General features: G+C 43.5%; 1 protein-coding gene across 1 annotated transcript; it reads right to left on the bottom strand.

Moving 5' to 3' along the window:
* Positions 1-8,195: 8,195 nt before the first annotated feature.
* On the bottom strand, positions 8,196-61,023 carry LOC147602736 (uncharacterized). The gene is made up of 14 exons (XM_086797579.1): positions 60,846-61,023; positions 60,453-60,616; positions 28,425-28,489; positions 28,274-28,348; positions 27,972-28,059; positions 10,418-10,488; positions 10,214-10,315; positions 9,928-10,017; positions 9,559-9,633; positions 9,429-9,461; positions 9,240-9,320; positions 9,081-9,140; positions 8,831-8,985; positions 8,196-8,726 (listed from the first exon to the last, which is right to left on the bottom strand). The coding sequence occupies exons 2-14, from the start codon at positions 60,505-60,507 to the stop codon at positions 8,705-8,707; spliced, it is 972 nt and encodes a 323-aa protein (XP_086653705.1). The 5' UTR covers positions 60,508-60,616; positions 60,846-61,023; the 3' UTR covers positions 8,196-8,704.
* Between the last annotated feature and the right edge of the window lie 7,760 nt (positions 61,024-68,783).

Here is a 68,783-nt window from a genome sequence, read left to right as displayed (position 1 = left end):
TTCTCATTACCCAACAAGGAAATTGAGAGTGAATAATTTTCTCCTGAAGAACCCTCTCTTTGTGGAGTATACAGAAGAAGCAATTAGAAAACTTAAAAGGAGAAGGGGGGCTGATGGTTCCTAGAGGCAGTTTGCCACTAAAATGCAGGGAATTATCAAAGCTGTGGATAAATTGAGGGCTGAGGAAAGGAGAGGGGAGAGAAGGAAGTGGGCTACCTTGCTAGAGGAGCTTCTTGTGAAGAGACGAACCATAGGTTTGGATGCTACTGATACAACATTGTACTTTAAGTGCCATGCTAGTATTAAGGAGGAGGAGGATAGATGTTACAGAGAACATGAGAATTGGGCTAAATGGAATCATTTCAATAACAAAAGAAAACCAGATAATATGCTATGTAAACTCCCAAAGAAGAAGAGTGATATTAAAATTGTGGGAAGCATTCTGGATGAATATGGGACCCCTTTGAATGATATGAACACTCTTGCTATGAAATGGGTTAAATTTCTGGGGTCTACTCTTATCCTGGAAGGAGGATTGTTCTTTGAGGAGGTTTCAAGCTGAAGATAGGTTGTTGGGTTTACTGAGACAAAATGTGGACCCACATAAAGCTAGATGGTTAGAAAGAGACATTGAGGTGGATGAATATTGGTGTGCCTTGCTTAAGCTGGGGAGAGAGAAAGCCCCGGGTTGAGATGGCTTATCCACAGAGTTCTTCATAGCCTTTTGGCCTTCCTTGAAAGAGGTTGTGGGTGATATTTGTAAAGAGAGCCTTCAACTCTGTTGAAATATACAAGTGAATAGGGTGTGTGCGGGAACAAGCCCTTGGTTAGAGGGCTGTAAAAGAGAATGTGTAAATGTGAAAGAACCTGTGAAAAGGTGAGAAGAATCTACTGGGAGAGAATAAAGGGTAGCATTAGAAGATTTAGGAAGTGTGGAGATATTATGGGAAGTGTAGAGATATTCTGGGAGATATTCTGGGAAAAGTGAAGAGGTGGAGAGAATCAAGCAAAAGAGGTGGAGTGAATCAAGGAGAAATCAGTGGGATTAGATGCTTGGATGTAAACTCTATAAATTGAGGCATTGCCCTAATGAGAATTTGCTGGTTATTGATTATCCATGCCTACATTAAGCTATTTGTTAATTGCTCACTAATTATGTCTTAATTATTTGCTAATCATTTTGTTAATGATGTTGATTCTAGTGTTTGATCCACCATAGCTCATCACATTGCTCTAATTTCAACATGGTATCAGAGCCATGCCTAGAATCCATCATTTTGTGAGCCCATTATGTTGCTAATTATTTTACTAATTAGGATTAGTAAAAAATTATAAATTTTTCCTCTTTTTTCAACTCACCTCTCTACCCCCAGCTGGTGGAGGAGCTCTAGCTCCTTGCACACTTCAAATTAGGCCAAACCCTTCTAGCCCAAGGTAGGTAACTCACTAATGCTCCAGCCAATTGAATCCATGCAGCAAACCGCCGGCGCATCTGGGAGAAATTACGATTTCAGTCAGCGCTGTTTTTTCTGAGCAATTTGCAGATATTCACTTCATCAAATCAAATCAGCCTAATTCCTCATAACCCCGGGGGTTTCAAGCATGCTCTACAAGCTGGTGAAGACAGAATTCAATTTGATCAAGTCTACAGCAGTGAGATCCAAGCTCTTCATCAAATCTGCAGGTGACTTTGGTAAAACAGAGATTAAGCATTCAATATTTGGTCAAATCTTGTGTTTATTGGCTTAATCCTCTACTAGACTCATTTGCTATTGATGACTTTGAAAGCATTTGAGCTCATTTGAAGTCTAAGACACCAGATCTAGACTCCCCGCATACTCTATTTTTTGCACATAAAACAATAGATTAATTTGCTAATCAGTGATTAATCAATGCTAATCACTGTATTTTGGTGCAATTGAGGGTTCAAATTAACCATTAGGTATTTGATACAGATCCTTATGACTTCAAATTGAAATTCGGAGTTGGTTTGATACTCCAACCATTCCGTACAAATTGGATACCCTTGATTTAATGTAATTTCTGGTATAATTGTGCTGATAAAATTGTGATAATCATCATTTTGCATTTAACCCTTGGTTAATGCCTGTAAATCTCACTCAAAATCAAGATTATTCACAGCCAGAGTTGCATTTGGGATTGTGCATAAGAATAAATGCTATACGCATTATGTATTGGGCACATTACATCAGTGTAAATATGGGATCAGACACTGCCCTTGTCCAGAATAAGGCAAGAGGTAAGACCTTCCGCATAAATTTGGGTTTGCATTTGCATAATGATACAAGATAAACATCAAAAACCCAAAGGAAATGTCAGCAAAACATTGAAACATGTTGCTCACATGGAGCAAGAAGACCTCACGGACAAGCTCATGGCCCCAGCCATGAAAGAAGAAGAAGATCTCCTTCCAAGAAGAAGATCCACACCAAGAAGATCTAAAGGAAGACATGGACACGAGAAGAGAAGCTGCCCCAAGAAGACTGACAGAAGACACGGACGCGTGGAGAGAAGCTACCACGACAAGAAGATTGAAGACAAGAGAAGATGTGAGGCTCCAAAGAGTGAGGAGCCATGTGAAAATCTCTAAGAGAGAGAGAGAGAGAGAGAGAGAGAGAGAGAGAGAGAACATCTCCTTCCAAGAAGAAGATCCACACCAAGAAGATCTAAAGGAAGACATGGACACGAGAAGAGAAGCTGCCCCAAGAAGACTGAAAGAAGACACGGACGCGTGGAGAGAAGCTGCCACGACAAGAAGATTGAAGACAAGAGAAGATGTGAGGCTCCAAAGAGTGAGGAGCCATGTGAAAATCTCTGAGAGAGAGAGAGAGAGAGAGAGACCCCACAACCCAATGTAACCTGCCCCAACAAAGTAAAACCACCTCTGAGCCACCGATGATGTAGGCCACGTGGTAGATAGATGAATGTGTGAGCACTTTAGTCAAGGTCGCGGGCAACTATAGTAAGCCTTGGACACATAGAGAGAGAGAGTGTCAAGGACTATGAGTTTAGGGACTTGAGGCACTGGTCGCGGGCTATCAAGTAAGAGAGAAACTTGGTATAGGGTCCAGGTGCGCTAAGTTAACTTGAGGGGAGGTGTGCTAGACACTGGTCACGGACTATCAAGTAAGAGGGAAACTTGGTATAGGGTCTAGGTGTGCTAGAGAGTATTCACTTGAGGGGAGGTGTTGAAATATACAAGTGAATAGGGTGTGTGCGGGAACAAGTCCTTGGTTAGAGGCTGTAAAATAGAATGTGTAAATGTGAAAGAACCTGTGAAAAAGTGAGAAGAATCTACTGGGAGAGGATAAAGGGTAGCATGAGAAGATTTAGGAAGTGTGGAGATATTCTGGGAAGTGTGGAGATATTCTGGGAAAAGTGAAGAGGTGGAGAGAATCAAGCAAAAGAGGTGGAGTGAATCAAGGAGAAATCAGTGGGATTAGATGCTTGGATGTAAACTCTATAAATTGAGGCATTGCCCTAATGAGAGTTATTGATTATCCATGCCTACATTAAGCTATTTGTTAATTGCTCACTAATTACGTCTTAATTATTTGCTAATTATTTTGTTAATGATGTTGATTCTAGTGTTTGATCCACCATAGCTCATCACATTGCTCTAATTTCAACATGGTATCAGAGCCATCCTAGAATCCATCATTTTGTGAGCCCATTATGTTGCTAATCATTTTGCTAATTAGGATTAGTAGAAAATTATAAATTTTTCCTCTTTTTTCAACTCACCTCTGTACCCCCAGGTGGTGGAGGAGCTCTAGCTCCTTGCACACTTCAAATTAGGCCAAACCCTTCTAGCCCAAGGTAGGTAACTCACTAATGCTCCAGCCAGTTGAATCCATGCAACAAACCGCCAGCGCATCTGGGAGAAATTACGATTTCAGTCAGCGCTGTTTTTTCTGAGCAATTTGCAGATATTCACTTCATCAAATCAAATCAGCCTAATTCCTCATAGCCCCGGGGGTTTTCAAGCATGCTCTACAAGCTGGTGAAGATAGAATTCAATTTGATCAAGTCTACAGCAGTGAGATCCAAGCTCTTCATCAAATCTAACAGAGATTAAGCATTCAATATTTGGTCAAATCTTGTGTTTATTGGCTTAATCCTCTACTAGACTCATTGCTATTGATGGCTTTGAAAGCATTTAAGCTCATTTGAAGTCTAAGGCACCAGATCTAGACTCCCCGCTTACTCTGTTTTTTGCACACAAAACAGTAGATTAAGTTGCTAATCAGTGCTAATCAGTGATTAATCAGTGCTAATCACTATATTTTGGTACAATTGAGGGTTCAAATTAACCATTAGGTATCTGATACAGATCCTTATAACTTCAAATTGAAATTCGGAGTTGGTTTGATACTCCAACCATTCCGTACAAATTGATTACCCTTGATTTAATGTAATTTCTAGTAAAATTGTGCTGATAAAATTGTGATAATCATCATTTTGCATTTAACCCTTGTTAATGCCTGTAAATCTCACTCAAAATTAAGATTATTCACAGCCAGAGTTACATTTGGGAATGTGCATAAGAATGAATGCTATACGCATTATGTATTGGGCACATTACATCAGTGTGAATATGGGATCAGACACTGCGCTTGTCCAGAATAAGGCAAGAGGTAAGACCTTCTGTATAAATTTGGGTTTGCATTTGCATAATGATACAAGATAAACATCAAAAACCCAAAGGAAATTTCAGCAAAACATTGAAACATGTTGCTCACATGGAGCAAGAAGACCTCACGGACAAGCTCATGGCCCCAGCCATGAAAGAAGAAGAACATCTCCTTCCAAGAAGAAGATCCACACCAAGAAGATCTAAAGGAAGACATGGACACGAGAAGAGAAGCTACCCCAAGAAGACTGAAAGAAGACACGGACGCGTGGAGAGAAGCTGCCACGACAAGAAGATTGAAGACAAGAGAAGATGTGAGGCTCCAAAGAGTGAGGAGCCATGTGAAAATCTCTGAGAGAGAGAGAGAGAGAGAGAGACTCCACAACCCAATGTAACCTCCCCCAACAAAGTAAAACCACCTCTGAGCCACCGATGATGTAGGCCACGTGGTAGATAGATGAATGTGTGAGCACTTTAGTCAAGGTCGCGGGCAACTATAGTAAGCCTTGGACACATAGAGAGAGAGAGAGTGTGTGTCAAGGACTATGAGTTCAGGGACTTGAGGCACTGGTCGCGGGCTATCAAGTAAGAGAGAAACTTGGTATAGGGTCCAGGTGCGCTAAGTTAACTTGAGGGGAGGTGTGCTAGACACTGGTCGCACGCGGACTATCAAGTAAGAGGGAAACTTGGTATAGGGTCTAGGTGTGCTAGAGAGTATTCACTTGAGGGGAGGTGTTGAAATATACAAGTGAATAGGGTGTGTGCGGGAACAAGCCCTTGGTTAGAGGCTGTAAAAGAGAATGTGTAAATGTGAAAGAACCTGTGAAAAGGTGAGAAGAATCTACTGGGAGAGAATAAAGGGTAGCATGAGAAGATTTAGGAAGTGTGGAGATATTTTGAGAAGTGTGGAGATATTCTGGGAAAAGTGAAGAGGTGGAGAAAATCAAGCAAAAGAGGTGGAGTGAATCAAGGAGAAATCAGTGGGATTAGATGCTTGGATGTAAACTCTATAAATTGAGGCATTGCCCTAATGAGAATTTGCTGGTTATTGATTATCCATGCCTACATTAAGCTATTTGTTAATTACTCACTAATTACGTCTTAATTATTTGCTAATCATTTTGTTAATGATGTTGATTCTAGTGTTTGATCCACCATAGCTCATCACATTGCTCTAATTTCAACATGGTATCAGAGCCATGCCTAGAATCCATCATTTTGTGAGCCCATTATGTTGCTAATCATTTTGCTAATTAGGATTAGTAGAAAATTATAAATTTTCCCTCTTTTTTCAACTCACCTCTCTACCCCCAGCTGGTGGAGGAGCTCTAGCTCCTTGCACACTTCAAATTAGGCCAAACCCTTCTAGCCCAAGGTAGGTAACTCACTAATGCTCCAGCCAGTTGAATCCATACAACAAACCGCCAGCGCATCTGGGAGAAATTACGATTTCAGTCAGCGCTGTTTTTTCTGAGCAATTTGCAGATATTCACTTCATCAAATCAAATCAGCCTAATTCCTCATAGCCTCGGGGGTTTTCAAGCATGCTGTATAAGCTGGTGAAGACAGAATTCAATTTGATCAAGTCTACAGCAAAAGAGGTGCAGTGAATCAAGGAGAAATCAGTGGGATTAGATGCTTGGATGTAAACTCTATAAATTGAGGCATTGCCCTAATGAGAATTTGCTGGTTATTGATTATCCATGCCTACATTAAGCTCTTTGTTAATTGCTCACGTCTTAATTATTTGCTAATCACTTTGTTAATGATGTTGATTCTAGTGTTTGATCCACCATAGCTCATCACATTGCTCTAATTTCAACAAACTCATGGCTTTTGGATAAGGATTTTAAAGAAAGGCTTGTAAAGCTCATCCCCAAACAAACTACCTGCACAACAAGTTTGGTCACTGGAGGCCCATTACTTTGCTAACAGTGATGTACGAAATTCTGGCTAAAGTGATTGCTCTTAGAATCACTCCAGTGTTGCAAGATGTTGTTTCCAACAAACAACATAGTTTTATAAAAGGAAGGTCAATATATGATAACATTTTTGCTGCTTTGTTGGGAAGAGATGTGGCTATCAAAACTCAGTAGAAATGCATCATGTTGCAATTGGATTTAGAGAAAGCATATGATAGGATTCATTGGTCATTTGTAGCAAGAGTGATGGAAAAACTGGGTTTTGGGACAAAAATGGCAACATGCATTTGCACTCTATCTTGGGGAGGATATTCTAAAGTGTTGCTAAATGGAAGAGTGGTAGGGGAGTTTGAGATAAATAGATCAATCAGACAAGGCTGTCCTCTAGCACCCCTGTTATTTGCTATTGCCTCTCATCCTCTAATAATCTCTCTAGAATCAGCATGCATTGAAGGGAATATTACTGAGCTAAAGCTCAAGTATAGTGAACAACTAGTTATACAATGCTTTGCTGATGATTCTTTGCTATTTTTAAGGGCTAATAACAATAATGTGAGATTGTCTTTAGAGATAGTGCAGGAGTTTGCCAATGCTTCTGGCTCTAAATGCAACATTCTGAAATCCAGAATTATCAGCTTGACTAAGGATAATGACTTTGATATGCAAAAGTGGGGCTGTGAGGTTGCAAAGTATTAATTAAATGCCAATGACATAGCATTTAATTAAAACAACCTCAAAGATGAGTTTCCATCATTCCCTCTCTTCCTAATGCCAAGGACATTGAATTTAAAAAACCTTAGAAGATGACCCCTCTCTCTTCCTTCTCTGTCCTTCCCTCTACTTGTAGTCCTTTGAGGTTTTTTTATAGAGGATTGTGGATCTTAAATATAGAAAGGATATGAATGAAATCATTTCATTGACTTTTTCAAGCATTAATCATTACATACTAAAATAAAACCTTTAAAAAAAGCACTCTTATTCTTGAAATCTTACAGAATATATTTAATGAATAAATGTAGAGTATTTTGGTGGCTTATTTAAGCAAGAACTGCATGAAAATGGTGATCCTTGAAAGTAGGTGCTTGTTTTGTTGTCTGCTCTGCTAAGCGTTGTCTACTCTGCTAGGCACGTGTTGGATGCCGCATCGCTGCTAAAACCCGCAGGGCTTCATTTGCTTCTACCAGAGAAAATGGCACGTACCACATTTTATGTAAAGTAACGCATGTTTGATTTGCAGCAACTGAGTGCTATTTGAATGCCAGCGCTGGTTGAGCCTTGACTAATTGGGCGCTAACTGCTGTTCAGGTCCAAGGATACTGTGACCAGGGAGGGCACTACCATTACTAATCATTTGGTTGAGCCTTGACTATTTGGGCGCCAACTGCTGTTCAGGTCCAAGGATACTCTGACCAGGGAGGGCACTACCATCACTAATCATTTGCCACAAATAGGCACAATTAGGACCAGGGCTAGTAAAATACCGAACTCTTTGTATTTTTAACGACTGAGGTTGGAAGAAAAAGGTTGAAATAGGGACAATTGTAGAGAACTTCATTAAAACGAAAACAAGGGAACCTTTGCTAAGCGACTCCTCCAGCAAAAGAGAATTTGAAGAGACATTCTGCAAAGCCACAAAAAACGGCTGTATTCTATTATCTATACCTCAGCAACTTCAGTTGAAGGTGTCACGACTCACTACACAAGCAGACTGCGTGACTCGCACCAGAAAACCATGTACCACACCTCTGCATGAGTTCTACAAGGACTAGAGACACCAGAAGCCCACGTTCCAAAAGACCTGCAGTTCGGGAGCTTTCATTCATCAACTCTGAAATGAACATTTGATCCAATAATTCCGTGAACACCTCCGAATTTCCACTGCTTGCAAGTCCGATTTAAACCATGCACAGTATTGCATCGTCAATAACATTAAGGTAAGAAGTAGTCGTTTTTTGCTGTGGTCTGAAAAGGAGGGCTCCCCATGTTTGTTTAAGAGGAGAAATATCCACAAATTTCAAGAAGTCTTTATATCTAGCTTTCCAGACCTTTATATATAGCTCAGCGACGCCGTTATCCTCCCACACATCACAACGTGAAAAAAATGTAATGGTGTAAGAGGAGTGATAGTTTACGTCCTTGAAAAAAAGGACCTGCAGTAAATTTTCTGCTTAGTAACTCTGAACATGAAAACACATGGAAATCATATAAACTGGAGAAATGCAGGAAGGAAAGTCAAAAATATCATTTCCCTTACCTTGCAAGACCTGTTGAGAAAGTAGCCGTAAAGTTTCTCTGCAATCTTGGGCTAGGGCCTCTACTACTGGTGGCAAACTCATCATTCTCATTTCCAGCTGTGATTTCTGCTCTTGAATCCGCAGACTCGAGAGCATTGGATATAGAGTGCAGCTCCTGGGAATCAAACACATCTCAACTCTTGTTAGTGGGAAAGCTCAATTTAACACGCACACTTCCAAGCGCAGCCCATACAAAACACGCCTACCTACCTTTAGTCCGGTTCTCCCAAGAGACGTAGCACCCCGCTCAAGTCGAGGCCTGTGCACACCCTGCAAGTAATCATATTGTCAAAAATCCGTACCCCTGCTTGAACAAACGTCTTAAAGTACAGTATCATGGCAGTAAGGGTAAATTCATTGACTACTCACCTGTATAGCCTCCGGTGGTTGACTGACATGCATCTTCTCCACAAAGTGGCATAGATAAATAACACCATGGTTAGCTAGATCCTGCAACAACAATAGAAGACATGATTGCCTAGCACAACAAACACGGGAAAAATTCCTGGAGTGAGATAGATCAGAATATGCTGGTCACTAGCAGTGAAAGGCCCTTACCTGCTTGTTTTCAATGGTATCAATTTTCACTCCCTGTTCATGACATAAACAGTTTAAAATAAGCCAAAGTGCAAACAAAATAGGAAAAACAATCGCATTTTTTGCCAAAAGATAAGCCTTCTAAACATACCAAGGTTTCTACAAGCCTTTGCACTGTCTCAATCTCAAGACCATATCTCGCAACATCTCCTTGAACTCCTGAGACCTGTGACCCAAGCAAGCTCTATAACCAACTCAAACCGAGAGAAGCTAACTTTGAGGGCTTGGTTGTTAAACAGGACAGGAACTAATCCACTCTACACTGTAAAAAAAATTTCCCGGAAACAAGATCCTTCTATAAGTAAATAAGAAAACAGCCTCAAAAGGCTAAATACAAACTCGCTTCCATGTATGGAGCGATGCCTATATAACAAAGGGGAAGAAGGATGCACCCACTCTACACTGTATTAATATGGAACCTGCTGCACAAAAGGAATTAAATAGAGATTTTAGAACTGACATCATTTTTTAACTCCCCTTGCAGCTCCATATTCTGATCCAAATTGCTGGAAAGAAGCTCCAGCCTTGAAGTTAAATGTCGTTTTGTCACCTGTGGCATTAAGTCAACAAAGATTAAAGAACGTAGACTTTTTTTAATCCTGAATACTAGATCTATGGCTATCCATTAATCGTTTTTGGAGGTTAAATGAAATACATTACATTAAAAAATATAACTATATATCACAAAGTAATATATTCAGATAATACAAGCGCTTGTGAGCGAAGGAAGGCATCCTGTAATTTACCGTAATCGCTGTTGACACTTGCTCAAGCTGCTTAGAAACACTTGCAACTGCATTTGACATGCTACGCTTTGTCACATACATAAAATCTGAAAGAGAGAATCCCTGAATTGAAAGAGAGGATGTTAATAAGGGGCCGATTGAAGCTTTTGAGCCAATCTCTCCAACTTTTAATATCAAAGTCCAGAATCTGTAAGATTAACTTACCCTCCATCGCATATAACCATAGCCAGTGGCACCAATGAGCAATGCTGGCAGAGCAACAGATACAAAAGAACCTGCAGAGCAGAACGAACTCAGAGATTATCATATTAAACCATTGCAAATCATCACCTTAAGCAACCTAAGCATTCTTGCTCTTTCTCCTTAGCTCAAAGGAGAAATATGCAACCTTATACTTGATCCCAAGCCCTTCCAAGAACCAATATATGTGAAATAACTAGAAAACCTAGATGCAAAACTCGAAGACTTGCGTCTTTAGTGCCTCTCTTCTATAGGCCTTGTCATCACCAGACTCCTTTTCAAAAAACTTATCCTTCATTGCAACAGGTTTCCCTTCCACCTAAGGGCCGTGCTCCCTCAGGCTTGCCAACATGTCCATCTCTATATGCTAACATCATGGTTGCCCCTCTTGTAGGTGCAGACATCATCTTAGGCATCCAGTGGTTTCACAAGCTCAACCCAGATGTTGACCGAGACCAGTCTGGATTACCAGAAATGTGTCAAAAGCTTCCGTGATCATTAAGTGTGAACCAGGGATATGTAACTTTCCGGTCATTAGCCATATAGAGGCTAAATGAGAGATCCGGAAAGGTGCCTAGTATGCAGTGATCTATGTTGGTGTTGGACTCACACACTCACACACACAAAAACCTGCACATTAGGATTAGGTGCAAGAAGAAGCAGCTCACATAGAAATGAGAGAGAGAGAGAGAGAGAGAGAGAGAGAGCCGAAAGTGTGGTAGCCCACAAAATGCAAGTCAACCCTTGCATGTGTGTCACATCCATACAATATAGAAGTACAAAATATTATATGTAGAGTGTCCTTTCACACTTGATATCCAAGGGGAAAAACCACATGGGAAAAAGTGCCCTTGGTTAAGCCCTGTTCACACATAGCACTACCATAAGTGAGCATATCCCTACAATCTATGTCCAGACCACCTAGACAGTGACAAGTACTTCGGAGAAGTACAAGGCCCTGCATGATCAGTTCCAAAAGATCTTTCTTCTGCCTCCTAAACTTCCCCTATCTAGACCGGAGGACCACAAAATTGAGCTCCTCCCAAGTTCCAAACCCCAAGTAAGTCTCCATATCGTATCCCAAGATCCACATCACGCTTGAGTGGCAAGCATTTGAGGACTCTTCTCCTATTCTCCTCTTTCTTTCTCATATAATAAAATACATGGTAGGCTTTGTAAGTTTTTTGTTTGAGTATGCTTAAAATGCTAATTACTAATTTGATTTATTTTGGTTTGATTTTGTAGACTCTTCTTCTATATCTTCAAGTCAACACTCATAAGCCTCTTGAGATAGAAACTCATGCCTTTCTCCTATGCTTTTAGGATTTTGGTATGCCTTTGATTTTTGTATGTTTTGCATGCAAAGAGCTTCAATGCATGAAGCTCTTTTTACATAGTAGCTCTATGCATAGAGCTTTTCTATGCATGAAAGCTCTAATAGAGACCCTTGATGGAAAGCTCTCCATGAAAGCTCTTTATTAGGGTTCATATTAGAGAGACTTCTCCTCTTAATGTTGTATACTCACTTTTTTCATCTTGGTTTGATTTTGTTGGATCTCCTTCTACATCTTTAAGTGAAGACTATCTTCATACTCCTTTAGTAGCTTTGTCATTCCTTCATATGTGTTCTTGCTCTCTTCCACATGGTCTTCATCTTTGCAAAGCTATAACACATACATTTGTCTCATCTTTTTGAGCTCTCTTGAGTTGAGTGCCATTAACCAATATTAACCTTGTGCTGCAAAATCCATGCAAAGTGACACTCCTTTCTCCATGCATAAAGGGTTCTACAGGTAGAGACATATAGACAATGAAAAGAAGCAAGAACACTGGAGAGAGATGGTGTGATTGATGCTCACACAAAGAGGGATTGCATAGAATGTGTGGAGCTGGAGTGTTGACTCCATAATATCAAAATACAATAATTGTGGTGTCCTTTCGTACCAGATGTCCAAGAGAAAAAACCCAAAGGGAGAAAAGTGCCCTTGGTTAGCCAATATTTACATGTGGCACTACTCATAGCATAGATGCCAATAAATCCCCCCTGTAGTGGCAATGTGAACTTGTACAAGATCGGTGGCAGATCACTCAACATGCCCAATTCACCTTATAAGAAAGTGCTCTAGTTGCTACATAAGGTATTACATGTGACTCTTCAATCACTTTTTGTCTCAAATCCTTGGTTATGCATAACCATGTATTCATCATCAAATATCCCTCTTTCAAGGAATAGTGATTAACTCTTTGACCATCTTCTAGCTTCCGCATAATCCCACCAAAGTCCTCATCATGCTCATAGTGATCTCTCATGGAATCCAACTCTCTATGATAGACAATGGTCACTGAATGTACCTGTGGCCTCCTAGATAGAGCATCTGCAACCACATTCTTCTTTCCAGGTGTATGGATAATCTCAAAATGAAACATGGACAAAAAGTTTGTCCACCTCATATGCTTCTCAGAAAGCTAAGTTTGGGTCAAAAAATATCTCAAACTTTGATGATCCTTCTTCACCCATGAAATCAGCCCCAAGCAAATAACGCTTACATGAAGCAAGAGCATGAATCACGACTAGAGTTCTTTCTCATAAACCTTTAAGTATTTCTTAGCATGTTGCAACCTTCGGCTCTCAAAGGCAACCACATGCCCTTTGTGTTGCAAAACTACCCTTGTACAATCCCCACTTGCATCACATTCAACTACAAAAGATTTCACTAGGTCTGGAATGACTAATGCCGTTCCAGTAGTAAGCTTCTTCTTCAATAAGCTAAAGGCATGTCTCAGATGCTCACCCCATCTGACCCATACTTGCAAAAAAAAGTGTTTTATTCAAATTTCATGAAATGAAACGTTTCAGAAATGTTTCTTTCGAATGAAATGTATTTCTTGCCCTCCCACCAATTATCACTACAATTGGGCGTTTTTAATCCAAAGAGCTCTTTTTTCGAAAAAAAACGTCTACCTGTGTCTGTGAAAACCAACGAAGAAGCTACTTCGTTGCAAAAATCGGCCCCTTCCAAATTCTCCCAACTTCTCAGCTTCCATGCCTACTAAGGTTGGTTGTGTTGATTTGTGTCTTTTTTCTGTGATTTTGGCCCAAAAAAAAAAAAAGATTTTGAAATTTGGGAGTTTTTATGCGAGGGTACCAATCTTGCCATGCCTTTGTCAAGATGCCTCGCACAAGGGATGCCATGTGGGCCCATGTCACTCCTTAATCAAGATATGGTAGTTTAGGCACCCAAAAGTGAAAATGTAATTTTTGTGGGGTTTACTCGAGAGGTACCATAATCCGTGTTAAGACCCATTTCTCAGGTTTAATCGGGGAAGGCATCGGTGCATGCAAATTGGTGCCTGCAAAACATCAAAGCCGAGATACAAGAATGGAAAAGACAGCAATTGGCAAGACGCGGATGTGGGCCTTTGCCACATGATATTGATGCTAGTGAGGATATAGGTGATGCATCAAAGAGAATACATTTGGGCTCAAAGGAAGATGCACAAAGCCAAGCAGGATTCGGGGGTGCTGGTAGTTCCACTCCCACATCAACACGAAACCCTTTGCCTGCAAGACCTCGAGCCTCTTTAAAGAGAGCAAGCATTCAAGTAAGCATGCAAAAGCAAGCAATTAATGATACAACTAGGGAACTCACTATGCTTTTCATCCAATGTGCTTTGTCTTTTCACATTATGCACACCCCACAATGGAAAAAGGTCATAAGGGCAATCAGCCACATTGGATGTGAGTGGGAGGGACCCTACTATGAGACCTTGCGCACTAAAGAGCTCAAAAGAGAGCGACAAGCAGTGGAGGTGGAGATGGAGCCACTTGGACCAAGTATGGTTTTACATTGTTATGTGATAGATGGTCAGATATACGCAAGAGAAATGTGTATAATGTTTCGATGTCCTCTTGCAAAGGCACTATGTTTTTGCGTGCCATTGATGACTCTGTGCTTGGGACAATGGTGACAGGAGAGTTTATATGGTCACACCTAAGGGAGGCTATCATGGAGATAGGCCCACAAAACATAGTGTAGGTGGATACTGTGTCTCTATGGGATGGATGCTAGAGGATGAGTTCCTGCATATTGTATGGACTCCATGTGCATCCCATAGCCTAGACTTGCTTATTGAAGATCTTGCAAAGATTAGGTGGATTGCTCACGTCTTTGATACTGCGCGTAGCTTGGTGAAGTTTGTTACCACCAGGAGGCCCAAGGTCTTGGCAATGTATCCATGCCAATAGTGACCTTGAGCTTCTAAAGTCCTCACAAACCAGGTTTTCATATATGTTCATTGTGGTTTAAAAGATAGTGAGAGTCCAAAAGGGACTCATGCACACAGTGGTCTGTCGAGAGTGGATGAGCTAGGAGGATCATGAATATCCCAAGGCAGTTGCTTTTGCACGCAAAGTGATTCAACGAGGTTGGCGGAAGGAGGCAGAGGCTTTGGTGAGCCCTCTTCAACCAATCTACAATGTTCTTCGCATCACTCACATGGAGGGCAGTACTCTTGGACTCTTATACGAGTTCATGCACCAAATTGGAGAGGCTCTTAACCCATGCACTCATGAGAGGTACTCAACATGCTAAGTTCCACTTCCAACTAGTTGCCTTCTTGTTGTAACTTGTATCCTAGGCTTTAGCTAAGAGGTTTGATCATTCAGAGCTAATTTTTGGGGTTGAGGACATTCGACAGGTTTGGAACGCCTGATGGGATTGGTTCCTTAGACCAATCCACGTGGTTGCCTACATGGCAGAGTGAGGAGTAGTATGGTAATGAAGAATTGGAAGACGGGTGACAAGATTACATTCGAAAATGGACAATAGGCGATGTGGAACTCATGAGATGCTTGGAGGATGAGCGGCTAGTGTACAGGAATGCAAGCCACGCATTTGATAGATAGATTGCTATCATGCGAGAGAGACAGCCAGTCTCATGGTGGAAGAAGTATGGAATCAGTACCTCTCACTTGGTGAGTACAACTCTAAAAGTCAAGAATGTTATTTTAACTTATAGGTTATAACATTACATAATACATTAATCAATGATGATTATTCTTACAAAGTTTCTATCTTTTAATGGCAAAAAGGCCTAGCTTTCGAGTCCTCTCACAAGATTGCAGTTCGGGTCCTTTGAGAGGAACTAGAGCACTAGGACCCTCTTCCATACAAAGAAGAATAGATTGTATTCTACTCAATTGGAGCAGTTAGTGTATTGTCATTGTGATCTCCGCCTGGTTGTGCAGTCGGGCAATCCGATAGAGCCTCGCCAGGCCAATGTCGATAAAATCAACATTGAGAAGGTGAAAAATGTCCCAGAGATTCCTTAGGAGGAGCGTCACATATATACCATGTTGTATGAGGAGTTAATGGCACCTGCTTGTGCCACACAAGCATCAACACAAGCATTATTAACAGGTGCTAGTCCCAATGCAACAACTGAGATGAGTGCGGCAACTGAGGTAGCATCGTCCTCTTCTAAGAGTAATGTTGAATCAACTGAGGAGGCTATTGATGAGGACATCAAGGATGTTGAGGATTGAGTGCCCAAACTCCAGATTGAGGACTCTAGTCTTTGGGGTTATCAGGCTCCTCTAGTTTGTCATGCATCTATTAGTATGCTTTACTTTGTATATTTCAAACTTCAGTTTTCTTTTTTCTAATCACCTTAGGATTCATACTTTTTGTGCATTTATGAAACGGGAGCCTCCATCAACGACCATGACAATAGTAACGCCCAAAAAGAGGTCACAGGAGGCCGCTATTCCCACTCGCACCTACACCATTTGGTAGAGCTTCCTACATGCAATCACCTTTCTTCTTCCACCAACACATGCGGCGTCCTTACTGATGTATTTCACTCACTTGTTGTAATGAAAGAAATATATTATTTTAGACGTTACTGTGATGCACTCTTGTACACTCAAATTATGTCAATGGCATTGCTTTTAGCTTCTGTTGTGATCGTTTAGGTAATTAAATTGACAATTGAGAGAGATGGAGCAAGATGGATAGAGATCTCAAGGCCACAAGAGAGTGTGTGAGTGAAAGAGAAAGAAAGTTTGGGTGAGACCTTAAAATAATTATTTTTGTGCTTAAAATAGTTATTTTTATGCTTAAAATAGTTATTTTTATTTCTGAGAACTTATAAATACAGTAGAGATTACTATGTTCCAGTACTCTTCTTCTAGGCACATATCCCTCTAATACACTTGTTCCGCATGCAAGGCCGGTCCCATCTCCTATTTAAAACATATGATACCATAAGGAAGAGCTTTCATTGGAATGGTCAATAGAGCGATGTGAAGAAATATGTCTCCAAATGTATGCCATGTCAACTCAACAAGATCCCACACAAAAGCCCGGTGGTTTGCTATAGCCCTTACCTATTTTGGATGGTGTAAGGGAACACACATTGCAATGGATTTCATTACTGGCTTGCCTTTTACCAAGGGAGGATGGGATAGCATCTATATTGTGGTTGATCGGTTCACAAAAGCTACCCATTTTGTGCCAAGAAAAGTGAGATACTCGCCATCCATGGTTACATATCAATTCATGGAATATGTGTTAAAGATGCATGATATGCCGCAACAAAAAGTGAGTGATCAAGATTGAAGTTCTTGGGCACATTTTGGCGTACATTGTTTGAGAGCGGAGTACTAAATTGACTCCAGTACGGCCTATCACCCAAAACCAATGGTCAAACCGAAAGGGTCAACAAATGGCTTGAGACTTACTTGAGGCATTATTGCTATGAGACACAACATGCATGGGATGAATGGTTGCACTTGGCGGAATTTGCTTACAATAGCACATATCATCTGAGCATTGGAAAGTCACCTTTTCAAGCTATGTATGGCTACAAGGTGCATGTCCGATTGTAGCATTTAAGCACGATAATGTGAATCCCCATGCAAAGGATTAAGTGGAAAGGATACAAGCTCTCTTACAAACATGCAAGAAGAACATCAAGAAGTCTCAAGAGAAGATGAAGCATTATGAAGATGCACACCGAAGACCATTGGAATTCAAAGGGAAAAAAATTGTGTTCTTGAGGATAGCCAAAACTCGGCATGGTTCTCTCAAGGGGAACAACACAAAGCTTGCACACTGATTTTACGGTCCATACAAGGTGTTGAGCAAAGTTGGTGAAGTGGCCTATCAATTGCTATTTCCATCCAATACCAAGATACCTAATGTCTTCCATGTGTCACACTTGAAGGCATATGTGGGACCGGAAGTGCAAGGCTTGGATGAGCTTCCACCTACGAGCGAAGATGGCATGGTGGAGTACATTCTTGAAAAAGTGTTGGGAGAGAGAGCAGGTGCTTCGCAACACCGTTCTTTGCACGAATACCGTGTCAAGTGGAGGGCAATACCTCAAGATGAAGCAACATGGCAACCACCTCTATGTTGGAGGGGTTTGAGGCTTGAGCACCTTTTGAATGCATCCGAAAACGTTTTGTGAGCCAAAAACAGTAAAAACAGCTTGCTGCAATTTCCTGAATTCACTGTTATGAGGTCTAAATGAAGCTCAAAATGGATGCAAATGGTGAGTGCACTTTAAAAAGTTACGTACTATCAAGTACTATACTTTGGAGGTTATCGGAAAGCATTACAAGAAGATTTGAAGCCATTAAGCTCAATCATGCTCTCTTGGACAGTTTTGTACATGGATTAGTGTTCATACCTTGCTCATACATTGGTCTTTGACATGATGTATATTTCAAGGACGAAACATACTTCGATGGGGATGGTTTGTAATGATATAGTAAGCCCAGGCACATATATTATGTACACATGAAGGATAAATAATGAGGTGACCTACACCCATGTCTACTCCATGCCATGAGTAACCCCTCCAAGACTCATTGGGACGTAGGATTGCGGATCTTGCGGTATCTACAGGGTACGAAGGATTGTGGACTCTTCTGACACTGGAGGGGGAATGAAGGACCGAGTTAGACTCCGAGGTTGGAGTGACTCAGATTGGGGAGGAGATCCAGACACGAGGAGATCTACATCAGGCTACGGATTTACCCTTGGCTCAGGAGCTATTTCTTGGAGCAGCAAGAGGCAGCCAACTATTGCCTTGTCTTCTACTAAGGCAGAGTACCGAGCTGCTTGTCGTGCTGCTTGCGAGGTGGTGTGGTTGCAGAGGTTACTTGGCGAGATTGGGTTCCCACATAAGGAATCCACGGTCATCCAAAGTCACTTTGTTCGTGAGAAGATTTTGGATGATGACATCTTGCCACAGTTTTGTTTGACAGAGGACAATGCAACGGACCTCTTCACGAAGTCTCTACCTCAAGCGATGCTTCGTCAACACTCCAGCTCACTGGGGTTGGTTCCACATCTAGGAGCTGAGAGGGGATGTTAGCAATCATCTCCTGTCTGCACCATATTACTCAGTAGGCCATTTTCACATCCACATTCATACATCCACATCCAATCTGTTGTGGGTGTGCCCGCCTAGTTAGGAGTATATTTGTTTACTGGCCGACTGTTTTCTCTCTCACAACAGTTTCTCATTTCCGTTGTGCATTCTGACAGTACTTGGGTCCTTCATTCTTTTATATGAGTACCATTCAAGTTATGCAGTCTCTCTCTCATACTTGAGCTCTATCGCTTCTCTCTCTCTCTCTCTCTCTCTCTCTCGCACCTATGGATACCATTACAGCCCAGCTGGCATCACTGCTACACACGGCTGCATTACAGAGCTTCCCACATCGTGTCCACTCAGGAGAGCCTGCGAGATCTGGGACTATGCCCAAGAACAGATGGTATGATGACGAGTGCAGAGCCCTATACTCACGGCTCCGCATACAGAAAGCCTTGGAAGCCATCACAGAGCAGGAGTTGAGGAGAGAGATGAGGAGACTTACTCGCCGCAAAAGGCGGGCCTTCGCAGAGATACAGGAGCTAGAGATCTTTCATTTCTTCATGAGTAGAGATAGCCCTGTCTCATGGCGGCACTTCAGAGAGCCCCGGACACCGACACCTATTGCAGACCCACAGACATGGCACACATATGCAGAGGGCCCATACCACGCCCCACAACAGCCACCTATACCTCAGCCACAGGAGCCTCGACCTACCACAGCTAGCTTCTTTACCCACTCGATGGTACAGGAAGCTATCCGCCGCCTACAGCATGGACGGGCCGCCAACCATATGGGCCTGCAGGGTGAGCATCTCATATATGCAGTAGATTCTTTGGCTCCTTTTCTTGCACACCTGTTTAACAGGGCACTAGCAGAGGGTTTGCCTGCGGAGTGGACGATGCACACCATTGTGCCAATTCACAAAACAAGGGATATGCTCGATCCGAGCAACTACAGGACGGTTACGGTTGCCCACGTGCTGGCCAAACTCTATGGTGCAGTGTTGGAGCAAGAGCTTAGCTTATATGCTGAGCGAGCAGGTTTACGCTCATCAGGGCAGGCAGGCTTCAGGAGAGCTTTCTCTACCACTGACCATGTATTCACTTCGAGATGTATGATTGATCAGGCCAGAGTGAGGAAGAGAAAGCTCTATTGCTGCTTTGTGGATTTCCGCAAGGCATTTGACACAGTACCACGAGAGAAGGCTCTTTCAGCGCCTGCAGTCTCTTGGCATACCAGCAGATATGACATGGGGCATCTATGCATTATATGAGCAGGTTTTTGGGCGAGTCAGATGTCCAGGAGGTATGTCCGAGACTATTGCTAGCACCATTGGTGTGAAGCAAGGATGCCCACTTTCCCCCACGCTATTTGGGTTATACATTGATGAGGTGGCTGACTTCATTACACGGGGAGGCGGAGATGGAGTTGATTTAGCAGGTACCTCAGTACATATTATGCTTTATGCTGATGATATTGTATTAGTGTCTGAGTCTCCAGGTGGTCTACAGCAGCATCTACATGCACTCGATGATTTCTGCACACAGAGGGGTCTTACTGTGAACCTTGGGAAAACCAAGGTTATGGTCTTTCATACATCGAGACAGGGCAGGAGTCAGCTGACATTCACTCTCACAGGACGCCAGGTGGAGGTGGTGACATCATACGTGTACCTAGGGGTTACCTTCTCTGCAGCAGCCACACGCTTCACCATGGGTTCAGCAGTCAGAGCTAGATTGACACGAGGATATGCAGCATTGGCTATGCTAGAGAGACAGTGCCACCAGGCGCATTTTCAGGAGCCCCGGATGAAGGGGTGGCTATTTGACACATTAGTCACACCGGCATTGATGTATGGAGCAGCGGTATGGGCGCCAGGCCTTGCTACCCATTGGTGGACACAGATAGAGAGACCACATGCCCTCATGATGGCACGCATGATACGCAGCAAACCGTCAGTACCTCATGACATTATCCGAGCAGAGTTTGTTGCGCCTCCTATGATGGTAGAGGCCATATTTCAGACTATATGCCTGCTAGAGAGATTCAGAGAGATGCCACAGGACAGATTGTCATACAGAGCTTTTGAGGCATCGAGACAGCTGGCTGAGGCAGGAGACAGAGGATCATGGTATGCACAGGTCACACATTGGTTCTCACAGCATGGCCTAGACATGGATCATCTACCACCATTCCAGTATGACAGGGATGCACCACATATCCGTCTCTCTCATAGTGAGAGGAACAGAGTATTGAGACAGGACCTATGGCAGCTCTATACACGAGAGACATGGATATCGCCTACACAGCCTCTTCCACCGAAGATGCTATACTACAGAGATCACTTCATGAGTATCACTGATGATGGATTTATAGAGAGGCCTAGATACATGGAGGGCTTTTTACCACACGGCTCCCGGGTGGCTATTGGTCAGCTTAGAGTTTCATCACACCGATTGGAGATTGAGACTGGCAGAGCAGCACGGGTCCCCCGAGAGGAGAGGGTATGCAAATTGTGCAGAGAGGAGGTGGAGAGTGAGGAGCATTATGTATGCAGATGCAGAGCATATACAGCCATCAGAGAGAGATATCCCATTTTATTCAGAGAGCCACATTCCCTACGCCAGATCTTTGAGGCAGCAGACCAGCGCATACGGGGGAGATTCATTCTAGACATACAGCGCCACAGAGAGACATCATTACAAGCTCAGACAGCGCCAGAGGGGGGACGACAGACACAGATTACTACATTTTTTCAGAGATCCATCCCACTCCCAGCCCCTACACGGCAGGGAATTACTCTCCAGAGAGCAAAGACACTCAGAGCCCGCAGGAGACAGAGGACACCTGGCTTTCGGACACCACGCCTATACCAGAGAGAGATGACAGAGATCAGAGCTCAGTTTCACAGGGAGGGTGCGGAGCGACTGGCTCGCTTCAGAGCACACCCAGGCATGTTCTTTAGGGAGCTGTGGACACCCCCTTCATTGATGTATACCATTTTATACCCCCAGTATGGTACAGGATGGAGCTAGCTAGGTTGCATATCATGATTGTATACTCCATGCATATAGCTTTGCATTCTCCTAGTAGTAGAGCTCCATCCCCTCCCCCACTCATTGTACTTATTGCACACCCAGATTCAGCTTTTTAGTTCAGTACTTTTTCATTTTATTGGGATGACAGAGGATACCCCATACAGGTACACCGATTTGTCTCATAGGCCGAGTTCGGTCTTTTGGAAGACGTTAATAAAATCTTTCTTTCTTTCTTTCTTTCTCTCTCTCTCTTACACACTCCACTATGATGATGATATTTCATCCTCCATAGCTCCTTGTGTGATCCTGTGGATGCCAACATCGATGTTATTCTAGGAAAATAATGGTTTTTCAACCATGATATCATGTCCATGTAGATTGGAAGGGTCATATTGTGTCCTTTTTGATGGAAGATGCTCCAAAATGAATCAAGGGTGATTTTCTGGTCCCACCCTCCTCTCATGTAAATTCAGCAGAACTTCTTAATATCATTACAGATTTCGTGTATGAAGTGTTTCAATGTGTTCTTGATCCCCATTGTGAATTAAATTCGGTTAAGTTAGATGTTTGAGAGACACAAGCTTTAGAAAGCATCAAGGCAAATTTCGTTGATGTTTTTCCTATAGAATTACCTCACGTTCTTCCACCTAGTCAGTTGGTAGTAGATCATAGGATTGATTTGATTCATGGGTTTCAACCTATGAGTATTGCACCTCAAAGGATGAGCCCATTGGAAGAAGATGAGTTGTCAACTCTTGTCAAAATATCTCAAGATGGATAGATTCACAAAAGTGAATCTCCTTGGGGAGCTCCAATGCTTTTGAAGCACAAGAAGTACCAAGTTGTTGGGACTCGGGGCTCGGTAGGTGTGAACACCCTCTTAGATGTAACACTCCCTTAGGTGTGGATAGGATAAGTGTACCATGTGTCATCAGTTCAATGCATGTGTGTGATTTCTATGGGTCAAAAATTCAAGCCTACAAAAGCATGTACTTGGTGAAAGTTCAACACATCAATCAAATCATCATTTGAGTCATGCAATCTCTCTCTCTCTCTCTCTCTCTCTCTCATCACAGCATATCTCACTCTACATAGGATCATCTGTTGATCACATGTAATGTCAGATGTTTTCATTTTACTCTCTCTTTCAGTTTTCCATGGCTCAGTATATCCATGATACCATTGTATTACTTTTGATCTCATAGGCCCTTCGGGTCTTCCATAGGCATTAATATAACACTCTCTCTCTCTCTCTCTCTCTCTCTCTCTCTCGCACTCCAAGTTCCTACGAGCTCACCCATCTCTGCTGTCCACCTATGTTGGTAGTACCCTGTTAGCTGCCCAACAGTTCCAACCGCAGCATCGCCTCTACCACCATATGCCACCTATGCCTGCCCTGTGTCTGCCAACTAGCAGCTGCCTACCACCTGTCTACAGCTCCCCCCACCGCCTGTCTACAACTCCCCCCACAGCCTTACGTGCCACCAACTCTTTGCTGCCCACTGGCACTCTGCCACATCAGCAACTTGAATTTGGGGCTTCACAGAAATTCAGTGAAAATTGCCAAATTGAAGCTTCTACAATTCCAAAAAAAAAGGGCTTTTTCAAAATCAAGCTTTCTGCATTAAATGGAAGCCTCTACAGTACCATGCAGATCAATAGAAGCAACATGGCACTCAAAAAATTCAAGAGCTCCAACTTCCCTACTAGCAAACAAAGATTCGGCTTCTCCTAATGAGGGATGGAGTGTGGAATGTAGTCAAGGGCATGACAAGTAACCTGCAAAAGCATCCACAATAGCAGAAGAGAAAGCATTCACTGCAGTGGAAAATCTCTCTCAATGAGGAAGATTATCATTAGGTCTTCTCATTTATCCTGTGTGTGTGAGTCAAGGGTTCTCAACTCGGAAGTCCCCAAAAATTGAATTAAATAATTCTTGTGTGTTTATCCACTTTGTAATGCCTGATTGTTATATAAGAGGCTCCATCATTCTCTTTGTACCCCTGCTTTGCAAGGGAGAGTTGTTTTGGGATAAACTGATGTAGGCTCTCCTGAGTCGTCAAGCTTTTATATCCGGCCTAACATGAGAGTTCTAAGAATCCAAATCACCATGGCTTTTGAAGATTTCTCAAACAACGCCTTCACACCGAGGGGAGATTTGTTGGGATTCGGGACTTAATGGGTATGAACACCCTCTTAGGTGTGAACACCCCCTTAGGTGTGGATAGGACAAGTGTGCCATGTGTCACGAGTTTAGTTTGTGTGTGGGGTGTGTGTGTGTGTGTGTGATTTTTATGGGCCAAAAGATAAGGCTTCAAGCCTACAAAAGCATGTACTTAGTGAAGGTTCAACACATCACTCAAATCATCATTGACTCGTGCAATCTAGTTCTCACTCTACATCTTTGTCCTCTCTCTCTCTCTCTCACCATCACCCTGGTCCCATGCTATCCAACAAAAGTCACAATAAATAATAGGCATCCCCGGATGATGTGTTGTAGGGTGCCACCTATTTTACGAAGACTGACCTTTGTACAGGTTATCACCAAATACACATAGCCGCGGGAAATGTCTTTTAACACAGGCATTATGGCCATTACGAGAGAGTTACTATTTGGGCTCATGAATGCTCATGCTACGTTTTAACAAATGATGAATGATCTCTTTTGAGACTGTTTTGGGAGATTCATTGTAGTATTCTTAGACGATATTTTGGTTTACAATTGTACTCTTTAGGAGCATGTTGAACATCTCCAAGTGGTCTTGGGAGTTCTAAGATGAGAACTACTGTACACTCTCGAAGTGTGAGTTCTTTTGCAAGAAACTCATATACCTAGGTCAATGGATTTCGAGGGAACGTATGAGCATTAACCTTGAGCCGACAAAGAAGGTGCTGGATTGGTTAGTTCCTCGGATGGTGAAGCAACTTCGAGCGTTTTTGAGATTCATTGTCTCTCTTAAAAATTCAATGAGGGATTATTCGGATCTAGTAGTTTTCCGACACTTCTGACAGAAAATGGAGACTATGCTTGTTACGTCCCAAGGCTAATCAGGGTTAAGACCTTCAAGTTAGGTTAACCATAGCCTAGGGGTTAGACATTTTAGTAGCTTTTATAAGATATTCTATATTTGGCTCCTAGTTCTTAGGAGGCCTATATAAGTGCCTTTATGAATCAATTTGAGAGAGAGCTCCTGGTTTTAGCCCATTCATGCCATGTACGGTTATCAGCCGAAGTCACCCATTGTCGTAGGACTATGAGGAGTCAAGTTGCAATCAATAGTAGATTTCTTGCAAGATATGCAAGTATTTCAATGGATCCCGAGCAGCAGTCATGTTCGCTATCTTGGATGCCAGGTTGGCACTGACATTTCCGCAGAGCAACAGCTAGCCCCTCTTCTTTTGAGAATTCGGAGGAAGATGTTATACTAGAGTTTAGCCATGCTTTCCTTAGTCGTGGTGGTGAACCAGGTTCTTCTTGCCACCATGTGGTACATCACTTCACATGCATTGGTCAAGTTCAATGGTTGATCCGCAACTTCCCCCAGGCAGGTAGTGATGGGAGGCCCGCGCAAGCCATGGCGGCCTGGAGAGTGATCATTCAGCCTCGCCATCAGGGGAGAGGGGGGGGGAGAGAGAGAGAGAGAGAGAGAGAGAGAGAGAGAGAGAGAGAGCTGTATTAACGTCTACTAGAGGCCGAACTCGACCTTTGAGACAAATCAATGTACAACTGTCGGATGTCCAGAAAAAAAGGACAAAATGAACATGAAATAAACTATGAAAGTACTGAGCTAGTGGGGGGGTGTGATGGATGGAGCACTATTGCTAGAGGCTCAGTATGCAACCTATACGCGTAGGATATACAAGAATGCAATGCAGATCTGTCTAGCTCTAACCAGTACCATGATGGGGGTGTAATATGTGATACATAGGCAATGCGAGGCAAAAATCCCTTGAAGCATGATCTCCGGGTGTGAGTGTAAGTGAGCAAGCCGCTCCTGTATATGGTGCTGATGTCGAGCCCGTATCTCTGTGATCTCCCTCTGATGTAGTCTGGGAGTCTGGTAGCCTGGTGCTCTCGGTCTCCGTCTGGCTCGGAGGTCCGCAGCACGCTGCAGTGTAACCCCCTCCTGTGTCAAGGTAGGCACTGGGACAGATCTTTGGAAGAAATCAATGAGCTGCAGCTGTCGCCCACCTCTCCCTGTGGTATGAGTCCGTAGCAGTGTCTCTCTGTGGTGCTGTCTCTCTACTAATAGCCAGGGGACTATGGGAGATTGTCACCGGGCAAGAGCCTCGTCCTACAGCACCAACTCCTCACACCTCCCCGGCAACCTCAAGGGGAGCTCAAACTACAATCGTTTAGGACTCGTGTGTGCTGTATATGTGATTCCGCCGCACACTCCTTTTTATCTCTGGAAAACCCTAGCACATAGGCACAAGTGTTCTACAGAGCCGTTGTCCAAGAACGAGTCGCCTACCACCAAGGGGTAATCAAAGTCGTGCACGTCCCGCATATGTTAGTGTCATGCCGGTGCTGCACTCATTTGCAACCCTCTTGTATGATGTAATGCACCTTGTGGTCGCCAGCACTTATTAGGCCACTTGGTGGGGTGCAGAGGTCTACAACAGTCCCAAATCAGCGTTCAAGAAAAAACAGACTTTCAGCCTGTAGGAGCAGGGGCCAGCATTCAGCCCATCACCTCAGCCTTCTGCAAGTCATATGGTCAGTAAAATCAGGGTTTTACAGCCCACAAGGTCAGCCTTTACATTCATACGGCAACATAAGCAAATACACCTATGGGTGGGGGGCATTACCCTTCTGAGGGTTATTGGGACCCAATACTCTCTCCTCTTTTTGTTATTTGAGCCGGGGTCTAACACGGCCTTAGAATGTTGCCCATAAACTTGAATAAAAAAAACGCTTTTGTCGTTAGCTTCTTATAGACTCCAAGAGAAACAATTATAGACTTGAACAGAGAAACACTTTTGTCATTAGCTTCTTATAGACTCCAAGAGAGAAGCACTTTTGTCATTAGCTTCTCTCTCTCTCTCTCTCTCTCTCTCTCTCTCAAAGTCAAATTTGAAGATCTCTGCATTGTCGCATGTAACATCTGCACTTCATAATTGCATGTCTTTGAGCCATTTTTTAGTTCATTTGAAGTACAATGCACAAAATCTGCTTGCCTCTGCATAAAGCCCAGCTCAACCCTTCTCCCTCCTAGTATAATAGGTCTACGAATCATTTTGGAGATATATGAAATACATATATACCTAGATGAATCCAGGAACATGCCCAAATTCACCTTTTAGGAACATGCATGTTATATACTCATGGTAGTCAACCCACAAGACTATATAACTATCAACTCCATTATGCATAGTATGGACTAGATACTACGACATCCCCACTAACGTCATCAGTGCCCAATAGTGGGTGTAGAACTTTGTATCAAGATATGCTCTCACACACGCACTCCACACACACACATAAGAGCATATCCACACGCACTCCACACACACACACACACATAAGAGCATATATTCACACAAAGGCCTTCGTACTGAGTTTCTGTCAAACCTCCGGAGATGCAGGGTAGACTCAACCATAATGAAGCCTAGCACTAAGGGAAGTAGCAAATAGAAAGAATTAGTACAGCAAATAAGTAGTTGATAGGGCAAGGCAAATAGAAAGAATTAGTTCAGCAAATGTATGAAATACAGTTCACACAATACGTTTCTGAAATGTCTGGCAACACTGCCTGTACCAAGCTTAACCATTCACCAAGATCTTGGATTCAAGCTCTTAACCCTGAGCCACCACAAGTAGATGCTTCTACGAGCCTTTAGATAGCCACATTCAAAGGATCATGGTATAACATGGACTTAACCCAACACCTTAAGTGAATCCAATCCACCATATGCCAGTCATAAAACAGCATAAAATCCACCATTGAAAGGTGACACAAAAGGAAAAATACACGTTACTTCATGAGTGAACCAAAACAAATAAACAGTGCAGAAAACTGAACGGGAACTTAGCAAGCGACATGTCACTAAACAAAAGGTAGAATGTCACTCAAACACGCCACCTTACCACTAGACTTGGAGCTGCCTGAGATAACTGTGATTGACGATGACCTTTCAGATGCTAAATGGCTCAACTCTTGTCTCAATCGGTTAAGCTGCAATACCCGTTTTAATCAGCAAGCACGAAATGTGCACATGCTACTAGAAATAAATACTTAAATAAATGCCCCCTTGCAGACACATGTTAAGGCTATTTATTTGCTTGATGATTCTATGGCAACAACTTTGGATAAATCAAACTCCGCCTAGAGCACATCCAAACATTGCCTTGAAAACCTAAGAGAAAATCCTTGAATTATCTCAGCATACCTGTGCTAGTAGATTTGGATCTACAGAAGTCTGTCTGGAGTGTTCACTCTCGTACTTCAAATGTTTCACAAGAACCTGCAGCACGACACCAAACTTGCTGAGCATTCAGTCACTTATTTATAAATCAATCAGAGCCACGAAATATGCATACCTTGTATGTGTCATCCAGGAAATCTGATAGACTACCATTTTTAACCAGTATAGATCCTGCTACACCTGTTGCCATAGCAAAATTCACTTAAAACCACCAAGAAACATTTGCACACATTCACGCTTTTGTTGTGATGGTTGTTTTTTGACACCCTACAAAAGCTTCACAGCTAACATCTGCACATACTAAGTCTCTAAGCCCTATAACACCTTTGTCTAGAAAGGTAGCACGAACCAAGGTGTGAAAATTGGCTTATAGAAAGTCAACATGGCCATCTTGATTAAGAAGGATAATTAACACTAATAGAGATTAAGAAACACACAAAATAAACATAAACAAGATTCTAATTCTCATTGCAGTAGAGTTGATCCAAGTACATCTTTTTATAGCTCTCATGGAGCTCCCTATGTTCACCCTTGTGCCATCGATGTGTCAATAAATGCCCACACTCCATGTGCCTCCTTGTGCTTTCCATGTGCTACCTTTTGGACCATTGACATCACCTTTTACAAATAGCCATACAAATCAACCTTTGAGTTAGGAAACTTAATGTCACATGCGCAGAAGCTCTGTGTCTTCTTTCAGCCCTAAACACCTTTCATAGGAACAACCTGATGCAAAACGCAAAGAAGAGATGGAGCCAGGAGAGGAGAGAGCTAGCTGTATTTTCAGTATATTAATGTAGTACAAAAAGGTACAAGTCTTGGCAGCCCTAGGCATGCCCATGAAAAGGTGGAACATCTATTCTACCTCATCTACTCTGTGACCTAACACCCAAAGGGGTCAGATACCCAACTAGGAGCCAACACTTGCCTTTTATAGGCCCTTGAAGCGGAAGTGAACTGGCCATGACACGTTTGCCTTTGGAAGAATCTCATATCTTTCTTTTGAAGTAGAGGGTTCCATGTTGGAATTTTGACGGTTATTGGGTCGCTTGGAACGATCAAACCATCGATGATTGCCTTAACAAATGGTGCACAATCCATGTCTCTGTTGTACTTGTGTCATGAGGTTTGTCTAGGGTTGGGTAAACTCTCGTGACCAGAGTCATATGCACAATCTGATCCTTGTGGGTGATAAGGTTGCCAGTGCCATGACGGTCACAAGACGACCCATCTCCTTGGTGAGGCTTTTCTGCTAGCCTAGACGATTGGGTAAATTCTCTCCTCCATGCTCTTGTCCTTAACTAGGGCTCTAACTGGTGCTAGTTGGGCACCTACATTGGCAGGTATGAACTATTTACGGATTGCACACTTGAATTTTTCCAGGTGCTGATGGTCTTCCCAATATCCCTTTTTGCTAAAAGTAGCTGAGGTTGCCAAAAATATCAGCTTTTGTGTGTTTCCCAGCTTGTAGCCCAAGTTTTCACTAAGCGCCTCCTTCTGTCCACATATGCATGCCCAAAAAGTAATAACTCCGGCCAAACTTTAATGATGTGTGAACATGTTGACTTATAAACCTTATAAGTCACACCAACAAATAAATCCCATGTTGCTCATGCTTTGTAGCCATCTTTCAGGCCAAAATAAGCTAGTGAATGCTTCAGCTTTCTTCTGTGAAAAATCCTGTTCACACCTTGGCTCCATTCAGTGTGTGAAACACTGATCAGGCCTAGAGAAGGGACCAAAAGGTGACATCCCCTTCGTCTTATAAAGACGTTGTCCGCAACTATATAAGCCTGATACTAGTGAAATACTCTTTCAAGTATGAGACACTTACACATATAAATGCAGCTAAGCTAGAAGAAGCACCCATCTGCTCAGTTGTATCAATCAAGAAAATGTTCCAAGGATCCAGAATCCTTCTGAAACCTTTCCAAAACATAAATAGAAAGTGAACACCAGGATAGCTAGTCTTGGGAAAACACAACTATGAGGCTCCATAAGCCATACATGTACTGTCATGTCAAGCTCAATAGGGCACACATGTACTATCATGTCAGGCTCCATAGGCCATACATGTATTGTCATGCCAGGCTTCATATGCCATACATATACTGTCATGTTAGGTTCCATAGGCCATACATGTATTGTCATGTCAAGCTCCATATGCCATACATGTACTGTCATGTCACGCTACATATGCCATATATGTACTGTCATGTCAGGCTCCCTAGGCCACACATGTACAGTATGATGCAGATGCCAAAGGTCATACAGAATGAACCTTGCTTCATGCGTACTCAATCCTTGATGGAAGCCTGATGGGCTGTCAATACTACTGTCTACATAACCAGCCATGATAAAAGACATTCGCCAAGAAAATTGACATAAAGACTGTCCGAATAGTCATACTTACGAAAACCATTGTCCCATATGGGTGTAGGCTCAGTAAAACTGTGAAATACAGCTCATTACCAGCCATGGAATCACTCCAAAAGCTTGAGCTAAACACTGACATAATCCTCGAAAGCAATAGCCCGCGATACACCACTAGCTAGGTCAGATAATCATATAAAATTTCCTTTCCATAACAAGAAAGTATTTCCATCTCGACATAGTTATAGGCATTTCAGCCATAGTACAAGAAAGTAGAGATCCATTCCAAAGAAACTTAAGAGTTGATGTCTATTTCTACTTTCCTGAAACACACTTGGAAAAACAAACTTGCTCCTTGCACTTTCATGCGAGAGTGAGCTTGCTTAAAAAGCCAAAAATTTGAGTATATACATGTATTGCTGGAACCAAAAAGTACAACTTACAAATAAGGTTGTACTTAACCAAAAAGCAAGTATAATCATCGGAGGATTCCCAAAAAGCATAGCTTGAGCTATGACAAAACTATCCTCATGTAAAAGAATTACTCTACGAAAAAAATATTCAATAATAACAGACGATCTCACAGCTCCTAAGACTCTCCTTCATACTCATCTGGTTTGAAGCCAGTGTGCCTTGTTTGAGTTCATTGCTCCGACTCATCCTCCGAATCACTTAAAATTACCAGTTTTGTGCAGTGAAGTGACTCATGGTCAGGGAGGCCACAATATCTACAAACAGGGGAAGACGGTAATTGCTCTCAGGTCTCCTATAAACTAAGGGGACAAAGAACCTGATCAAGCTGAAACCCAACACCGTCTTTAACTCTGCAGTTTGGTTTTGTTTTCTTTGGAGGGTGATTCACAAGATCAATGAAGTGTCCTACAGACTTGCTTTACCTAGTCATTGGAAGATTCACAATGCTTTTCATGTGAGTCTATTTCGGAAATATGTGGGGCCAGATCCTGATGAGCCTGTCACAGAAGATCCGCCAGAAATTGAAGAGCTTGAGGAGATCCTCCAGCCAGAACAGATTGTTTTTCACAAGGAGAGAAAGCTACCTGCAGGAAAGCTTTCCAGGAGATACCTTGTGAAGTTTAAGAATTATTTGCCTATTGATGCCAAATGGGTAAATGAAGATTATTTTGCAGATTATCCGCAATTGTTGCAAGCATATCTTGAGGCTTTTCAGTTGAGGTCAACTCTTTAGAAGCCCGGGGGGATGTCACCAATTGGCCGACCATTTGGTCCATTCCTAGTTTTTGCGTCTCGTTCACTTGAGGCCAGGCCGGTGTCTCGTGTGAAGAGGCCAGTATTTTGCTGACATGGACGGGAGCCAGACTGGTGCCACCCGTGTGTTAGCAGGATGGTGTCGTATGGACGGGAGCCAGACCAGTGCCACCCGTGTATGACCTGGACTGTGTTCGACCCATGGGATTGTCACGCCATGGAAGAGCCAGTATTCGTGCCGTGTTTTGCCTATGGGACTGTCACACCTAGGGAAACTCGTGCCTGGAACTGTGTCTTACCTATGGGACTGTCACTCCATAGGAAGACCAGGTTTTTATGTTTTTATGTCGTGCCAGTTTTGTGCCGACAGATATTTTGTACATGTTCCATGAACGGGAGATATGTCCATGTTACTATTTGCACATGCACACATATTTTGCATGTTTGAAACTGTTTTCGCATGACATGTATTTGTGTGTTTGCCTGCCTGACGTGTTACTTACTGAGCGGGGACGCCTGCCAGTGAGTCGTGAAGTCTGCCCTGTATTCTGACGAGTTTCAGTGCATGTGAACAGGTGGTAAGTATATGGTACATGTTGTTTTAATGTTTTATATTCTAACCCTTCGATTTTATAAGGTTAGGTGTTCACATTCACTTAAATGTGGGCACTCCCTTTGGGCACCCATTTAGGGGCCAAGGTGGGGAGCCCCACTTAAGTGAGTGTGGGGGTGGGCATGGGCACCTACCCAAACTCCCCACCCTCATGCAAACGTGGGTATTATCACCTAGTTAACTCCACATTAATTTTATTAAAAAAAGGCTTCATCCATGAAGTGAAAATTATCAATCGTTTTCTCTCCTTCAAGCGTGGGCATCCATCGCTTCCTTCTAGCGTTGAATTCATCAACCGGCTGCTCTTCCTACGCAAAGGCGGCTGCCATCTTTTCATCTGTACGGCTGCACATGCTACTGGTGGTTGCGCTAATCCTCCTAAGGCGGCTGCCATCTCCTACAGAATAGCAGCGCATACTCCCCAGGCGGCCATGAAACTGCTGCGCATGTTTTCCACAGGCAGCTACTACTGACAGGCTGCCCTATCCTTTACACTACAGGCTGCAATCAAGCCCCTCTACATGCTCCTACAGGCGGCAGCATATCGGCAGTAGGCGCTGCCTGTTTCTCTTACAGGAAGTCGTGGGTCCTCTCCAGAAAATCTACGCTTGTTTCTCCAGCAAGCTACCTTCTACAGGAAGCTACGCAGGCTGCAGCTAAATAGCTGTGCACAGCAGCCTGGTGCCTCCTCCATACTCGGTGGTTTCTTTTCTCTCTCAGGCGGCTGAGCTTACAGCGGGAGGCTATCTTCAGTTGGCAACTACACAAGCCTCTCCTTCTCACACAGCAGGCGACTGTGGTCTTTGCGGTGGTACCTGTCGTGGTGGCTACACTAGGTTTATCTACAAGGCGGCTGTGCCATCTCAACAAGGTTGCACATCTTCTCCACTACAAGAGGAATTCACATCTATTGGGTGGCTACATCTTCTACACAAATACCACGGGTATTGGTCTTCTATCGGCCATCCACAAGTAAGTGAATTTCAGATTTGAGTAAAGCATTTTATGTTTAAATCTGATAAGGGATTCATCCCTCTACGGCCACACCCGTTCGGTGCCGGGTTGTCCAAGCTGTATTAGCAAACCTCGGTCCAAAGGTGTTGAGATCGGGAGAGCCAGGCGTTAGTACGAGAGCGCCTGTTTGTGCGTGGTCTCGGAACACCAGTGAGGCGCTCTCCGCGGAGTCCAGTGAAAGCACAGGACCGTAGAGATTGGACCACGCTAGTGGTCGTTCTGCTTCGAGTTTTCTTCATCGAAATCCGAGCCTATTTGTTTGGTACTGTTTTCATATGTACATGGACATTATCTGGTTCTCAGAACCCATGGAGCATTGTATTCATTAAATACTCCCAATAAATATATCATATATTGAGGGGGGGGTCGGCCCGTTCCGGCCCCAGTGCTGGTGTCCATCTTTCCATTTCTGTTCATTTAAATTCAAGTTGTTTTTAAGTTGTCCATTTCAAATTTGTGGTTTTAAAGTTGTGCTATTAAGCGTGTGGGTGTCCAACGGAGTCCTTCCCACTTGACGGGATCGGTTTCATTGGTATCAGAGCACGGTTGTTTCCCTCTTCCTAGTGGGAAAACGAACCTGTGTACTGGACATCCCGCTTTTAGCAAACTTTGAACACAATGGACAGCCAAGGCAACCCTTTGGAAGTACCAAATTCGAGGGGTCCATCTAGTGCTTCTCGTGGGTCTGATGCCCTGCGTGGTAGGCACAAGCCCCTTGAAAGGGTTATGGATAGTGAATCCAAGGGTCAACTGTCTCCAGGAAAGACAGTTATGCTTGAACAAGAGCCTGATGCTATGAGGGCTGAAATGGAACATATGAGAAAACTTTTGCAGGCTCAAGAGCAAGAATTAAAGTTTTTACATGAAGATCCACATCTGCAAAGTGCTATTGAAGCCAGGAAGGCTGATGCTATGGTTGATGTAACCTTTGAATCAATGGCTCGTGAAGTGGGCAAGAAACCAAGGGAGTTGGCACTTGCCTATCTCCTTCGCAAAGGTGATATCAAAGAGGGGGATGACGGAGAGCTAAAATTCAGAAATCCACCTCGTTTGAAGCATGGAGATCCTGCATCCCAAAGGCTGAAATCTTTTATGCAAAAGGAAGAGGTGACAGTCACCTCTCGACATGCATCCTCTCCCCAAGGCACTAAGCCTGATAGATATATGTATGCCAGTGCTCATGGAGGGCACGAAAGTCACATGCATGCAAGATATGTATCTCATGGTGACAGGTCTACTTCCAGAAAAATTTTGCCTTCCGAGTTGTCTCATGGAGAGACACTGCCATATGCAGGTAAGTCACATGCATCTGAGCTTCGAGTTCGTGGAGCACATGCCACCGTGCCCCATGAAGCTTCTATGATGGCCCATGGAGCCCATGCAGACAGGGCTACCCCGTTGGATAAGGGGAAAAGAAAAAGAGAGGACCATGAGCCTCATGCCAAGAAGCTCAAGGAATTCAAAGCAGGTGATAAATCTGTCAAATTTGATGTCTTTCATGGTGAACATGATGCTTCTAAGGTGTTAGCGTTTGTGGCACAGTTCGACATTGCTTTTAGCGATGAGGACTTGACAGAAAAGTCGAAGGTGCGCCATGCTAGCATGTTTCTGAAAGGGACTGCTGCCCATTGGTGGATCACCGAAAAGATCACCAAGGATCCCATCTCTACTTGGAAGGAATTCAAAGATAGATTTTATGCTCAGTTTTTGCCTCCCAATGCAGAGCAAACTCTCACTCAAAAGTGGGACAGGCTGGAACAAAAAGATAATGAGAGTGTGCAACAGTATGTGAACAAATTTTGGAAAGTGTTGCTGGAAGTGACTCCCTTTATGCTAATCACAGAGGATGAAAGAAAGAGGAAGTTTCGTTCTGGATTGCAACCTGCTTATAGATCGGGTATTGAATTGCACCCAAAACATACGTTGCAACAACTCACAGCTTCTGCTCTTGCCACAGAGCAATTGGTGCTCAAGATCAAGCAGGATCAAGGAGGTTCCAAGGCGAAGGACAAGGCTGCCCCAAATCAGCAAAAGGGCGGACAGCCATCTAAAAAGAACTTCCGGGAGCCTTACAAGGGTGGTAAAGCTGAAAATAACCCATCTAAAGAACAGGGCCCAAGGAAGAACAAATTTGGCTTAACCCCGGAGCAAAGAGAGCAATATGCTAAGGATGGAAAATGCTTTTCTTGTGGTAGCAAAGACCACATGTTCCGACAATGCCCAGATCGCAAACCAAAGCACGAGGACAAGCACACCAAAGCAAATGTTCATGCAGTTCCTGATGTGCAAGGTAATACAGGTCATGATGCAAAAGAGCGTATGGTTTGCAAGGCTTGGGGGCAAATCAAGGATCAGCCCGCACTATTCATGTTTGATGACTGTGCAACTGACAATTTCATCTCTATGCAAATGGCAGCTGCATTGGGTATTGAGGTTGAAAACATGGGACCTCAGATTGAAGCCGAAGCTGCATTTATTGGTAAAGAGGTGCAGAAGTTGCGTATCCATATTCAGGGATACCTTGATAATGAGCATTTCCTAGTTGCTCCTCTGAATGGATGTGATGTATTGTTGGGCAAGCCGTGGCATCATAGGCTTGAGCCCCGCAAAGACTACAAGTCCAATATGATTTCTTTTATGCATAAAGGCCGCATGCATTTTATTGATGCTGGCAAAGAAGGGGATTCTATCCCAGTTGTATCACACATCCAAATTAATAAAGCAATGAAAAAGAGTCTTTCAGCGTACTTGGTTTTTGTGCGTGATAGTCTTGTGCCAAATCATCAAAATGTGGATGCTATGTCTAATGATAGGCTGAATTTTCTTAATGCATTCAAAGACTGTTTTGCTGACTCGTTGCCAGGTGAATTACCTCCCCAAAGGCCCGAAGATCACCGCATAGATCTTGTGCCAGGTAGTTCTCCACCTAACAAACCCGCATACCGAGTGAGTGCTACACAACAAGAAGAAATTATGAAGCAGGTAAACGAGCTTTTAGAGAAAGGTTTGGTTCAGCCCAGTTCCTCACCTTACTGCTCTCCTGTGCTTCTTGTTCAAAAGAAGGACGGATCATTCCGTATGTGTGTGGACTATAGAGCTTTGAACAAGCTTACCATCAAGAACAGATTTCCTATTCCACGTATTGATGATATCTTGGATAAGCTTGATGGTTCAGCTTGCTTTAGCAGACTTGATTTGAAGAGTGGTTATCACCAGATACGCGTGGTGCCACAAGATGTCCATAAGACTGCATTCAGGACAGCCTTCGGATTATATGAATTCTTGGTAACGCCTTTTGGTCTCACCAATGCTCCTGCTACTTTTAATCGTATGATGGATAGGATATTCCGAACCCATCGCAAGTTTACAGGAGTCTTCTTTGATGATATCTTGGTTTTCTCCAAGAATGAGCAGGAACACAGAACTCATTTGGTCACAGTGTTCGAAGAGTTGCGGATGCATAAACTTTTCGTCAATGCCAAGAAAAGTGAGTTTTTCCTTTCAGAGATTCATTATCTGGGACATATTGTATCCAAGGATGGAGTTACAATGGATCCTGCAAAGATAGAGACTATTCGGAATTGGCCCGAATTGCAAAATGTACATCAAGTACGTAGTTTTCTGGGATTATGTTCGTACTACAGGCGTTTCATAAGGCATTTTGCTATGATTGCCACTCCTCTACATGATCTCACGAAGAAGAAAACTGCTTTCAAATGGACTTCAAAGGAACAGGATGCTTTCTTGCAGCTCAAGCATGCGATCATATGTGGTCCAGTATTGATTGTTCCTGACTTGCACAAGTCATTCGTGGTTGAATGTGATGCTTGTGGTGATTGCATAGGAGCTGTCCTAAATCAAGAAGGGCATGCAGTTGCATACGAGAGCCGTCGTTTGCATGATGCTGAGCTTCATATGGATATCTATGAGAAAGAGCTCTTGGCTGTAATTCACGCCTTAAAGATTTGGAAACATTATCTTCTTGGGGCTGAATTTGTAGTCAAGACAGATCATCAAAGCTTGAGATACTTTCTATCTCAAACCAAGCTTTCAGAGAAGCAGATGAGAATGGCAAACTTTCTTTCCATGTTTCATTTTCAGATTGTGCATACTCCAGGAAAGAAAAATGTAGTGGCCGATGCACTATCTAGGAGGCCCTATGTTGCTGCAATCTCAGTGGCCTCTCATGGAGATCTATCTGCTATGAGAGATTTGTATCTTTTGGATGCTGATTTTTGCCATATATGGACTGATTTGATGGCTGGTCATTCACATGCCTCTTATGTTATCAATGAGGGTTATCTCATGAAGGATAATTGCCTATGTGTGGTGAAGGATTTGCGTCCAAAGGTTATGGACGAATGTCACGCTCCACCATATGCTGGTCATCGAGGTATTATGCCTACTACTCGCATGATTCAGAGGTATTTCTTTTGGCCAAGCATGCGTAAAGACATTGAGGCTTATGTGCGTGCATGTATTACTTGCCAAAAGGTGAAATTTGATAGGCAAAAGCCTCCAGGTTTGCTTCAGCCATTGCCTATTCCCTCGCAACCTTGGGAAAGTATCACGATGGATTTTATTATGGATTTGCCTAGATCCCAGCATGGGAATGATGCTATTTGGACTATTGTGGACAGGTTTAGCAAGCAAGCTCATTTCTTGCCCGTCAAGAAAACCATTAAAGCTGATCATATGGTAAAGCTTTTTCTTGCTAATATTTTCAAGCATCATGGTATGCCTAAATCCATTGTTGGGGATAGAGATCCCAGGACTACAAGCCTATTTTGGAGGGCTTTGTTTGATAATATGGGTACTAAGCTTGAGTTTTCATCAGCTTATCATCCCCAAACGGATGGCCAAAGTGAAGCTGCAAATTCAGCCGTGTTGGATTTGTTGAAGTGTTATGTGGCAGATCAAAAGAGTGCATGGGAGAAGTATCTTCCACTTGTTGAGTTTGCCTACAACAATACGATCCATGCTTCCACAGGAAAGGCTCCGTTTGAGATTATTTATGGCAGAGTGGTCTTGCCACCCATCCTTCGTACAAAGGATGAGATTTTTGCAGCTGATGAATATGTTCGTGACTTGGATGTTGCCTTTGGTCAGGTGCGGACAGCCATTGCAAGATCTCAGGATAAGCATAAAATGGCTGCTGACAAGCATAGAAGGGACATGGAAGTCAAAGAAGGTGATTGGGTATTGCTGAAATTTGAGAAGGCTAGGCTTCGGAAGAGGCCAGGACGAGAAGGATCATATCCTAAGCTTTCTCCTCGCTATTATGGACCCTTCAAGGTGATTCACAAGATCAATGAAGTGTCCTACAGACTTGCTTTACCTAGTCATTGGAAGATTCACAATGCTTTTCATGTGAGTCTATTTCGGAAATATGTGGGGCCAGATCCTGATGAGCCTGTCACAGAAGATCCGCCAGAAATTGAAGAGCTTGAGGAGATCCTCCAGCCAGAACAGATTGTTTTTCACAAGGAGAGAAAGCTACCTGCAGGAAAGCTTTCCAGGAGATACCTTGTGAAGTTTAAGAATTATTTGCCTATTGATGCCAAATGGGTAAATGAAGATTATTTTGCAGATTATCCGCAATTGTTGCAAGCATATCTTGAGGCTTTTCAGTTGAGGTCAACTCTTTAGAAGCCCGGGGGGATGTCACCAATTGGCCGACCATTTGGTCCATTCCTAGTTTTTGCGTCTCGTTCACTTGAGGCCAGGCCGGTGTCTCGTGTGAAGAGGCCAGTATTTTGCTGACATGGACGGGAGCCAGACTGGTGCCACCCGTGTGTTAGCAGGATGGTGTCGTATGGACGGGAGCCAGACCAGTGCCACCCGTGTATGACCTGGACTGTGTTCGACCCATGGGATTGTCACGCCATGGAAGAGCCAGTATTCGTGCCGTGTTTTGCCTATGGGACTGTCACACCTAGGGAAACTCGTGCCTGGAACTGTGTCTTACCTATGGGACTGTCACTCCATAGGAAGACCAGGTTTTTATGTTTTTATGTCGTGCCAGTTTTGTGCCGACAGATATTTTGTACATGTTCCATGAACGGGAGATATGTCCATGTTACTATTTGCACATGCACACATATTTTGCATGTTTGAAACTGTTTTCGCATGACATGTATTTGTGTGTTTGCCTGCCTGACGTGTTACTTACTGAGCGGGGACGCCTGCCAGTGAGTCGTGAAGTCTGCCCTGTATTCTGACGAGTTTCAGTGCATGTGAACAGGTGGTAAGTATATGGTACATGTTGTTTTAATGTTTTATATTCTAACCCTTCGATTTTATAAGGTTAGGTGTTCACATTCACTTAAATGTGGGCACTCCCTTTGGGCACCCATTTAGGGGCCAAGGTGGGGAGCCCCACTTAAGTGAGTGTGGGGGTGGGCATGGGCACCTACCCAAACTCCCCACCCTCATGCAAACGTGGGTATTATCACCTAGTTAACTCCACATTAATTTTATTAAAAAAAGGCTTCATCCATGAAGTGAAAATTATCAATCGTTTTCTCTCCTTCAAGCGTGGGCATCCATCGCTTCCTTCTAGCGTTGAATTCATCAACCGGCTGCTCTTCCTACGCAAAGGCGGCTGCCATCTTTTCATCTGTACGGCTGCACATGCTACTGGTGGTTGCGCTAATCCTCCTAAGGCGGCTGCCATCTCCTACAGAATAGCAACGCATACTCCCCAGGCGGCCATGAAACTGCTGCGCATGTTTTCCACAGGCAGCTACTACTGACAGGCTGCCCTATCCTTTACACTACAGGCTGCAATCAAGCCCCTCTACATGCTCCTACAGGCGGCAGCATATCGGCAGTAGGCGCTGCCTGTTTCTCTTACAGGAAGTCGTGGGTCCTCTCCAGAAAATCTACGCTTGTTTCTCCAGCAAGCTACCTTCTACAGGAAGCTACGCAGGCTGCAGCTAAATAGCTGTGCACAGCAGCCTGGTGCCTCCTCCATACTCGGTGGTTTCTTTTCTCTCTCAGGCGGCTGAGCTTACAGCGGGAGGCTATCTTCAGTTGGCAACTACACAAGCCTCTCCTTCTCACACAGCAGGCGACTGTGGTCTTTGCGGTGGTACCTGTCGTGGTGGCTACACTAGGTTTATCTACAAGGCGGCTGTGCCATCTCAACAAGGTTGCACATCTTCTCCACTACAAGAGGAATTCACATCTATTGGGTGGCTACATCTTCTACACAAATACCACGGGTATTGGTCTTCTATCGGCCATCCACAAGTAAGTGAATTTCAGATTTGAGTAAAGGATTTTATGTTTAAATCTGATAAGGGATTCATCCCTCTACGGCCACACCCGTTCGGTGCCGGGTTGTCCAAGCTGTATTAGCAAACCTCGGTCCAAAGGTGTTGAGATCGGGAGAGCCAGGCGTTAGTACGAGAGCACCTGTTTGTGCGTGGTCTCGGAACACCAGTGAGGCGCTCTCCGCGGAGTCCAGTGAAAGCACAGGACCGTAGAGATTGGACCACACTAGTGGTCGTTCTGCTTCGAGTTTTCTTCATCGAAATTCGAGCCTATTTGTTTGGTACTGTTTTCATATGTACATGGACATTATCTGGTTCTCAGAACCCATGGAGCATTGTATTCATTAAATACTCCCAATAAATATATCATATATTGAGGGGGGGGTCGGCCCGTTCCGGCCCCAGTGCTGGTGTCCATCTTTCCATTTCTGTTCATTTAAATTCAAGTTGTTTTTAAGTTGTCCATTTCAAATTTGTGGTTTTAAAGTTGTGCTATTAAGCGTGTGGGTGTCCAACGGAGTCCTTTCCACTTGACGGGATCGGTTTCAGAGGGCCATCCTCAAAGCCAGGAAGAAGCTCAAGAGTCCTCTCAAAATCCTCGTGTCTAACCGGAGGTGTCACCGAAGAGGATCTAGATCTCTTCTTTTCGTAGCGGGAGTTTCTGTCCAAACCCTCTGGTTGTTGATTCCTGTGCTGTAGAGGAGGATGTGGGATGATATGTTGGTTAGTAGGATTAATCTGGATCTCCCCATTCTCCCAAACATATCTGTAAGCTAGATCTCTAGGGTTTTCTACATATACTTGAGCAAGATCTCCAAAGATGTCCATAACATCTCGATCTCGAGCCACTCTGCCTTGGAGAAGCCTATTAACATAAGGATCCCATGTATAGAGTGTCAATAAGGCTTCTTTGTCAGCCAATCACTTCGAAAGCTTATTCATTTCCTCACAAAAGAACTGTTGCTGGCTGTTAAGAGTCTTTTGGAATTCAGCAAACATATGCTCAAAAAGCTTGTTGTAACCCAATAAAGCTGACCTGTGCACGATATGGATAGCTATCAAGCCCGGTTTCGACCAAGATCTTTTTCTTTTGAAAGGCTAAGCTCTGATACCAATGAAACCAAACCAGGAATCTCGGGACAAAAGACACTTCAGTACGAGACACCAACTTTGAAACATAGTGGAAGAACCACAAACAATACCAAAACACAGCACTGAGCCGGGCCGGCCCCCCCTAGGACCTTCTGTATTCAAAGTAAAAAGCTTTTAATGTGCGGGTGCAAACTTGCACCGGATTTTCCACAAAGCTTTAGCAGAACTCTTGCTCAAGATCAAGATGCAAACATCACCAAAAGAGCTTTCCAAACGCTGTCCAAAACAATCTTAAAACCACTCCAAACATTGCCTGCTGCACAGCTAGGTCTGTATGGATATTGAACAGCACGGGCGCAAGGAAAAGAACACCACCAGAAAACTGTCTGGCCAACGCCAAGGGGGGAGAGAGAGAGAGAGAGAGAGAGAGAGAGAGAGAGAGTAGTCGGCTGCTGCAGGTGTACGGCCAGCACACAAAGGAGACAAAGGGAACAATCGACTGCCCTGTTGTACGGCCAAAGAGAGAACCTACGATCGACACAACCACCTGCTGTGCACTGTACGGCCGGCGCTAGGAGGAGAAAGAAACTGAACAACCCGACTGCTACTACTGTGTACAGCCAGATCTGAAGGAGACAAATCTACTACCAACCAGGAGGAGATAGCGCCCGATGATGATGATCCCACCTCTCCTTTTATAAAGTCGACCAGCTCTATATCTGTTGCGCTTTTCCCTTTTTGCTAAAAGTAGCTAAGGTTGCCAAAAATATCAGCTTTTGTGCTTTTCCAAGCTTGTAGCCGAAGTTTTCACTAGGCACCTCCTTCTGTCCACATATGTATGCCCAATTAGTAGTAAGTCCAGCCACTTTAATGATGTGTGAACCTGTTGACTTATAAACCTTATAAGTCACACCAACAAATAAAATCCCATGTTGCTCATGCTTTGTAGCCATCTTTCAAGCCAAAATATGCCAGTGAACGCTTCAGCTTTCTTCTGTGGAAAATCCCTGTTCACACCTTGGCTCCGTTCAGTGTGTGAAACACTAATCAAGACTGGTGAAGGGACCAAATGGTGACATGGTGAGATCTAGGAATTCAAAGTACAAGCGGAGCTTGTACAGCCGTTGGTCGCTTATTGTGTTGGCCGAAATAAGAATCAATTGTATTGGCCAGAATAAGAATTAGGGGGTTTAATGTCCAATTTCTCAATTTTAGATCCTTGTAAAAGATGATAAATAACCTTCAAGTCAATAGCTTCTTCCTCTAGGGATATGATATCGGTATCTGAAATTGGTGTGTCCATCGAAGCCGTGAAACTTGCATGTTGAGAGTGTCGTGATAATCTACGAAGTAAGGGTCTCAAAATTCTTCTAGAATTAACTTTGCATTGCTGCCATCTGGGTCTGCATCTCCTATTGTCATCGGATAAGAACTGGTTGGTCCTCCAGAATCGGTTTATCCACCATGGGAGAAGATGGATCTGTCAGAATACGCAGCGGAGATGATGACCAGATCTGGGAACACGAGCAAAAACGCATGCAGAAAAAACAGCACAAGAGAGAGAGAGAAGTAGGCGTGTAACTCTGCTCTGATATACACAAGAAGATCCCGGTATGATACACAAATGGTATGGGGGCTTGGGGGCCTATTTATATGCCCCCAAATGAGCAGTCGGCCTGCTGAAAAAAGCTCCACGACTGCAGCATCAGTCGGACAGCACTAAATGAAGCCCACGACTGCATACATCCAGTCGGCCAGCAGTACAGAGGTCCACGACTGCTGTTGGGCAGTCGGCCAGTCACCTGTCTGCTGATGGGTCAGTCGGCCAGCCACTCAGTGCTCCTGCCAGCTCAGAACTACCTCCCAAGCCACAGAAAAAATGGGAAAAATAAGGGAAAAATGCGGAGAGAGGGAAAAAATGATAAAACACCTCATAAGGGTGGGCACACCCACAACAAAGGCCCTGGTGTATAAAACTGGACAAGAGATGACTTCTAACACCCCCTCTCAGCTCCTGGCTGTGAAACCAACCACTGGGAGCTGGGGTGCCGCCTGAGCAAATCCTGAGAGAGCGACTTCGTGAAGAGGTCCACCGTACTGTCCTCTGTCGAACAGAACTCTAGCAAGATGTCATCAGCAACTATCTGTTCACGAACAAAGTGCCTCTGGATGACCATGGGTTCCTCCAGTGGAAGCCCAAACCTGCCATGCAACCTCTGCATCCTCACCACCTCACAAGCAGCATCACAAGCAGCCCGGTACTCTGCCTATGTCCGCGACAAGGCAAAAGATGACTGCCTCTTACTGCTCCGAAAAACTGCTCTTGGGCCTAAAGTAGATCTCCTCGTGTCCGGATCTCCTCCCCAAACCGAGTCACTCCAACCGTGGAGTCGGACTCCATCCAACAATCCCCCTCCTGTGTACAAGAGTCCATGATCCTTCGCATGCCGCAGAAACCACTGGAAATGCAATCCTGCCTCCCAGAGAGTCATCTGCAACCACCGCCTCATCAGGAAGTCCCGTCCAATCCGGTATCCATCAACCAGATCAATGAACCATATAGCTTCTGAGTAAAAAAGGCATCACACTGCTCACAAGGATCAACACCTGTTACCGTGCACACACAAGTCCTGGAAACCTTATGAAGACCACGCAAGGCCTTCTGAAACCTGTCAACCACCCCCTCTGAATCCGGAACCACAAAGCCTGGAGAAACCACCTCCTTCTGCAAGTAATCACTTGCCACCTGCTTGGCTTTCCAAAAGGTCCCCGTGGAAAGAACATCCTCATCTACTGGAGGTTCTTTGTCCCGAACACGACGAGACATTAGAGCATAAGTGACCTGTTCAATTTCCTCAAACTGACGAACACAAGAACTACCAACATCAGTACCGGAAAGTTCCTGCCAACTGCTGCCATCTACTGGTAAGCTATCCACCATCTGGTCCCGGAAAGCCTGTACCTGCAGCGTATCCACACTTGAGTGGCCATTACCAGACTGCCACTCATCACAACCCTGAGGACCTGGGAGAGAGAGTGCTGAAAGCTTGTAACCTCCATTCTCCACTCCACCTTCCCAAACCACCTGGCCTGTTGCTTTGTCTCGGAGAGCAACAAAATGCTCATCAAACTCCACCCGTACGCCAGTCTTGCAAACCTGATGCACTGACAACAGATGAAAACCAAGTGCCGGAACATACAATATCTGGGAGGAATGCTTCTGAAACCGGCCTCTGGTAGAAACCAAAGTGCGGTAGCCTAGCAGTCACCCTTCCACTTGTAGTCCAGATATAAAACAAATGTGATTGGAGCTAGAGTACCCCAAATCTGAAATAAAACCGACACCTGTTGGCCCCAAAGCTTGGCACCCCTTGCGGTATTTCTTTATTCAATTTCAAAAATATGTAAGGCTGAGTACAACAAAACCAGCCAAGAGAATACACCTGTATGTCCAATCTGGCAACCCACAATACCTCTTAGCACAGAGGATTCACACACAGATTTGTGTCTCAAAGCAACACTCTGTGCTCCCCTCTGATCAGCCAAGATCATTCAGCAGGACAGCCTTGAGCATACATCTCGCATATCTCATGCACATGATTCCACAACTCAGCACAAACATACATTCACTGTCCAATCTCTGTTTCCACCCTTTTCAATCTAACATACCCCTCCTCTCACAAGGGGCCAGATAGCACAACTCTGCAGCAGACATAAGCCAATGGAAAGAAAGACAGATGAACAAGTTCAGAGCTTACCAATTCAGCTCGTGGTTCTGCACTCGTGAAGCAGTTCGTACCAGTCTGCACTTGACAACGACTGTCTGTACTCTTTCCCCTGCAACCACCTGACTGTTTGCACCAACCAAGCTCTGGAAAAGCTCTGCCTGCAACTGGAGATGCTGTACATGTCCGTACAGGTCAGCAATTCAGCACTGTACCTGTCCGTACGACTGTACCATCAGTCCACGTGGCAGCTGTACTCGCCTGCGCTGCTTGAATCTGCCTGTTGTACCCGACTGTACCAGCTGGTACAGTTCTGTACCTGCAACCAATCGCCTGACAGCAGTCGTACAACTGCCTGTACCTGCTGTCCGTACGACTGTACCTGCAGCACAGCCTCTGTCAGAACCCACAGCACCGCCTGTACCTGCTCAGCCTCTGTCCGCGCCACCTGTACCAGCAGAGCCTACAGCAGCTGTACTGTACCCTGTACTTGCAGCAGTTCTGTACGGCCTGCAACAAGGGGACTGTACGGCCAGCTTTGCACAGAAATTAGCAGCAAAAAACAGCAGCCAGCAATCGACGTTGCTTCTCCTCTTCTCGACGCTTGAGCTTGCACGATTCTCCAAAAGCAAGAGAGAGAGAGGGATGAGAGAGGCGTGTAACTCCAAAAGTGGAGTTGCCCCCTCTCCAAGCTTATCCTAGGGCCCCAACTTTAATAATCATTAAAGTTCCCTAGGAGCCACTAAGGCCTAGGGGGCAACCATAAATAAAACATTAATGTTTTGGTTCCCCTTCACATTTGAAGTGTCCACACATCATTCTCATTTGTTCGGGCACCCCAAATGTGAATCTTTTAATATTTTTTGCTCAGCAACCACCATGCCCACACTTGTGCTGTTCCATTTTCACAGGGTCATGACATACCCCCCTCTTGAAAAATGGCAAGCATCCTCGATTGCATTCTGGTGATACAGCAAAATATCCAAAGTGAAATATACAATATGGCAAGATCAGCGTCCCAATCTCTCTAAGCCATACACATGTAACATCATTCACTGCAAACCAATGGCGTAGTAATAGTCCAAGTTGTATACCACTGTGAACCATACATAACCACAATATCCCATGTGACTAGTACACATATATCATATAAGTCCCATAAACAGATGTACTGTCAGCCATCAGTACCTTCGGGTGAGATAAAAACTGCACCAAGCGACCTCTAGATGTCATCTGAGCCTGTCTGTATCAAGGAAGTGGAGGTGCTACCCCCCTCTTGAGCATCAGGTAATGCTCCAGACCCATGCTCTGCTGAACATGAATGAGCCACAACAAGAGTCGGCTCTAACTCAAAGGCATCGAGATAAAGCTGCAAAACCTGAGGTGAATCTGTTAAGTCACCTTCCTCCATCCACTTCGCATCCATCGGTGAATAGTTCTTGAACTTCACAAGATAGCGACGAGAAACTTTACCTCGTACCTTTCTTTCCTTATGTGCCAGTATCTTCTCTGGAATAAGAACCTCATTTGAGCCTCATCTGATACATCCTCAGGCACATCCCCCCGGAAAGGTCTAAGGAGACTCACGTGAAAAGCATTGTGAATCTTCCAGTGATCTGGTAGCTTCAAACGATAGGCTACCTCACCAATCTTTTCCAATACCTGAAAGGCCCATAATAACGCATGCTCAACTTAGGGAATAAGCACTCTTTACCCCTTCATCTTCTTGAGTCTAGCCTTTTCAAAGCGCAAAAGAACCCAATCACCCAATGCAAACTCTAAAGCACGCCTGTGACGGTCTGCGGCTTTCTTTTGCTTCTACTGAGTTTTCTGGAGTGCCAACTTAACTCTCCGATAAGCTTCATCCATACTCTCCACATACTGATCAGCCTCAAAGATCTTATCCTTTGTATGCAAAATGGGTGGTCCTCCGTCCACAATCTCAAAAGGCGCCTTGCCTGTCGAGGTATGGACGGTGTTGTTATATGCAAACTCCACCAAAGGAAGATACTTTTCCCATTGTTGCTTGTGCTCTGACACATAACACTTGAGAAGATCTAGCACTGTAGAGTTAGCCTCTTCCGACTGACCATCTGTTTGTGGATGAAATGACAATGAAAACTTGAGAGTTGTACCCATGTTGTCAAACAACCCTCTCAGAGTCCTTTTGGGACTTTCTCTTGGGACAATTAAAAGACATATGTCTCTCTTCTGTACAGTAAAAACATTTCCGAGCATCTCTCAAAGCCTGTCTTTCCTCAGAAGTTCTCTTGGGCATTGGCAACTTCTTATATCGCGTCTCTGAAGACCCTTTAGCATCACGTGAAGCATGCCCAGATTTTTCAGCTTTCTTGCTCGAGTTCTTACTTCCTTTAAACCCAGATGAACCTCCAGTGAGTAACGCATTAGCTGTCATAGCATTCTCTATCATCTGTGACATGTTCGTTACTCGAGTCTTGATACAATAATCACGCACCTCTTTGGGCAACCCACAACAATACTTCTCTACCTGCTCAGACAAAGGCACTGCACGGTAAGAAGTCACTGGGAGTAAAGCTTTCCAAAACTTCTTATTATAATCTTCCAAATTTTCACATTTTGAAGCATCCAACTTGTGCCATGCAGTCATAACATCCAACTTGTGCCATGCAGTCATAACATCCACCTCAAATGTAGATGTGAGCCATACGGAAGAGAACACGTGTTTAAATTGTACCCAAGTAGTGGGTGCTATGCCCTGCAGAAGAAGAGTAGACCACCACTGCAATGCATTGCCTTTGAGAAAAGTGACAGCTTTTCTCACCTTTGAGGACTCCGTGTAATTACCACCTTAAAAAACAACATCAAACTGCTGTAAGAAGGTGAGTGCCTTTAATTTATCTTTGGCTCCACTGAATGTATCAAATTTCACAGCAGCTCCCCCTTCCTTATAATCCTTCGCCTTTCCCATAGGCGTTAGATTATCGTTTGGAAGTGGCTTCGCAAGATTGCTGCCCCCAACATTCATGCCCATCATAGGGTCAACATTACCCATTCCCACACCTGGCATGCCATACATTCCAGCCATGTTTCCAAACATTCCATTATGCATACCTGGCTGCATACCACCATACATATTTGCTTGCATTCCAGGTTGCAAACATATTTCCTCGCATACCGGACTGCATACCACCATACATATTCCCCTGCATACCAGGCTGAAAATTTGCTCCAAAAGTCCCTGGCATACCCATGCCTCCCTGAGGATAACCCCCAGTCATAGATTGGAACACCGAGCCACCACCAAAATATCCTGGATGCATAGTCTGCTGAGGAATAGATGGCTGTCCATAGAAGGAACTCTGAGAGTTAGCACCATAAGCATGCTGCATGTTCGGAAATTGTCCAAAAGATGGATCCTGTGGGAAGGCACCACTATGACCCTGAGGAAGGTTCTTAGAACGCACCTTCTTTTTCTTCTTTTCAGGCTCTGTACGGGATCTCATAAATTCAGCAAACTTCTCACTTTGTGTGAGCTGCATAAACACATCCATAACACTAGCCAAACGATCTTTAAACTGAGCATCATCTTCCTCTTTACTAGGCACATCTTCTGGCTGTGTTACATCCTCATATTGCTCATCATCTGCAGCCTATTCTCCTGAAAAAATATCCTCGGATGCATTTCTCTCAAGAGAGGTCTCTTGCTCTTCCTCTTCATGATAAAAGTACTCATCTTCTGTATCAGACATGTTGCTGAATTTTTCAGCGATGACTTTCCTCGAGTCAACCACGAGCTCACCCCCTTAAGAAAGTTGATGATTGGTCCCGGCAACGGAACCTTGAAACCGGCCTCTAGTGGAAACCAAAGTGCGGTAGACTAGCAGTCACCCTTCCACTTGTAGTCCAGATATAAAACAAATGTGATTGGAGCTAGAGTGCCCCAAATCTGAAATAAAACCGACACCTGTAAATAAAACCGACACCTGTTGGCCCCAAAGCTTGGCGCCCCTTGCGGTATTTCTTTATTAAATTTCAAAAATATGTAAGGCTGAGTACAACAAAACCAGCCAAGAGAATACACCTGTATGTCCAATCTGGCAGCCCACAATACCTCTTAGCACAGAGGATTCACACACAGATTTGTGTCTCAAAGCAACACTCTGTGCTCCCCTCTGATCAGCCAAGATCATTCAGCAGGACAGCCTTGAGCATACATCTCGCATATCTCATGCACATGATTCCACAACTCAGCACAAACATACATTCACTGTCCAATCTCTGTTTCCACCCTTTTCAATCTAACATACCCCTCCTCTCACAAGGGGCCAGATAGCACAACTCTGCAGCAGACATAAGCCAATGGAAAGAAAGACAGATGAACAAGTTCAGAGCTTACCAATTCCGCTCGTGGTTCTGCACTCGTGAAGCAGTTCGTACCAGTCTGCACTTGACAACGACTGTCTGTACTCTTTCCCCTGCAACCACCTGACTGTTTGCACCAACCAAGCTCTGGAAAAGCTCTGCCTGCAAAACTGGAGATGCTGTACATGTCCGTACAGGTCAGCAATTCAGCACTGTACCTGTCCGTACGACTGTACCATCAGTCCACGTGGCAGCTGTCTCGCCTGCGCTGCTTGAATCTGCCTGTTGTACCCGACTGTACCAGCTGGTACAGTTCTGTACCTGCAACCAATCGCCTGACAGCAGTCGTACAACTGCCTGTACCTGCTGTCCGTACGACTGTACCTGCAGCACAGCCTCTGTCAGAACCCACAGCACCGCCTGTACCTACTCAGCCTCTGTCCGCGCCGCCTGTACCAGCAGAGCCTACAGCAGCTGTACTGTACCCTGTACTTGCAGCAGTTCTGTACGGCCTGCAACAAGGGGACTGTACGGCCAGCTTTGCACAGAAATCAGCAGCAAAAAACAGCAGCCAGCAATCGACGTTGCTTCTCCTCTTCTCCACGCTTGAGCTTGCACGATTCTCCAAAAGCAAGAGAGAGAGAGGGATGAGAGAGGCGTGTAACTCCAAAAGTGGAGTTGCCCCCTCTCCAAGCTTATCCTAGGGCCCCAACTTTAATAATCATTAAAGTTCCCTAGGAGCCACTAAGGCCTAGGGGGCAACCATAAATAAAACATTAAAAACATTAATGTTTTGGTTCCCCTTCACATTTGAAGTGTCCACACATCATTCTCATTTGTCCGGGCACCCCAAATGTGAATCTTTTAATATTTTTTGCTCAGCAACCACCATGCCCACACTTGTGCTGTTCCATTTTCACAGGGTCCTTACAGCTTCCCCCCTCTGCCATTGGGAACTATCTCCATCCTGCCCTCACTGTGAACTGGGATAGTGGACGTATCCCCAGTAAGAATATGACCAGAAAGCCTGCAGAGATCCTGCAAACCGAAACGGGAAGGAGTCATGTGCCTGGAAGCACCACTATCTAGAATCCACTCCCGAGTATCCGTTTGCGGAGAATCCTCCAATCTCCTCCCTGCCTAAAGAAAATGAAACATCGGTGTCCATCACCTCCAGGTGCACAAAAGCCGGAGTCTTCATGATTGCTGCTGTAACGCGCGGAAGCTCTGGGTAGTCTTCTTTCAGCCCTAAACACTCTTGGAAACCTTCTGATGCAGAAACGCACCATCTGATGCAAAAACGCAAGTAGAGAGAGAGTAGAGAGAGAGAGTGAGAAGTGCTGGAATTTCAGTATATACTATGGTACAAAAAGGTACATATCTTTGCAGCCCTTGGCTGCCTTCATAAAAAGGTGGCTAACCTAAAATCTGTCCCCTATGGGACCTCTAGTGATCCAATCCCCTAGTGGGAGAGAACGACTAAGACCTTGAGCAAGGGGGCTATTTATAGTCCCCTTGGAGTACATGGGAAACTGGCCGACTGCTGGTCGGCCAGTTCATAATTCATTAAATTCCATTTAATGCAGCCGACTGGATCTCTTCTATTTTCCTTGATGCGCCTGCTGCCAGCACCCTCTGTCCTGCAACCGACAGCCCTCTGGTACTGCTGACGTCATCCTCCATGCAGCCGACAGCCCTTCTGATCCATGCTTTGCTCCAAGTCCTGCTCCATGTCCATCTTCTACTGGTTCATAGTCTTTATCTGCTTGCCCCCTTCTGGATTTAGTCTTGAGAAAGTCCATGGCATTGCTGATGCACATGACATCCCCCTCTGCTAAACTTGATGACGGGAATCCAAGGATGACTGTCATCATCCCAATCCTGTCCTGAAGTCCCTCTGTCATCTTCCATCCCTGGCAAACCTTTTTCTCTGAAAATCCGGTCTGTTTCTCCAAACCACTCTGTCTCTGATGAAGATCTATGCATCTGGTCTTCCTCTAGTCCACAATCCATTCCTGCCCTGACTTTGAACACCGTCTTGGTCTTCGTTCCTGGAACTGAGTCTGGCACTCTCACATCACCCTTGGAGGATCAACCTCCCTTGGGACCGTTCCCTTAGAACCTATCTGGCTCACGAAACTGCCATCCCCATCTGGCACTGTGGAACACCACCAACAAACCTCCTGGGAGTTCTTCCCGATCTGTGTTCCCGCCTTGGGCTTCGAATCCGTGTACTTTCCTGTACCTTGGACCTGTACACCATCATATGGGACTGAATCAGTGTTTAGCTTGGCTGAGCCTGATGCTCTGATACCAATGTAACGCGCGGAAGCTCTGGGTAGTCTTCTTTCAGCCCTAAACACTCTTGGAAACCTTCTGATGCAGAAACGCACCATCTGATGCAAAAACGCAGGTAGAGAGAGAGTAGAGAGAGAGAGTGAGAAGTGCTGGAATTTCAGTATATACTATGGTACAAAAAGGTACATATCTTTGCAGCCCTTGGCTGCCTTCATAAAAAGGTGGCTAACCCTAAAATCTGTCCCCTATGGGACCTCTAGTGATCCAATCCCCTAGTGGGAGAGAATGACTAAGACCTTGAGCAAGGGGGAACACTCTTGAAAACCTTCTGATGCAAAACGCACCATCTGATGCAAAAACGCAGGTAGAGAGAGAGTAGAGAGAGAGAGTGAGAAGTGCTGGAAATTCAGTATATACTATGGTACAAAAAGGTACATATCTTTGCAGCCCTTGGCTGCCTTCATAAAAAGGTGGCTAACCCTAAAATCTGTCCCCTATGGGACCTCTAGTGATCCAATCCCCTAGTGGGAGAGAATGACTAAGACCTTGAGCAAGGGGGCTATTTATAGCCCCCTTGGAGTACATGGGAAACTGGCCGACTGCTGGTCGGCCAGTTCATAATTCATTAAATTCCATTTAATGCAGCCGACTAGATCTCTTCTATTTTCCTTGATGCGCCTGCTGCCAGCACCCTCTGTCCTGCAGCCGACAGCCCTCTGGTACTGCTGACGTCATCCTCCATGCAGCCGACAGCCCTTCTGATCCATGCTTTGCTCCAAGTCCTGCTCCATGTCCATCTTCTACTGGTTCATAGTCTTTATCTGCTTGCCCCCTTCTGGATTTAGTCTTGAGAAAGTCCATGGCATTGCTGATGCACATGACAGCTGCTGAGGAATCTTCACCCTTCTCGGTCTTCCACTTGGGACACTGCCTCCAATAGTGGCCTTTCTCACCACAATCATTACAGGTCCTCTCTGCCTTCAGTTTCTCGCGGTCAGCGTCGGACTTCTTCTCAGAAGACTTCTCCGATGAAGCCTTCCCTTTGCCCGTGTTACGGCCTTTCGACCGTTGCCCAGTTAAGGCCTCCGAACCTCCACCCTGAGGAGGGTTCGTGAATCGTTCCTCCTGGTCCAGGACCATGGGCACAAGCTCCTCCCACGTGATGGTGCTAAGCCTGCCACTAGTAATCAAAGACGAGTAAAATGCTGAGTACGAAGAGGGCAAGTGTAACAACAACGTTATGGCCATGCCCTCTGACGATATCTCCTTCCCAGCCTGAAGAACTTCCTGCTGAAGAGCCTACAGCTTGTTAATATGCTCTGAAAGGGGTGGGTAGGTGGGAACAAAGAAGAACTAAACCTGCAAGTGGCTGTCCAGCAAATCAGCCCGCCATCCTCTTGCTTCTCCTCTTCCCGAACAGTCCAAAACAGTCCACCAATCAGCCACAAAACAGCCCCCTCTTGCTCACACAAATCCCAAGACCTATCTAGAGCCTAGGGCTCTGATACCATGTCAGAATACGCAGCAGAGATGATGACCAGATCTGGGAACACAAGAGCAAAAACGCATGCAGAAAAAACAGCACAAGAGAGAGAGAGAAGTAGGCGTGTAACTCTGCTCTGATATACACAAGAAGATCCCGGTATGATACACAAATGGTATGGGGGCTTGGGGGCCTATTTATATGCCCCCAGATGAGCAGTCGGCCTGCTGAAAAAAGCTCCACGACTGCAGCATCAGTCGGCCAGCACTAAATGAAGCCCACGACTGCATACATCCAGTCGGCCAGCAGTACAGAGGTCCACGACTGCTGTTGGGCAGTCGGCCAGTCACTTGTCTGCTGATGGGTCAGTCGGCCAGCCACTCAGTGCTCCTGCCAGCTCAGAACTGCCTCCCAAGCCACAGAAAAAATGGGAAAAATAAGGGAAAAATGCGGAGAGTGGGGAAAAATGATAAAACACCTCATAAGGGCGGGCACACCCACAACAAAGGCCCTGGTGTATAAAACTGGACAGGAGATGACTTCTAATAGGATCTAGGTTGTGCTGCCATAGCTCTTGGAGGCGTTGTTGCACCCTAGTGAGAATCATCACCTAGAGGGCAAGACCATGGACTAAAATTGGGGCAAGACTATCAAGGGAAGAGCAACAATAGACTATTAGTGTATCGTGGGGGATCGGCAAGGACCATGATCAGGCTGAGACTCTGGGGTACTAGAGAGGGTGTGGGTGTCTGAGGAGAATAACCTGGTGTCAGATCAAGCACTATGAAAGCTGCAAGTGGCACCTTTGGTTAAAGTCTAATCTTGTGATACAGGATATGGCAAACTGGAATAGAGAGGCCCATGTACGGGTACCACTCCAGAAGTAAAGCGTAATCATGCAGGTACTACTCCGTAGTAGTCACCGCAAATATCCATGTGTCAAACTGGCGCGGCTAGGAGATAGGTGTAGTGACCTAAACTCAAAAAGTTCAAGGTGAGAAAACAGGTACAAGAGAAGGCACTGAAGTAATCCTTGGAGATGGTTCCCGAGGGGGAGAGTCCCTGAGAGAACTAAACTCATAAGTCTCCTCCGCCATAAGCCACCTCAGCAAAAGGGTTTATGGAAAATTGGTGAGGTGTGTCCAACGAATGCAGGTAGGTGTCTTCAGCCCGTAAAAGGTAATGTCAACCCTTGAGGTACATTCTACCCGAAGACCAATAAAATAACGGGTTTCCCTTATGTAAATAGTCCACTTTTTTTTTATGTTTGAACTACAAAAGCTTTTTGGAAAATTCATGCGTGGCCTTATATGGCTTAAGAGAAGAAAATGTTGACATGCTGTTCAAATAGGGAGCGGCAAATCTTTTGTCTTATCAACAGGGCAAACAAGGCTCCATTGGCTCGTTGTTTTGCTCTCCCTTTCTTTTTTGTAAGGTGTCACCTTCTTGATGCGTTTTTTTTTTTTTACATGTTGGCTGTTTGTGCATGATACGCGTTGATTTTTAAATCAATTACACTGAAGAGGAAAAAATGGATTGCGAATTGTAGATAATTGGAGTGTTGTTGCAAATTGATTGCATCTATGATTGGATCTAGGATTGGGGTGGTGAACTCTTTGTTTTGTCACTAGTAGGTGAAGCTGTTATGTTTTGCCTTTTCTGAGTGGTGTTGGAAAACCGGTTGGGTTACCAATAGATCTTGAGGCGCTCGCATATATTCTACAAAGATCCATACTCAGAGATTGTATCACTGTCAACTGTCAACTGATGGTATTTGTAACTGTTTGGCCCTCCTAGCTCTATTTCACATGATGAAACCCATGCCCGTATACCAGACAAGTGGAAGAAGACATGGGGACAGGGTTCATAAGGTTTGATTAAGAAAAAGCACCATTCTTGGTCAAAAAACAAGAAAAAACAAAAAGTCAAACAGGGTTGACCGCAAGCCAAGGGCACCATTGGAAAGAGGAGACTGAGATGGACCAAAAAGCTAAAAGGTGCTTTCTCAAAAAGCAACTCCAAGGCCAAAAAGTAGGGTCTTAAAAGCCAAAAAAGCAAAGCACCTAAAGTTGAGTAATATTTTAGTATTAAAAAGACCAAAAGCAAAGTAAAAGGCAAAAGCAAAGCAAAAGCAAGGCTTCCCCAAGTATAAAAAGACTTGAACCGCTCTTGTAGCATCATGAAGGAGATCGTGGAGTGTGTGTGGGCATCATTATGATCGTGGAGAGCTTCTTCTTCGCCATCAACACCTTCTCCAACTTGCTTTTCAGATGTACGGTCAGCCCTAGACTTGTATGGGCATATGCATGGCTATATGGACGCATGTAGAGCTGTAAAGACAGAAATTTCAGAAACCCTAAAACTACTCCAAAAACCCTTGAAAACTGCTTTTTGGAGGTTTTTATTGCTCAAAAACCATTAAAACATGTTTTATATCAATTTTCTTGCCAGAATTTTCCATGGTTTTCTTCATCGACAAGGTTGTAGGAGTTGTGGAGATTACTCATGGGAACTTGGACTACTTGAACTTGGATTTGAACTTGGACTTGGATATGAACTTGGACATAGAGCTTGGACATGAAGCATAGACATGGAGAACTTGGACATAGAGCTTGGGCATGGAACTTGGACATGAACATGGAACTTAGACATATAGCTTGGACTTGGACTTGGACTTGGATTCATTGGATTTGGATATTGGATTTGGTACTAGCCCGGTGAGAGATACTTGTGGGTCATCCCCGTGGTGTGCTCGACATCAGAGATCTTGTGCCTAGACATCGACATCGACATTGACTTGGATATCCTACATCACCATATCTGTTTGTTTCGTATTCATTGATTGTATTGATCCTGGCCAACATGCCTGTGGATTGTTCCTGAATAAATTCAAGAAAGGGAGCGGGGCCTGTTCCCTGCTCAGTGTGGTGTACTGTGCAAGATCCCTATTCCCTTCTCTCTCTCCCCTCTCTCTCTATATCTTTATCTCTTGGACATGTGGTTGAGTTCGTCGTAGCACGCCCTGCTAGGCTTATAGTATTTCAATGGATTTCATGGAGAGATTTATTTTTCTGTGAATGGTTAGTTTGTGTGCCGAATATTGCTAGAAATTTATATATTCGGGGTCCGCAGACTAGTGAGTGATGGATTTGTAAAACGTATATAATCCTAGTAATAAGGGATGCTAGACCTACTTCATGTGTGGTTTCCAGGTTTTCGGTGAGGTAGATGTTTTAACCTCCGGTGTGATCCAGGTTTTCAATGAGGTAGATGTTTACAGGTTTTCGGTGAGGTGGATGTTTTTCGGTGGACTGCTAGATGGTAAATCTAATGTTTTACTTGCCTTTGTTCATGAGTTATGAGTTTCGTCCTCTAATGTAGCAAATATACAGTTATTGGATTTGTTATCCAGGACTGTGTGAGTGCGGACTGGTGGAGTTATACTAATTCGATCCGGTCCTAGTAACATTGTGATATTGTTTGGAATTTGGATTACCTCGCCTCAGTCGTTTGGCAAAACTTGAAGTTTCTACGTATGTCAGGCAGTGAGGATTGACTGGGTTGAGTTCCTGTTTATGATGATTGTCCTCGGTCTATCAAACAATAGAGAGGATATCTCATATTTTGGTGGAATGTTGTATGCATTCGCCACCAGGAGATCGTATGATTCAGTCAAAGTTGCCTACAATGATGCTAAGCGTAGGACTCCTAGCGACAACTAGGTTATGTTTAGTGTGGGTTTCAATAGCCCAGGTTTCCCTGAGAGTTTAGAACTTGCAGATATAACCCTTGGAGCAGTTAATCCTAGAAAAGTGCGAATGGTTTGTAGTCATTGCATCATTGACAAATATTGACTTGCACTAGAGGGGTTTTACCGGCAGTGTTTTGGTTGGAACACGATCTCAATGTCTTATATCAATGGTGTTCTAGATTGAACATGGCCCGAATAGGAGCATTCTCTAAGGTTACTTATGATGAGAGTGCAAAGATACCTGATAATTATATGATTCTTGAATAGGGAAGTATTTGCTAACTATGCTTGCTCTTTTGGGCAAACACGAGGGTGCATCAAGTTTTGGAGGATATGCTTTATGCATACATCTCCAAGTGACCATCTGATTGGGAGAGGTACATCCCTATGGTCGGCTTTGTCTATGTTGTACTAGCATTTGATTACAGACGGTCATGCCGAAGGCCTCATCACAGGCAAGTAGGCGTTGGTAGTATACCAGTGCTGACTAGCATGGTTCGTGGAATCGGAGCCTTAGCCTCCGGCTCGGGGGGGTGATTCCGAATGGAATCTACCGTTGGGTGGTGAGCTAGCCTGCATCCCTTCTATTTGGTACTAATCTAGTTGTTGGTGTTTAGGGAGATCCTCGTGGATCTTACAGTGAACCACTTTGGATTTAAAGTTTTATTGGCCGTTTTATAAGGCATGAGAAATGTTGTCAAAAGGAATTTGCACTTATAACCCATGTGAACAAAGCCTTATAAAGGTCACTTTACACACAAGCTTTAGGTTAAGGTTTAGTGGGTTTTCAATGAGATCCATACAAAAGTGGTCATATTCTGCCAATGAGGTGGTAGCTCAAGCGATGAAGTATTTGTCTTGGGACCAGAAGGTCCTAGGTTCAAACCCCCACTAGGTGCTCCCTAGGATCTTGGGCCTAAGGCCAATCATGGAAAAAAAAAAAGTACTCGTTTTCTTCTCTCGGCTCTCTTGCTGCACTCTGGCGCGTGGAGATGTCCCTGCCTCTTGCACTGACTGGGACGGCAATGTTGATTTATGTGCTCAGATGAAGATGATTGTGCTGCTCGTGATTGCTTGGGATTCTCCAATATACCAAACAAAGAGCCAATAGGTGCTAGTGTAGAGAATGGGTGGCCCTGCTTGTCTATGGTGCTGTTTATTTGATTTGCTGCTGTGTAAGTGGGCTATGCACAGAGCGTGTAGCTTGCACTGTGAGCTACACCTATGTTGCCAGCTGTTGTCGCAACTTGCAGAGATGCTTTGATGGATTGCTTCTCTCTCTCTTGGTTGTGGATGTTGACCATTGTCGTGCGATTGTAGAGCTTCAATGCTGCTTGATTGGCCGCCAAGGAGAAGCAAGCAGTTCTTTTCTTCTACTATTTCGTTTGAAGTGCAACTTTTCAAAGAGATCTCGTTGCTCTATGTCTCTCTCTTTGTGCTCCAAAGACTACTGCACCGCTTCTCCATTTCTTTACATTACTGCTGTTGTCGGGTGCTCTTGCGACTGGCTGTCATGCTCGTCTTTCTCTTTGGCCTTTGAGGATTCTTCTTCACGGCGGCCCCAATGATCTCTCTGATCCTCTTGTTGTGAATGTGCCTCACTATTACCTTCTACTTTGTGCTTTAGTCTCTTGCAGCTCTCTGTCTTTAGTTGCCTGCTATGTTGGAGCTTATTAATCAACCAAGCAAAGGGATAATCGGAGATGCTTGTGCTTTTATAAGCAGCAAGATTACTATCAATATCAGCCCTTTAACCCACAACAACCAACCAAAATGAGAAGCACCCTAATTTTCTATTGCAAATTACACTCCCTATTGTACAGAACCTAAATCTAATGGTAGGTAATGAGACCATAATTAATTCATTACCATAATTAACTTGCTAAGATCCAACCCTAGGGAGCTCTGATACCATGTGAAGTTTGCTAAGCTAGGGAGGCTCATTGCAAGTCAACATGGCCATCTTTGATTAAGAAGGATAATTAGAACTAACATAGATTAAGAAACACACAAAATAAGCATAAACAAGAGTCTAATTCTCATTGCATTAGAGTTGATCCCAAGTACATCTTTTTATAGCTCTCATAAAGCTCCCAAATCACAAGCTATGCACACCCTTGTGTCAATAAATGCCCACACTCCACCTGCCTCCTTGTGCTTTCCATGTGCTACATTTTTTACCATTGACTTCACCTTTTACAAGTAACCATACAAATCAACCTTTGAGTTAGGACTCTTAGTCTTTCTTCTTTTCTAATGTGCATGCTCTCCCCCTTGCTCTAGTGTACCCTCACACATTGCTATTTCAACACAACACAAGGCAACATCTGACTCCTTGTGAAGAGGCATGCATGAGTGGTTAGAAAGGTAGCTTGGAGAAGGCTTAGCCAAGACCTCTTAGCAGGCATACTGACTGAATGGGGGGCAAAAATATAACTTAACTCAGCACTCTCAGCATAAGCTTCTAGATCCTGCTGCTCAAAATTAGATTTTCTATGCTGGCTGCACAGTATTAACCTACCATCTTGGTAACTCTTTATACAGTGTCATGATGGAAGTGTGCTATGGACCTATGGTGTATGATGTTAATGCCAGGCATTGTTTTCAGACTGGAGTCTGAGAGTCTCCATGTGGCAACCTATTTTTACAATGCCAGAGTAGCAGATCCTGGGCCATTAAGAGGCAAGAAATATATAAATCTCCGCTCTAGAATGAAATGGCATAACACACACACACACACACACACACACACTACAGAAACTAAACTAGAAACTACGTTTCGCATTTCAAGAATGAAAAAGCTCAAATGAATGCAGGAGGACTCCCAATGCAGGTAGATTCTTAAAGTTTGCTACAATAGAATAAACATTTCTGACAAAAACTGTGAAAATGCTGCGGCACATTTGATGATTTAATAGGTACTGTCAAGGAGGAAAAGCCACTCACTTGCTCCTACAATGAGTAGAATCTTCGAAGTTGCAAGGCCGGCCTGAAGTGCCATTTAGAGGCCGAGCCCTAGCCGGACAGCGCCACTGCCGACTGAGATGAAAACCCTAAAAATCTTCAGTGCACGTATGTTGTTGCTGGCGAAAAGAATGCACACGGTTCACCTGCAAGCACAGGCAGCCGATCGTTAAAAAACGTCCACAAGAAAACTGTTCTGCCGTGGTGCAGAAGAGAATATGAAGCGAATAAAGCGCTCAGGGTTTTCTTCGGCTGACTGTCGAGAGTTGCGAAACTGCTTCCGCATTGCAACATGATGATCTCTAAGTGGTGAATTTATATGATCTGAACTTGGCATGACAGAAATTACGGTTAACAAGCAGACTGCTAGCTTACCTTCAATCGAAGGAGTGGCGGGGTATCGAAACGAGAAGGGTGACGTTTTGATGGTGTGATCAAATCGACGAAGCGCTTAGTAGCTTACACAGGGTTGTCTAAATTTGAGCGATTTAATAGCGGTTCAGCAGAAGAGAGAGGGGGTTGGCGTGGCAGACTGCCAAGCCTGTAATTCGATGACAAAAGATACAGGAGGTCGCCTGTGTTACCCTACCTTCACACACGAGTACCCCAAAAAACGGAGTTTTTCACCCCGCCCATTTCCTTGTTGAATACCCCGCCCATGATCGTGGACCGGATGGGTTATGTAGTAAATAAAAGTTACAACAATTAGCAATCTTTTTTTTGGGACCAATAATATTTATTTATATTAACTGTTCTAAATCTGTAAACATTCAAAGCATATTCCTCTGCAGGTTCTGAATCAACAAATCCAATTCCAAATATCTAATTTTATTTACATTACATACAGACCAGCACATGCACACACATTTATACATCAGCTCTGAATCTTGCAAACATGTACATGTAGCCCTCAAGAATACAATTTCATTCTTGTTAGTCCAAATTTCCCATAAGATGCAAGTTCTGATAATGTTAAACACCAGCCCACTAAGTTCATCCACTGACAATCGCCCACTCCCAAGTAACCAATCCTCCCAAAAGTTTGCATGTTCAGACCCTTCTCTATCCACTTAGTCATTTTGCTTCAGGTGCTCCTTAGAGCTGGACATTCCCAAAACACATGTTTGCCATTTTCTATCGAAGACATGCACCTAGGGCAAATGCCACTAGCCATGTTTCTTTTTTGCAGTTTATAGCCAATAGATAATGCCCACATGCAAACTTTCCACAAAAAAACTTGAAATTTCCTAGGGACCTGACAATTCCAGAAAGATCAGGTACCATCTCTTTTTCCAACTAGAGGAGCTCCATTTTACATTCCATATTTTATTACAATACAGCACGTTGACATCCCCCTTTCTCATTAATGCATAAATATCCCTAGTTTTGCCCTCCTTTAGTTTGACACCATTGATCCAAGTCTAATCCTTGATCCAGACTAAAGTATTAGTTGTTGTGGAACATAATTCACTATGCAACACCTCTAGGACCCGAGTCGTTCACCTCTTTCCACCCAACCATATCTCTGTCCTAGCAGTCAGCCAGATATCTAATGCCTTTGTTGTTAAGAATCTTTGCCACAGTTGTATCCAGTAAAGCTAGAGGGGGATTAAACTTATGCGTCCACCATAGACCCAAGGATAGCATGGAATTACCTGTTACCCTTCCACCACCATCCCAAGCCATGAAGCCCAAATTATCTTTCCAGCAATTGCATAGCAGTTTGCAAAAATCTAAGCATGTGATTTTGAGAGGGGCACATGAGAACAGTTTATCTTTCCAGTTTAGGTTCCCCGATCTGCCCTTAGCCAAAACATCAGCCATTTCCACCAATTCCCTAATCATTAAAGCCTAAGTAGCATTTTGAGATAAAACCCTAGGGAGCATCAAAGTCCTTCAATGAGTGGGCAAATGAATAACACTAATGCCCCCTTCCTTTTTAGGCATTGACACTTTATCCCAAGCCAGCCAAGCAGGGACTCTTTTCTTACCATTGCCATTTCTCCATAGAAGGTCTCTAATAGGGCCAATGATTTTCTTCGAATGACACTTCCCAAACTTTAATACAGGACTTAGAAACATGATATAAGCATTTAGAACTGAGTTGCAAATATCAATCCTGTTATGGAAGGGAACTTTCAAACCTTCCCACTTTTTCAATTTATCTAAAAATCTATTAATGGCCCACATTACCAGCTATTTATTAGTAAGTCCAACCCCAAAAGGAACACCAAGCAATCTGACAATATGGCCCTTTTGCACCACCTCACAACCCCACCTTTGAAGATCAAAGTCATTGTCTCCAGTCAGGCTTATAATTCTAGATTTCAGAATGTTACATTTAGAGCCTGACGCATTGGCATACTCCTGTACTAACTCTAGGGCCCATCTCACATTGTTATTCTCAGCCCTTAGGAATAATAGAGAGTCATCAGCAAAACATAGAATTACAAGCTATTCATTATGCTTGAGTTTTAAGCGTGCAATCTCCCCTTCACTGCATGCTAGTTCTAATGACAAAATTAAAGGGTGAGAGGCAATAGCAAAAAGCAGGGGGGCTAATGGGCAACCTTGTCTAACTGATCTGTTGATCTCAAATCCCCCTACAACTCTTCCATTAAGCAGCACTTTATAATATCCACCCAAGGAGAGAGTATAAATGCATGTAGCATTTTAATTCCAAATCCCAGTTTTTCCATCACCCTAGCAATGTGAATGACCATTGTATCCTATCATAAGCTTTCTCTAAGTCCAATTGCATCATAATGCGTTTCTGCTGGGTTTTAATGGCCACATCTCTACCTAGTAATGCAGCAAAAATATTATTATAGATGGACCTGCCTTTGATAAAGCCATGCTGTTTTTTTTTTGAAATAACCACTTGCAGCACAGGAGTGATTCTAAGGGCAATCACCTTAGCTAGAATTTTGTACATCACTGTTAATAAAGTAATAGGCCTCCAATGCCCAAACCTGCTACAAGCAATTTGTTTAGGGATGAGCTTTACAATCCCTTCTTTAAAGACCTTGTCCCATAGACCCGAGTTAAAGGCTTTCTTGCAAATGTCACCCACCACCTCTTTCAACGAAGGCTAGAAGGCTATAAAGAACTCAGTTGAAAGACCATCCCAACCTGGAGCTTTCTCCCTACCCAGTTTTAGCAAGGCACACCAACACTCATCAACCTCAATATCTCTTTCTATCCACTTAGCTTTATCAGGGTCCACCATATGTCTTAGAAGACCTAGCAATCTGTCTTCAACTTGAAATCTCCTCAAGGAGCAGTCCTCTTTCAGACTCAGGGTTGAACCCAAAAAATTTTCCCATTTCAAAGCCAATGACTTAGTATCATTCACGGGATTACCTTCCTCATCCAAAATATTACCCACAATCTCATTATCACACTTATTCTTTGAGAGTTTAAAAAGCCTATTGTCAGGTTTTTTGTTGTTACTGAATAGATTCCTTCTAACCCAATAGTCATGTTCTCTATAGCATCTATCCTCCTCAGCTTTAATATTGGCCTGACACTTAAAATACAACTCAATGTCATCAGCATCCAATCCTATAGTTTGCCTCTTCAGCAAACCAACAGATGATCTAACAAAGCATACCACTTTCTTCTCTTCATTTTCCTTTCCTCAGCCCTCAATTTACCCACAGTTCTAATGATCCCTTGCATCTCATTTGAAGTATGTAAAACCCAAGTATAAGGACATTTACTATTTAAGGTTCGTGGTGCTTAATTGGAGTATGTAGCTACTCCAATTTAGGTGGAACATGGTTATATTCCATCTATTCGAGAAATTTGGAAAGTATATGACGTGTAATGTCATCTTGGGAAATATCAAAGGTGAATTTCCTTGTGTTCGTTTTATAACTCCGTAAAGATTGAAATCTAAGTGGTTGGAGTTACATGTAGTTCATGATTTATGGTAAGTATACTCCGGAGTGAGTATTGTAGAATTTTGAGATTAAAATTTTAATCTCCTAAACAGTGAACACATGATTAAAATTTATGCCTTACACAAATGGTGATATTTTGCATGACTCTTGGATTTTGGGAATGTGGAATCATCCAACTAAAAGAAAGAAGGTTCTTTTTTTTTGTGTCACAATAGTTTTCATGATCATTTGGTGGTATGGGACATCAATTGCTCTACACAAACTCTTGTGACCTTCGTGGTGTGGGATGGGACACCAAGGCAAACACTAGAAATGGACTTTCCTTGATTTTGATTTTGTGGTGCGTAGTCACTAAATAGATTATGTCTTCACAATCTATGTTATTTGATTGACCTTTGGTGGTTGTCTACTATGTCAAGTAGGATGCTGATCCGGAGTCTCTTGACATGGATATTAGAGTTTTAAGGTTGAACATGATGGTTAAAAGAAAACTCTAGGTTTGGAGCTGATCTAGAGAGATTAGAAGCAAACTATAGTAGATTAGGTGATAATCCATATGCAGATCTTGATCTTGGTGTTAGCATGAAGTGCTCAGCAGTTGTCTTGATCCTTTGTTATACTTAGGCATGATATTGTTGTATGTGTGTATACTTTCCAGCAATCATCGCCTCCCTCATTAGAAAGGTGTGTTGATCTCAAGAGATTAGCCGAGGTTCCTATGAGAAGAAGAGTGAGCACTATTCCGGAGTGATCACACGAATCTCTTGGGTTATGTATTGGGACGGAGTCAAGGGTGGACCGTTCATGTCCACTTGACCTTGTGTTAAATGGTGGTGATAAAACTTATCGGGAGGGTGGGAGCGAGGAAGGTGATAGTATATTTTAACCGATATTGGGTGTTAACTTCCAATGAGCTCAAATTTTATGGAAAGTCACATACCTTGTATGCTTGCTATTCTAGATAAAGCCCTTACCTTGTCAATTTATGTGGCCAACTTGCCAAGTGTGTATTTTGGGTAAGCGTGGAAGTGTTTTCATGCTATGCTCAAGCATGGCAGTTGGCCATGAGGTGGATCCACAAAATATTTGGGGCAAGTTCTTGAAGGACTTTGCTATTTTTATTCACACTGAAAGTTGAGTCTATGGCCACTATCATGACCTAAGAGGACTCATATCAGAGATTGCCATAATTGTTGATTAGATGTCATTGGATCGACAAGGATTAAGTGCTAGAATGCCCCGAACTTTGTGCCATAGTGCCAAAGGTTTTACTTCAATTGAGGTGAGCACTTAGTAGTAAGTGGCTTAGCCATCTTGTAAGAGTTGGCTCTTTTGGATATTTTGACATAGAAGAGTGTATCCATGAGTACAAAGTTGCTAATAAAAATGTATGAAGTTACTCAACCAAATCGAGAGAGAGATTTGATGTTTTGATAGACAGGGTAAAGTGGATGTTGTTCCTCTTTACTTTGTTAGAAAAAAGAAAAATTATGCACATTTGTGTTTTGTAATATGTTTATGAGGTGCATATAAGGACCCGTTATTTTTTGTTATCATTGGTTATAGTTGGGTAGTATATTGCCACCTACGGGTAGGTAGTGCATTGCCACTGTCATTGGGGAGGCAACAAGATTTGTTATACACCAGACTATATATTGGTATTGAACACAAATTGGTTGTTGTGTTAATGATGTCAAAGCAGTCTCAAACTACAGAAATTGATTTTATTTGTCTATCAATGTAAGGTGTGTTTGAGGTATACCTAATCCACATATCGTAGCATATGTATATATAGACTGGGTAGGCGATGAATTTCTCACAATTTCTTATTTATTGCTTTATAGTAAATCATTTCCCATAATTGAAATGGTTTACAATATTGTTTCACCTAGTAGAGGTGTCCAGTGAGACCACACTTTTGGAGGTGTGTCTGGATGGTGCTATTAGCTTTTGGATGTAACCACATAAATAGCTCATAAACATGTCTGTAGAGACATGGTTGGTCGTAGAGACATAGATATGTATTGCCAAGCAACCAAAGTGGTTGTAGGAGTAGACATGTGAATAGGCATGTATCTACTCATGGGCTGGGAGAGGTCCACACAGATACTTGTGAATACGCATGTAACATATGCGTAGATAACCATATGGTCTACACACAGATACTTGTTTACAACTTTATGAACCATTTTCAGGGACAAAGAACTCTTCTTGAAGGGAATAGTAAATAGGTTGACAGAGTTTCTTCCAACTAAAAAGATGTGAAAACATATGAGCTCGCTAGGCTCTTTATCAAACATCTCTACAAACTATATGGCATGCTCGCACATATAGTGGGTTAGAGATAGAAAGTTTGAGTCATATTTGAAGGAAAATCTTCAAAGGTTAAATATCACTCTAAGTAAGAGTGAGGTCAACCATGCGTAGATTGATGGTTTGGTCAAACTGAAAACCTAATGAGATTCTAGAGAAAATGCTTATGCATAGATGAATAATCTAGCAGAGAGGAGTACCTCTAACCTTTGGAATCTATTTTTTGTTGTTCATGACTAGATTTTCTCCCCTCCTTAGACGTTTCCACTCTTGGAAACATAATCTGTCTAAGTAAGAAAACAGAGGAACCTATGATGTAAACTAGCAACTAAGTGAAGAAAACTAAGTCAAATCGTTAGGGATCAACTGATGTCTAAGTTGCATTTCCCTTAAATCAATCATTGTTTCCAATTAACGTGGAATATAGTCCTCAATTTCAACAAGCTCCTTTTAGGAGTCACAATGCTATCCTCGACTCCCAATATCCTTTTTAGTATGCTAACATGAACGACTAGATGAAGTTTCACATTCTAAGATGATTCTAGCTTATAGGCTACCTCTCTAAAGTACCTAGGGGATAACTTCCCAAGCTTTCATATCCATAATTTCTTTGAACTCTTAGGTATTCACAAATACACTAGCATTCCCTCATATAACTCCCTCGGTTGAGCGTTGTCAATTAGCATAAAATCGTGCTTTATTTTGAGCACTCCTGATAGAATCTCTAGCTCTAGCTAGCATCTCCTGTAGAAATCCTTAACTGCATCATTCTGAATACCCTAAATCCCATAGCTATCGAAGATCTAGGTTGGTATATCCGTGCATCAGCAAAAACGCGAATTGAAACCAGTGAGTACTATTATGGGCAAACTCAACCATCAAGATGTACCTCTCCCAATCTAATGGCCTCTTAAAAATGTATGTACAAAGCATATCCTCCAAAATAGGATTCACCCTCTTCATCTACCCGTCAGACTTAGGATGATCAGAGAAAATCAAACTCACTTTGGTCTCCAATTTTCGAAAGACTAGATGCCATAAGTGTCCAATAAACTTCGAGTCCCTATCACTCACTATGTCACAAGGTAAACCATAGAACAACCTGAAAAGTTGCTCAACAAACTGTTGTGCCAATTTAAGAGCCGTTATTTGTTTTCCTTGTGGTGGGTAAAAATCTTGCCATCTTTGTCAATTTGGCTACCACCACCCAAATGGCATCATGCCTTGTGTGAGTGCGTGGTAAAACTGGTAATAAAATCCATGGAAATATATTCTCCCATTTATTATAAGGTATCTCTAGAGTCCTCCAACCCTAAGGCACTCATCGTTGTTCATCTATCCCCACTGATGAAACTTCACATACTCCTAGACATATGTCCTCATCTTGGGCTCATAAAGCATACATTTTACCAACTCATAGGTTCATTGTACACTCAAATGACTTGTTGTATAGAGGATTGTGATATTTATAAAAGATCCTCCTCTTAATCTAAACACTATCTGGCATGCAAACGCTATCATTTTGGAACAAAATTCCATTTCAAATAAGACACTGACCTTCAGACACCTTGACAAGTGGAATGTTCCCTAGGATGTGGTCTGTAATAATGGAGCTCCCTACATGGACACCTACTACCAAAACCGACTAAGTTATTTATCAGTGTCACGTAGCCCTCTCAGGGAATCGTAAAGGTTAACTTGAATCTTAATGAAACTCAAAAGTTCACCTCCCCAATCCCACTTAATGTGTCTACAACCCTATTCAAGCTACCCTTCTGATATCAAATCTCCATTTCAAAATCTTGCATCAACTCTACCCACCATGCCTTCTCCCCCTTAACTCGGATCTATCACAAAAATACTTGATCAACTCATGGTCGGTCAAAACAACAAATTTGTATCAGTACAAGTAATATCTCCAAATTTTTAATGCGTGATACTTGCGTAAAACTCTTTCTGCTTAGTATGCCATCTGACCCAAGTATCATCCATCTTCTTGCTTTCGAAAGACACAGGTAAGCCCTCCTAGAATAAGTTAAGCCCCTATCGCATAATCATTGGCATCAATCTCAAACATAAATGGTTTGTCAGCATC

This window comes from Cibotium barometz, chromosome 66 (genome assembly GCF_041138505.1).
Source record: "Cibotium barometz isolate CiBa-2024 chromosome 66, ASM4113850v1, whole genome shotgun sequence".
Classification (NCBI taxonomy): Eukaryota; Viridiplantae; Streptophyta; class Polypodiopsida; order Cyatheales; family Cibotiaceae; genus Cibotium; species Cibotium barometz.
This window is presented reverse-complemented; position numbering and strand designations above follow the sequence as displayed.

Excerpts from the sequence above, each read along its gene's own strand:
- LOC147602736 (XM_086797579.1), bottom strand. The coding sequence starts at position 60,507 with ATGGCACTTCAGGCCGGCCTTGCAACTTCGAAGATTCTACTCATTGTA. Across the intron at positions 9,634-9,927 it reads AAGGGGAGTTAAAAAATGAT|GTCTCAGGAGTTCAAGGAGA; the intron begins GTCAGTTCTAAA and ends CTTGGGTCACAG. Across the intron at positions 9,462-9,558 it reads AAAGGCTTGTAGAAACCTTG|GGAGTGAAAATTGATACCAT; the intron begins GTATGTTTAGAA and ends TGTCATGAACAG.